We start from the raw sequence: 60,647 nt of genomic DNA, 5'->3' as shown, positions 1-60,647 counted from the left end.
AGGAAACAATCTCAAGTCTCATTTTTCAAAATGTATTTTTGGAGTTGAAGAGTAGTTTTGTCATCAAGGACTTTCTCCTGTGAAAGGCTAGAATAAGTCATGATTACCGAAGAAATATTATCTAGCCTGCTTTAAGGCTAGTGTATCAACATGCAAAACATGGTGAACCGCAAGCTCTGGTTCATTCTAACTTGCCACGGCCTCTCAGTAGCCAAGTCGTCGGCTATGAGCGACGTCAGCGACAGTTTCCTTGAAAGGAAACATCCCCTTGGTTATTGCTGTTGTACCTGTCACAACAAGCCCTCTACCACCATTCGTTACCAAAGGTATACTGACAATGCTCCTTTCTCCTGTCAGTAGTGCATGCACTCATTCTCACGAGAACCAAGCACAAATACCGGGTGCATTAGCTCCCGTAGTGTGTGCTGATCGACTACGAGAAGGGTACATCCCTAGTATGTAACCTCATACCTTGCAAGTGAAGTGAAAAGGTACCAAGAATTTCCTACACCAAGGGAAGGTTCTCAGAACTACACTCATTGAGTTGGGGGATGGTACGAGATGCTGCTATCCCATCAATCAGTCTCCCTGGACTATTTCTATGATACCCTTTCCACCTTCATCGAGAAATCCTTCCCCACTTCAGCAGGTTAGCAGACTGAACAGTGATCCATGACTGTATACCACATGGTTGGGAAGGATCCTTGCCGACAATGTGGTATCTCAGTGCATGGTTAAGTGCTGTGGTCGCCTGTTCCAACCGCTAATATGCAATCGAGTCGTAAGATCTTGACTTGTGAAAAACTTGGTCATTGATTGGCTTGCCTTTTTCCTCTCTGAGTGTGGGAAAATCTGCTTTAAGGGACATTTATCAACCTGTCGGAAGATGTTGAGCAATTGTGTTAGTGAAGTTTCTCAAGAACATTTTGTGGCCGGAGAGGTATAAACCATAGGTAAGAGGAGCTCTTGTACTTTCATCTGAAAATTACCCCTTCACAGTTTGATTTTGGTACTGCAATGCTCCTCTCACAAAATCATGTAAAGGAATTGCTGAAGTATCCATTCAGTGACACCAACTGCAGATGGCCCAATTACCCAGGTACACAGCTGCAGAGGACCATCAAAGGTACTCAGATCTCTCCTGTGGACTTTTGCAAAAAGCCTTTCGCTAAGAGGTGATAGCAACTTCATGATTATTGGTACCTCTGAAGGGTGCAGCTGACAGGGGGAGTGTGGACCATTGGGGTAGTTTTCTTGTGACCTTGAGTAGAAGTACCAACAGATTGGGATACCAACTGAAATAAGGCCATCTGGAAGCCAGCAGTGTTATCCTGAGCCCTGGCGTAATCAACACTGTTCACTAGAGGGAAGATCAGACTGAACAGAGGAAAGGTGTACGTGTACAAGTGATCCCTTGTGAGTAGTCCCAGACTGCTACCAAGGTGAACATCCAGAGAGCTGTACACAGTCCACACCCCATGTTTTAAACTGATACACCATTCAATAGAGGGTGCAAGGGCACTTTAAAGTATGCACCCTTTAGTATGAAGTCGTCATCTCTGTTGGGACACTACTTTGTCCATCCTGAACTTTGTTTGTCAAGCAAACTTGTTCATTATAGATTGATGATCAATTTCTAAACCCCCAGTTGACTTCACCAGGAAGTCGACTGTAGAATTCTCAAATTACTTCGAGAGCGATGTTGTAGGATCAGACAGGAACTCTATCAGTAAGCAAGATGAGAGCAAGGGCAGACTGTCATAAAAGGGTAGTAAGTAATTACCCAGAACACTCACTACCTACCATTTGGCCTGTTTCTGCTAAGTGGCCCAATGACAAGACTGGCATCCCCCAACTCTCACATCAACTTTTCCCTCTACTTCACGCCATTCATGAAGGAACTAAGATGGGGTACTTGAAAATGCTCTGCATGCAATGGCTCCTTTCTGGAAGAAGTTGTGAGTGGTCCCAATTGTGGTTTTGAGAACAGGCACAGGGCCCTTTGTTGCACCAGATCAATCAGTTCGGGTTTTGCCACAGTTCCCATAGAAGAGCCAGGGGCTTTGTAGGAGACTGAGCATTGAATCAAGGAGTCTTGCAACGGAGTTGTTCACATCTAACCACAGCCTGTAGGCAACTCCTCGGGAGAAGTGTTGTTGCCTGCACCTAAGAATTTCAAGACAACAGAGCTAATTCTGAGCTAGGTTATTTTGAGAAACAGGAAACCAAAGTATCCCTTCTTTCCAAAACCCATTTGGCTCACTAATAAGAAAGGTCACTGTCTTCCCACCAGATAGCACAAGACACTTGTACTTCCCCAAGACTTCGGTGTTGATAACCTCGTTGACTTATGAAGTACGCCACTACTGCCTGACCACTTGTCGAGCTAAGAGACAGCTTGGAGGAATGCCATGCCAGACAATTTCATGACCACCAACTCAGGCCAAGAAGCAGGTACCTTCTGCCTTGATTATCTCTAAAGAGAGTCTCCCGTCGGTGTGCACAATGATGGGTCAACCTGCAGCGGAGATGACGCAGCATGCTCTGGGGCATAGAACCTTCTCTGCTTCAAGAGTGGGGGGTTAGACAAGATCCTATTTGACCAGCTAAGATCCACAGATATGATCATCAACTTGATCCGGGGTCAATTCAGCCAGGTCTGACCATGGAGAATAGTCATGGATGGCAGAGCCAAGGTCACCCTTCTAGCCAGTGTCACTTATCAGTAACAGTAAGGACGTTCACAAAGGAACACTGACACGATATTGTAAGCCCTTGTCAGCACTGTTCCAAAATCAGATGTTTTAGGAACAAACAAATCCTGAGCACCCTCATGCCCAGGCAGGGTGGAGGGTGTGGCAGGATGCGCCACTGATTAACTACACCCACCAATACTTTCGGTGTCTCAAGAACAGCATCACAAACGGAATTAGGGGTTGAAAAAGGCAAGGAAGGCCAACATCAGCTGGGGAAGAATCCATGGCACTCACTGTTCAGGGCAAAGACTGAAGGAGTAGCACATCGTCTTCACTCTCCTCACTGAGGAAGGAGAAAGGTCACAGCCCTCAGGCATGGAAAAAATGTCCATCTGTCCCCAACTCTGGGTCTTCATTGCAGAGAGAGCAATGAAGCCCCTCCATCAACCGCGGAACAGAAGGTGTACAGGGCCGTACAGAACTGTCCCGCCTGGCTACCAAACGCCATGGCATGGGGTTACAGCTCCAGCCTGAGGATGGCTTAACATGCACCACTCTGGTACAAACAACCACCGAAAGAGAGGGGGGTACTGTAAGGAGCCCTTTCCTTATAACTAGTACTGGCCTTTTTGGATTTCTTACTCCTTCCCCTCACTTACTCATCATCTTAAAGAAGCATTAGAATCTGAGTCGGAGAAAGAAGTGGACGAGGAAGAGTCGGGGACAAAGAACAACTAGCACATTTCTTCCCCTTCTAACGCTCATTCCAAGCTCATCAAGCAAGAACCAAGGTCTGAGCGACCAACGATGACAACTCAAGGGAGAAACCACATAGGTTGTCCCAACAGGAACACAGCAAGGGCCCACAACACAGAACCGTACGGAGTCGCGTGAAACTAGAACCTGGAAAGACCGCCGACGTAGATCCAACAGCTCCTTGCTCATGCCTCGTACCCCCTGGGGACCGAGGCAGGGGTGTTATGCAGAGCGGTAGTAGACACTTGATATAGAAACAGAAGCAAAAGACTCCTTCCCTTCGGTATTTAATGGATATTGCCAAGACAAACTCCGGAGAAGGCTAACTTTTTAACTTTCCCCCCCCAAGCGAACGCCTGGCACTGCACAGGCGGCCATGATGTACATCTGCCATAAGGGGAGGATAGTGAAAAATTATGCCACCTCACAAGAAACACAGGTACCGTGCGGATCTGAAGTCGGTTACATCAGCCACCCTTTCATTGGCAAGTCCAAGTCTCTTACTTCACATCTATTTCTGCAATTAACAGCCAGCATTCACTTCCTGCAAAAAGAGAAAATAAGAAAATTCGATTAAGTCTGCAACTGAACTTAACATACAGTACTTGTTACAGCTGAAAAACAAAGTGAGACTCTTCCGTCAGGTGGAGGGACAGTGCTTGAACCCCTCGCTCAGTATCTGTTGTTGACGAAATTAGCAGACGTTCCACCTCACGTTGCAATTAGCTCCCTATTTAAAAAGCTTATGCACGAAGGAATAAATGTATATTTAAGCTCCCTATTTAAAGAGCTTATATGCAAAGGAACAAATGTAAATTGAAGCTCCCTATTTAAAGAGCTTATACACAAAGGAACAAATGTAAATTGAAGTTCCCTATTTAAAGAGCTTATACACAAAGGAACAAATGTAAATTGAAGTTCCCTATTTAAAGAGCTTATACACAAAGGAACAAATGTAAATTGAATTCTAAATACAAGCTTAACAGTACTTAGGACAAAAATAGGAAAAGCTTAACAGTACTTAGGACAAAAATAGGAAAAATAAGGCATTTATAAATTTAATTTGTCAAAACTTCACACTGTGCTATCAGTATAACTGGAGTTTTGAGTTAAAATGGAATGTTGATTACTATTGAGATAACTGTTGTGTATACTGCCTTACAATACAACAATGACTTTTCATTTATAGTAACAAAAAATTATATATTGTTTAAAGCTTAGATTCATTAAAGATTTATAAATATTCTTTTTTTTATTCATAAAACAAAGACATTATTTTATGAATGCAACACTGTAAATCCTAACAAAAAATTATACAAGTAAACGACTTTTTCAAAACTATGTAGAACAATAATGCCAATTTCATGTAGTGTTGCTGGCCGTACACTTTGCCTGCTCAGCTTATTGCTATCTAGTAAGTAAAGTCAAACACAATATCTAACTGTATTCTTTCCATATGGTGAAACCAATACCAAATAAATACTGTATTGAATCATGCTATACTTATAAAAAGTGATTGCAATGTTCACAAAAATTAATAACCAAAAAATAACTAACCCATCATTAAGTACCAATATGATGAGGTATATTATTATAGCGAAAAAATTGCCGATTCTTGGTATGAAAGTTCTGAATCAATAAAGAGGCGCCATTAGTTACCTCTACCCGAGAGATTTTAAAATGATACTCGTACCTGATGTTGTTACTTATATATGATACTGGTACACAGATGGTTAATGCCTCACTTTATCAATATGTTCATTAATAAAAAAAAAAAAGTTAATTTCATCGGCATATATATATATATAGCAAAATATATCAAACTCAATTTCTTTACAAGGATTACATTTACAAAATGCAACCTCTGGGTGATATAGTCAGAATATGTAATATGAAGAAAGGAGGCATTTCTTTAAAAAAAAAAGCAAACCTTAGGCCAGTTTAGAAGCACAAATATACTCATCAAAGTACTACATTTACATTATACAATTATATAAAAACAGGTTGCACTTTAGCATTATAACAATATTCAAAATCATGGACGGCAGCTAAATTGATGATGACATTGTGTAATTATATAGTTTTCGAGTGTTTTTACCAATGAAACTTGGACTTGGAAAAATTGCATTAAATTTATGAATGATCACACACTAAACACTTACACCCTTCTAAACAGTTTCTTTCAATTTCAGGAATAAAACCGAGTTAATTATTGAGACATATAACATAATCAATAAAATAATAAATGTCAAAAAACTAGAAAAAGTCACTCTGTGAAACAAGGGTTATGCACAAGAAAATTCATATGCAAGCTTTTAGAACAAAAATAAACAATTTTTTCTTAATTTGAAAAAGATTACATCACTAACTTTATGGTCCCCAACTGTACATCTTATAATTTCTTTCTTGTGCAATATATTCCCTCCTCTGATACATAGTCAAGGTTTGAATAGTACAAAATGCTTGTGTAGCTGACTCAAAGTTGATCTTTCATAGAATAAAGAAATAATGATAATAGCATATGTGTACATCTATATTAAACTCTCTCACTTTATTCTTTTGTCAAATGTTAGAAACAACTTCTAAAACTTCATCTAATTTTACCTGGGCATTATAAAGGCACAAAATTCATTTATGAACATTATATAATAAAAGAACACTAATCATATAACAGGATAAAATTTTCCATATGTTAAAAGTTTAATTGCATCTTTACATTCCGACGCATTATTTGCAAATGACAACAATGAACACTAATTTTAGAACACTAAGATACAAAAATACATTGTCTTCTAACTACAGTACCTACATTTGACCAGGACAAGAAGCAAATACTGAGACCTGGTAAAAAAAAAAAAAAAAAAAAAAAAATACATGAGCCAAACAGCAACCTATGACTATAGCTAGTCACTAAAGTTAACTTGCCATTACCGTACACAAGAAGAAGATGCCAAATTTGGAGGAACTGGAAGATGTTTTATGGTAAATAATATCGTGTACAGGGGAACAAGATACACACTTAGTCAAACATATATTTTCACAAGTTCATGAAGTTTGATTTCACGAAGAACAGACACATTACAGGTGAATTGCAAGCGAGGACAAGAAGACATTCAGTGATAAACATTACAAAAATCTGTTATGATGCCCCCAATGCTATTTCCATAAACAAATATTCCAATAAATTCAAGACCAAATTTACTATACTGGGAAGAGAAATTGATGAATTCAAAGAATTTAAATTAGCAATACAGCAACATTGGACAAAGATTGATTAGGTAATGATACAGGAAATATAGATACTACCCGATTCATTTCTTGACAAGTTACATGTGTACAGTACTTTAAAAGGGTAAGTACAATGTACTGAGGAAACTTAGTTTCAGATAAGTTATTCTATAACTTAGCTTAACACCCAACATCTGTATACATCATGTCATTTATTGCACAACTTTATATTGTCCGGGGAAGTTCAAGTAACAAATTTCAAACATGATTAAATTATAAAGACAAAGCTTTTTCCTTACAAGAAAACCTTCATTGTCACAACAAGACTAAAATTAAAAAGTTACACTCAATATTACTTCTTTTTGATGTGGGCTTCAATAAAACATTTTATGAGATCTATATTGTAAATTTCTTTTAAACTTTACAGAAATCTAACATTCAAGCCCAGGCTAGCATATCGTGTCCCTATTAAAACTAAGAATGTTTTGCTGTACATTCAATAAATTCTCATATCAAAACATGAAATCTTTTCATTCCAAAGCTTTATACCGTATGCACATAACTATTACTGTAAAAATCTAGGCTGAATGTTTTTCCTATTATCAGACACATGTATTCAAAATTAATGTTTATAGTACTGTATTTCTAAAATGGTTTATTTCAACTTGTTTTATAATTCTACACAAAATATTTACACGTCAACTAAATGAACATTAAGTACACTTTTACATAATTGTGCTTACCCTTTAAGCATTAGTACACAAGATCAACCATACAGCACACTGTATCTGTAAACTGCAGTAGTACATAGGCTAAAGTATACCTTACTCTCAGTTTTAGCAAAGGACTAGGTTTGTGTCAAGACAATTGAAGATATCGAAAAATTTGTTTTCACTTATTTCGCCACTATGCATGACGATGTCACGATAGCTCACGGTCAGCAGTTTATCCAACTTCAGAAATAAACCTTGATACACAACTGTTACGGTAAGCAGATTCATAAAGCCCTGTCCACACGATCGAGCATGCCCGACGGGCAAACAGTGATACCAGACCACAAAAGTTAGTAAGAATGGGGGTTATGACGTCAGAGGTGGGAAAACCACAGACAGGGATCTGGGATCATAGTGTTGCCAGATCCCTGCCATTAATTTTCCCGCTTCTGATGTCATCAACCCTCATTTTCACTAACTATTGTGGTCTGGTATCACTGTTTGCCCGTCAGACATGCTCGATCGTGTGGACAGGGCTTTACTTAAAATGTTCTATTCACACACTGATACCCTTTGACTAAACTTCCAAGATTTACTGAAATGACACAATTTCATAATATGAATAAATGAATTAAACAGGATTCTCAGAGAATATGATACATGGTCAAAAGCCTTGCTTCCTTTATATTCACAAAAGTAAAAACTTTAATATCATGGAACTATGCCTTGACCATATAACTCATCTAAATCGTTAATATCATTGAATTATACATCGAGACATTTGTCATGTGGTTATAATTTGTTGCATCCAAAACTTTTCACAACTGAAGAAAAACTTTGCACTGTTTATTGAATTACCCAGTTTATCTTCAAGTGTTCCCTTATTATTCTCACAATTCGGATGCAGTTATACTTTTGGTTACATATCAAAATTATCATTAACGGTTTTAGCCAAACCCAGGACAAAACTCTAGATCCGATTCAATTTACATAAGCACAAGTTTTTCAATTAATAAATCATATAAAATTCAATGCACTAAGAAACATTTACTAAATTCATAATTATTATAACTAATATAGATTAATCATTACCTACATGCACTAACCAGAAAACTTTGCATTCCGGACAAGTCATGTGACTGTATTGCAACTTGCTAGATTAAACTCGGTGGTTGTGTGGAATAAAAATTCAAATGAGCAAAATAAAAACTCTGGAAATATGCCAATTTACAACTAAAGTTTCTATTGCAATTGGACTATATTAAACTTTGTCCCCTTGAAAGTTAATCGTTACATTAAATAAATGTAGCTTCATTTCAAACATTTCTCTAAATTCATACCATAATACAAGTTCCTCACACTCTCAAAATTTTCAATTCAAAACTAATTCTTATTATAAAATCAATCAATGAAAATAGTTTTCAATTTAAAATGGCCCCAATATTTATAAAATCTATTTCAAAATTTCAAATATTTCCACAATCAATTGTTTCTCATACCAAACATAAATTTCAGTCAGAAATGATCATCAACTTATAGTAATGTAATGTGTGCATCACCCATATGGATACAGATCAGGGAGGAAGTCACAATAGAACTTTGATATTTCAGCTTCTGTATGAAGTACACTCGTTACATCAGCTTCATTACAATTGTAAAAAGTAGCTTACATCTTATAAAGAAACTATTTCCTTACATTATACTTATAAACCTACAAAAAGATAGGCAAATTGCTCCAAATAACCCTTAAAAGTTAAACGTGGACAGCTTTTTTGGACGGTTATATAAATATCCATAATGGTTCTCTTATGTAAGACCTAAAATTAGTAACAAGCAACTTGGGAATGCAAAAAAGACAATAATAATGCCTTCTCTAAATATTGGCTGGCAACATACGAGAAAATAAGAGTAAAAAAATTAAAAGGAATGATCTTGTAATATTCTACCAGCAACGAGAGGAACTTTTTAACACTATTAACTTCAGGGAAACTTCGACTAGGTTCAAGCCTGACTCTCATACACTTACAGGCCCTCCACTAATGATCCATGGAATGTATATGAACATGTGTGAATACAGTTTATGTAATTACAAAAAAGGGCATTTATATCGCAAACAAATTATTCAGCTCTCTGGGATTACTGCGGATATCAAATGGCTACCTGGGGCATTCTTAAAATTTGAAAATCATTAAAAGCCACTTCCCATTTCTCTCATTATATAAATAAGAACATGTTAAGAGACACAATAGTCTTCCAGGTACTCCTAAACATGCTTGCAAAACTTAAAAAGATTAATTTTGGCTTTATGTATATTCTTGCTTTATAAACTAAGTATAATTTGAAAAAATATAAAGATGCTCAGCACTTAATAAGGATATTTAATTATATCATAAACCTGGGTTGGTATTAAATAGCATCTAATAAGGAAAGCCCATACAGAAAGCACCAACTGAATGGGTACGATAAACAAAGATTGGCATACGTGCACTTCTTCTTTGTCTACATCTTTACCCACTTCTAACTGGTTTATATACTGTACTTGTTTAACAAAATATGCTTCAGAAATGCAAAGGTTGAATAACTTACAGCGCATATAAGGCAAAGACATTGTTTTATATTCCAATCGAAGCATATTCTTTGTTATGCTGGATTTACTTTTGAATACCTATGTGGACTAAGATATGTATTTATTCAATTATCCCCAAGTATAGTTCAATGATTGAACTTCATATAAGCTAAAAATAAAGGAGGCTCATTTTGCAAAGGGAACAGACTAAGGAAAGTAGTGTGGAGGCAAAGATTGCTTGATGCTATCCAAACCGAATATATAAAGCTGTGAATTGAAAAACAGTATGAAAAACAAATCAACAGGTACTCTGCATGAGAAACTATCAAATTAAGACAAAAATTGTATCCTTTCATCTACCTGGCATTTTCAAGAGCTTTGGGATTCAGCCATCTTGACTCAAGCAAATTCACTTGAAAGGTTTAAACGTCGCTCATCTATGGAAGCCGGGAACAGGACAATTTCCTAAAGACTGACCATTATACATATGATCAGTGACCCTGCCCCTCTCCATCAAGCTAGAACTAGGAAGAGCCAAGCAATAGCTGCTGATGATTCAGCAGGTAGACCTATAAGCTCTGCCAAGGATGGCGAGGTTGCAGACACTACTAGAAACTAGCAGAACTCGAATCCTGACAGGAAGTTTTCCAGTAGGGTACCACAATCTTAATTCATTACTTTCATTAAGGTGCCTGCACTTAACAACACACTAAAAATAGATATTTAGATGCAGTACAACAGTAGAGTCAAACATTCATATAAAGGATACTTTTTATAAGGTATGAAAGTTAAAATCTGCACAAAGCTGAAATCTATCGAAATTCAAAAAGTCAAAATGATCTAACATGAGTCAACATTCCATGGAACATATACTTGAAAATCATTACCTTTCAGTCTTAAGTAGACAAACACGGCCTACAATTTATACCCTTTAAAACCATTTTCTGAGTTTCAAGTCCTGTTTCTTTTCCAAGAAAAATAATGAATAACCCTAAAAATTACATAACTTTCGAACAATCATATACAGCCAGAATCGTAACATTTCAATGAGACGTTAATCTATTGTCATCTTCTAAAAATGCCAGTAACAATATGGAAAGATCCATATTCAAACTAAGTAACATTTCACTTAAATTCCTCTAGTAAAATGCACAGTAATGACTTAAAATGTTTGTTTGCTCGCACTGAATGAAGATGCATATTAAAAACTGTTCATAATTTAAATCATTGTTTTCTAGCTTAGTATAAAATAATATATATTAAAGAAATATAAACTGATGAATAGTAGATGGACCCCTAGTTATATATAAAAAAATTGAAAAGTTTCACTTTAAAAATAATCATGTCTGTAACTTCAAAAATATCAACTGAACTATTCAAGGGTCATGAATATTTAAAGCATTTGTTACATTGAAATTGAGGTCAAATGACACTTTTCACCTACACCCAAGATGATAATCATCAGTATTCAATCTTGTAAAAGTTGAATCAGTAATATAATCAATATCCCTTGCAAAAAGTTCTCCCCTTCTTCCAGTTCTTGTAAAGTAATATTAATGTAAGGCATTTCCTAATATTAGTAAGTCATGGATGAATGGCAAAAGCTCTCAATATCATTCTTTGACAAATAAAGACTTCACAGGTAGAAGTAAAATAAAATCTGGTAAAGCGACTGAATTCTTTCCGAAAACAAACACTAAAAAGAAAAGTAATTTTAAAATAAGCCAACTAAATTAAGTTCTACTGCCCTAATAATTTCAACACAAAACAGAACATAAAGGAAATATCATAAAATCATATAACTTAACCAACGACTCAAGATCTTGGTGACTGACAGTACATTAACTTGCTCAAGATCTCTGAAATTAGGTGACTGAAAATAACCTAAAAACTAATGAGTAAATTAAATCAAATTCCTCGACTTTAAGGATCTCACTTACAAACGAGAATACACAAGTTCAAGAAACAAGACCGTCTGTATCGTTTCCTTGTTGCGTTTGCACATCCCAACTGGAGTTGGCCAGAAGACTTGGGGATAAGGTATCAGTTGAAGCAAATGGGGCTGGAATGGTGGGATATGCAACCACATCTCCCTCTATCCAACAGTTCAAAGTCCAAAATGAGCTGTTGAGGATATGATTATCATTAGATTTTTTAAAAGCTATGGTACGATGATACAAAAACTTGAGAAGAGTTGGAAAAACTATTCATTAAATTTCAAAATTTTAATATTGTAAGTCATCGGACTCCTTTTGCAGAGAAAGCATAACCAATCACAATTTATGACTTTGATTCTAAATATAATTCTCCTGGGATAGTTTGAACATGTAGTGAAAAATAAGAAAAATATGACAAATTCGAAGATAATTTGTATTTTTCCTAACCATACAAACCTTAGCTATTTACAAAGGGTTATTACTTTTAGCGTAGCTGAAATGGCGAGCCATTAGAATTTAACGAGGGTGTATTACCCCCGCGCTAGTTAGCGGGGGGGTAGGGGAGTGGTAGCTAGCTACCCCTCCTCCCCCTCACACACACGTGAATACTCACTTTCACTTAGAGGTAGGACTTGTCTTGGGGGACAGGGCTGGCGGGCAAATATGTGTAAATAGCTAAGGTTTGTATGGTTAGGAAAAATACAAATTATCTTCGAATTTGTCATTTGTTCCGTAACCGAAATACAACCCACGCTATTTACAAAGGGTGACTTATCCCTTAGGAAGGGTGGAAAGTCCCCAGCCATACTGGCTTTGGCTTTACCCGGGGACTCAGAATCCGAGTGAGTCGCACTCGAGAAAAGGAGTCCCTGCACCTCACAAGTTCCTTGCTCCGCAAGGAACCATGTGGCCTACGTAAGCTTGTGTGTGAAGGAAGAAGTGTGACCCGTCTTAGGCAGTTGACCTGGAGTTCCAGAAGGAACTCTGGGTTAGGACGTTCCCAATACCACCTCGTCAGGGTATGGGGGACGCGACAGTATTGACTCAATACTCGGAACACAAGGAAGCATGGTTTACCTGCAGAGGTTCGAGGTCAGCTATGCAGAGACCAGGATGCTGCTTCCCCGTAGAGGGGATGATGAAGAAAGAAGTAAGGGCCAGACATACTTCTTTCGTTCATGCAGACTAAAACCTGATAACAATGCCCTCAACCTTCTGCTACCTGTCCAAAAAGGAGCCTGAGGTTAGACCAGCTGTTGTGTAGCCACCACAGAGCGATAGAAAACGTATCGAGACTCCTGTGGGTCACGCCCTGCAGGAAGCGGGCTGCGAAGGTCATCAGACGCTTTCAGACTCCAGCTTGTAGCACCTGCGTCACAGAGTAGTATTACTCGAAGGCGAGGGACTTTGCGATGTATCCAACATCGTGCTGTAGGGCGACGTGACGGGGGAGGGTCTGAAGACAGGTCGAGATGAATGTCCTCGAGTCCGGGCTGAAGAGGTATACTGATGACTCTCCCCCCATGTCCTCCTTGTGTTCCCAAATCGGCTGCAACTGAGGCCAAACTGCAGCTGTTCCCAGCGCTAACCTCTCGATTCCTTACTGGCAAGAAAGAGAAGGTCTTGGGACATCACACACAGAATGGAGACTCGAAATCTTGAATGAATCGGACCGAAGGGTCGGGACCCTCAGATTCTGAGTCTAGCCAACAACTCAGGAGCGAGCCTGAATGTTGCCTTCCCCTCTTCCTTAGAAAGGGGGGAGTAGTAAGAGACCAAGAAGATTGCTTACACACTGGCCGTGGCCAGAGTGAGCAGAAGACCCAAGGCGGAATACAATCCGAGGCCTGTCGTAAAAGGGTCTTGAGAAGATCTCTTAAAGGACTAAAAGTCCAAGCCATGCTCCAAGTTGGAGGTCTTCCTCCGAGTAGGGCAGGGACGATCGTAGCTTCGCATGAGCGAGGATAGATCCAGCGGGCAGGAAAAAGTTATTCCTTTAAGCCTGAAGGTCAGGGAAAGGCTGAGCGACAGGCTTCATTGCCGAGAGCGGAAAGGAGTTTCCTCCCGCCGAAAGGCAATAAGACCGTTATTGCTGGAGAAGAGGCCTCACGGGAAGAGGTACCTTAGACTCTTCACTTTGCCTTGGAGACCCCTGTGGATGACTATCGCAGATGACGCGACCTCCGTACCGCGACTGTAGCGGGTTATCTCTTCTAGAGGAGGAAGTGTAGTGTCTCCAGGCATGAAGCCGAAGCGACGCCCCGGTTCGGGAGAGATGTCGCAGTGTGGTTGCTTGAGTAGTCTGCGCCGTGGGAGAAGCTCTCCCGGGAGTTCCGTCAGGGGAAGCAGAGGGTCCAGAAACCGTTCTGCGCATAGTCCCAGTGGAGCTCTCCCATTGAGAGGTTGACAGACAACCTGGTTTTGTTGAGACCCATTGTCCGCAGACAAAAAGGAGGGAAGACGCAGGCGTCGAAGTTGTCCCACCATCACCGGAATGCATCTTGCCAGAGTCTCGGGGTCTGAGACTGGGAGGAAGACTAGTGGAAGCTTGAGGTTCCAAGGTGTCGCGATCAGGTCCCCCAGACCAGCACTTGCTGGTTACCCAAGGTCAAAGACCCCTAGGTACACTCTCTCTATGAGGCTCTGCTCGGATAGTCTGAGAGAAACATTCCCCTGCCTGGAATGAGAGAGCCGATGGTGGAATTGAGAGAATCTCAATCATCCCGGTATCTCTACTGCAAGATGTGAAGGTGTGAAAATGCGTCCCCTGCTGGTTAGAATGAAGTCGACGCGCAACGGGGCGACTTGGTAGGAGCTGTAGGATCTGAAGAGGGGCCAGACTAAGGCCCTTAAGCCTGCCTGAATGATGGAGAGGTATCCTTCAGGTCTTGACCATAGGCCTGGACCGGAACATACCCCCCCCCCTTTCCTTTGAAAAGTCCGAGAACCGCATCAAGAATGTGGGCATCAAGAGGCTCCATAGGTCAACACCCATTGCAGGTTTAATAGTTCCGCTGGTCCCATAGGGCCAGGGAGTCCGGTTAAACATTGCCTGAAGCCACCGGAACTTGGATCGCCCCACATGGAACTTATCCTGAGGCGACCGTTCGGACTGGAGACGGGTCAATGAGGAAAGAAGAACTAGGAAACGTTCCAAGGTAGGGCTGAAAGCTCTGCTTGACTGAGAACAGGTACTGCGACTCTCCTCAGTCTTGCCACAGTCAACCGAAAGGAAGGCTCGGAGGATGCGGTAACAGAATCTGGCGTCCCCAGGTGGTCACCCATCCAAGTACCGACGTTGCTTAACCTCGCTGGACGGACGAGAAGCGGGGTTTCCAATGTGGTAAGGCGGTTGACTCAATATCATGGACAGATACTCCAGATGTTGAGGCAGAGGAAGAGAAGGCTCCAAGCAAAATACCATGAGCCCACACTCATGGTCAGCATCCGGAAGCTTGTCCCGGCGCTGAAGAAGGTCGAAACCCGAGCCTACCGGAGTTGACCAGCCCTCCAAACAGTAGAGGAGGCGGAAGCCTGCACCTGAGCGGCCAAGAGGAAGAAAGGGAGAGTTCTCTGGGGAAACAAACCTGCTATGCCACGGCGGGATAGCCACACTGCATCATAAGCAGGAATACTTGCAGTCTAGGCTGAATTCGACGAGCATCCTGGAAGATGGATGGAATGGAAACTGAAAGTACCCGTCCTTCCGATCCAGGGTTAAAGGAGTCCTGTCGCCTCGTTACCAGTCTGATCGATTCTGCTGGTCTACGCTGGCCGAAGTTTGTTCGACAAACTTGATCAGGGCTGAGAGGTCGACTATGGACATCCCCTCTCAGATCCTTCCTTACAAGAAAGGATCGACTGAGGGGGCCGGGGGTGAAGCCGTCAATGATCCTAAGGAAGACCTTCGCCTAAGGTATGGATCATTCTGCCCAACCGGGCAACTCTGCTGACGCTATGGCATAGAGGTTCAGAGACACTGAATTCGCTGACAGAGACGGCAGGCGCGATATCCTTGGCTACTCACAGAGATTGTGCGGGAATGGGCATCGGGAAGCTGTCATTCGGATGAGTAACCTTAAGCATCCTCCCAGCGAAAAAACCTGCAATCCTAGAGTTCGTGAACTCCTTTTAGGACTATGCCCCCCCGGGGGAGTCTCCCGTGCCATCTGTTCCTGACAGGAGGAAACTGCAATTGGACACCTTGTCCCAGTTGTCGTAGCCGATAACTTAGGCCGACGTGGTTGAAAGAAAAGGGCGCTGGAGCCCTGCAGAGTCTGGAAGAAAGCGCCTTGGAGGAGTGAAACCGGAAGTCGATTTACTCCGCACAGCAGCTGTCTAAGTCTCTGTCCTTGGGCACAGACAAAACTCTTCTCAAGGATGGAAGGGTGTCTGAGGTCGTCGACCTCCACAGATGAGACACCCGAAGGAAGCCTTCAGTCAGCGCGTCCAGATGGTACAACATCGAGCTTGTCCGCAAGTAGATACTTAACGACGAAAGGCCAAGGTGTCTGAGCTCGAGAGGAGGAAAGTACCCTTGATCTTCCTGTAGCTTCCTTGAACCAAACCTTGGGCCGTAACCGAGGAGGGAAAGAACCTGGTAAGCTCCCAGAGGAAGAGGTAAGCAGTCACCCCTTGTCCGATGGAGAAATCTTGAACGGAAAGCCCCCCCGCCAAAAATCCTTCCAGGGCGGGAGAAGGAGAGAATACTCGTGCAGGAGAGGGGACCCTCGAGACCGACCTCTTGGGAACCAACTTCGCCCTGGGGGAAGCCACCACGAAGTCCACTCCTCTCTTTCTCTTCAGCGTAGGAGAGACAGCCGCTGGTTTGTTACCCTGGCCGGCGAGTGCTGGTTTCATAACCCTCATTAACGCCCGTGCCAGCGGACCAAACCATGTCTGCTGCTCCAAGGACACAGTCCGAAATCCTCGCTAAGGTGAAAGGGATCGGGCGATCCTTTGGAGTGGACACGACGGTACCTGCCTGAAAAGAAGGTGGGGAAGAATGCTGTACTGACCTGTCTTCGTCCTGCACTACCAACCTGTGCTTGGATGGAGGTGATCCCGAGTGCCGTCTAGGAGCACACGTCCCTGCTGCTACCACCGGCTGTGGAATTCGCCGCGAACTATGGTCGCGCGAGGGCGAACGGTCGCGCGGGCGCGCAGGCGAGCGATCGTGCGGGCTCGCAGGCGAGTGGGCGTGAGGGTGGGCAGGTAAATGAACACGTGTCCGAGGCGACGAACGCAAGCGATGGCGTGACGGCGAGGGATCGTGCTGCCGCGTAGGTGAAGAAGATCGCTGGCGATAATGACCGCGTGATGGTAAGCGATGGCGAGCAGCATGTGTAGGTGAATGATCGCGTGATAGGGTGCGATGGTGATCAGCCTCCGCAAGAGGGCGAGCGTTCAGGGTTGTGCGATGAGGAGCAGCATGCGTAAGCGAGCAATCGTGCAGGGTTGTGCGATGGCGAGCAGCATGCGCAGGTGAATGATCGCGTGAAAGGGTGCGATGGTGATCAGCATCCGCAAGAGGGCGATCGTTCAGGGTTGTGCGATGAGGAGCAGCATACGTAAGCGGGCGATTGTGCAGGGTTGTGCGATGGCGAGCAGCATACGTAAGCGGGCGATTGTGCAGGGTTGTGCGATGGCGAGCAGCATACGTAAGCGGGCGATTGTGCAGGGTTGTGCGATGGCGAGCAGCATACGTAAGCGGGCGATTGTGCAGGGTTGTGCGATGGCGAGCAGCATACGTAAGCGGGTGATTGTGCAGGGTTGTGCGATGGCGAGCAGCATGCGCAGGTGAAAGATCGCGTGAAAGGGTGCGATGGTGATCAGCATCCGCAGGAGGGCGATGGTTCAGGGTTGTGCGATGAGGAGCAGCATGCGTAAGCGGGCGATCGTGCAGGGTTGTGCGATGGCGAGCAGCATGCGCAGGTGAATGATCGCGTGAAAGGGTGCGATGGTAATCAGCATCCGCAGGAGGGCGATCGTTCAGGGTTGTGCGATGAGGAGCAGCATGCGTAAGCGGGCGATCGTGCAGGGTTGTGCGATGAGGAGCAGCATGCGTAAGCGGGCGATCATGCAGGGTCGTGCGATCAGCATCCGCAGTTGAGGGTCGCGCGATGGCGATCAGCATCCGCAGTTGAGGGTCGCGCGATGGCGATCAGCATCCGCAGTTGAGGGTCGCGCGATGGCGATCAGCATCCGCAGTTGAGGGTCGCGCGATGGCGATCAGCATCCGCAGTTGAGGGTCGCGCGATGGCGATCAGCATCCGCAGTTGAGGGTCGCGCGATGGCGATCAGCATCCGCAGTTGAGGGTCGCGCGATGGCGATCAGCATCCGCAGTTGAGGGTCGCGCGATGGCGATCAGCATCCGCAGTTGAGGGTCGCGCGATGGCGATCAGCATCCGCAGTTGAGGGTCGCGCGATGGCGATCAGCATCCGCAGTTGAGGGTCGCGCGATGGCGATCAGCATCCGCAGTTGAGGGTCGCGCGATGGCGATCAGCATCCGCAGTTGAGGGTCGCGCGATGGCGATCAGCATCCGCAGTTGAGGGTCGCGCGATGGCGATCAGCATCCGCAGTTGAGGGTCGCGCGATGGCGATCAGCATCCGCAGTTGAGGGTCGCGCGATGGCGATCAGCATCCGCAGTTGAGGGTCGCGCGATGGCGATCAGCATCCGCAGTTGAGGGTCGCGCGATGGCGATCAGCATCCGCAGTTGAGGGTCGCGCGATGGCGATCAGCATCCGCAGTTGAGGGTCGCGCGATGGCGATCAGCATCCGCAGTTGAGGGTCGCGCGATGGCGATCAGCATCCGCAGTTGAGGGTCGCGCGATGGCGATCAGCATCCGCAGTTGAGGGTCGCGCGATGGCGATCAGCATCCGCAGTTGAGGGTCGCGCGATGGCGATCAGCATCCGCAGTTGAGGGTCGCGCGATGGCGATCAGCATCCGCAGTTGAGGGTCGCGCGATGGCGATCAGCATCCGCAGTTGAGGGTCGCGCGATGGCGATCAGCATCCGCAGTTGAGGGTCGCGCGATGGCGATCAGCATGCGCAGGTGAGCTGGTAGCTGGCGAACCATGTTCCTTCAGAAGTGTTGGAGAACGTTGGCGTGCCAGCTGTAACACACGTGGGCGATCCGGAGATCGCTGGCGAGCTGATGATCGCTGACGAGCTGATGATCGCTGATGAGCAGAAGGCTACGCGTGGAAGCCTGCGCAAAGAAGAAGAGTCCTTGACCCCGACCTGAACCGAAGTTCTAGATCGCGAGGGCGAACGTGGGCGCACAGGGCACGTAACAGGAACCGCAGGGAAGATCATCTTGAAAGCGCTGACGAACAGGAGAGCGCTGATGAGCAGAAAGGCGCGCAGGGAAACCCTGACACGCAAGGGAAGAACCCCGTGGGGCAACCCTTTGCCCCGAAGGGATCGTTGTCCGCCGGGAGACTGATGTCCGTCGGAAGACCGCTGTCCGTCGGGCAGACCGTTGTCCGTCGGAAGACGAGATCAGACTGCTGTCCATCTGCACCAAGGCGGAAGATCGAGAAAAAAGGAGTTGTAGGCTGCAAACGGAGATCCAAAAGGGCGCCTCAAGCACCCTTATAGGGAGATGAGAGGCCCTTACGATGAGGCGGACGGAGGGCCTTACAGCGAGGGAGGCCAACAGCAACAGAAGAAACCTCCGAAGAGGAGTCTCTATGAGTGTACTCTCTCGCGAACGAAAGAGAAACACTTCGTGGAAGAGACTGGTCAGCCAGTGACCTAAAAGGAGCAATCCTCCGAAGAGGAGCTCCTGCAATGCCCAGCCCCTTGAGCGAAACTGCAGGTGCGACCGCTCAGCACCAAGAGCATAGTCGCACGAAAAAAAGGCAAGAGAAGAACCCCCCAAAAGGGGAAAAACTCAAGCCTGGACAGGAAAAACTTTCCTTGGAAGGAAAGTTATCCGCCCAAGGAGGCAAGCCTCCTGACTGTTCTAAAATGAACTGGAGAGCTGTCCGTCGACACGGAAGTACTACCAGTAGAAGGAGACACGCCCCTGACGAAAATACAAGGGGGGAGGCAGCAACAGCCGAATCCCCAGGACTCAACCAGACAGCTCACACCGTTGCTATATTACAGAAACGAACTAGATCGGTAACTGTAAAAAAATAAAACAAATAATATTAGTACACATTCATTCCCCCGGGAAGGCTCCGAAGAGGAATCCCGAGGGAAAGGAACAAGAATTACACAACAGGCACGTGCCCTCACAACCACTTACACTCGCGGAAGGAGAGCTGTAACCAAAACAGAATTATAACAATTATAATTATGTAACTATGTAATTATGTAATTTAAAAATGAATGAACACTAAAGAAAGAACGAAAACCCCGAAAGGAATCGTTCTACAAGCTGAAAAAAAACAAAAAAACAACTACAATTAGATTCATAACTAATTGATACAAACATACGACGTAGCAACCCCCAACACGGAAAGGAAGCTAGGCTACAAGGGCGTAGTAACACGTAGTAAAAGGGTGAACGACCTCAAGAGAGAGAGAGAGAGAGAAAGACATAAGTCAAACTCGATCGCCACCCCAATACGCCGTGGTGGCCTAACTGCCGAGGCCTCCACGTAGATATCGTACACTACACACACAGATCTGAAAAGGAAACTTACTTATTTCTATACTCAAATATATATACAAACATGAAAACATGTTTACATATATATTGAGTAAAAGAAAAGTAAGCGATTAAGTAAAGACAAAACAGACAATGGCTGCCAAGCGAGGACCAAGACAGAGACGTCTGTCACAGTCCGAGCCAAAAGTTAAAGTGAGTATTCACGTGTGTGTGAGGGGGAGGAGGGGTAGCTAGCTACCACTCCCCTACCCCCCCGCTAACTAGCGCGGGGGTAATACACCCTCGTTAAATTCTAATGGCTCGCCATTTCAGCTACGCTAAAAGTAATAACCCTTTGTAAATAGCGTGGTTTGTATTTCGGTTACGGAACAAATAATAAATTTATGTCTTCAAATCTAAATATAATTCTCTTGGGACAGTTTGAACATGTAGTGAAAAATAGGAACAATAGCATAATTTATGTCTTCAATTCTAAATATAATTTTCCTGGGATAGTTTGAGCATATAGTGAAAAATAGGAAAAATAGCATAATTCATGTCTCCGATTCTAAATATAATTCTCCTGGGATAGTTTGAACATGTAGCGAAAAATAGGAAAATTGTCAGAAAAACATTGAATGAAAAACTAGGATAAAAATCAGTAGAATGGCCCTGAAATTATGAGAATCGGACATAGTTGATAAGAATTTACGCTATAAAAAACTACTGAAGAAATTTTGGAAAGAATTCACGCTACATCTAATCTCGAAGAAAAACTTCTTAATGGGTTATACATTTAAAAAATTGCTCGGACATAAAAAGTCCACCATTATCACTCATAAATCAATAATAAAGGAACTACAGTACATGCTAATTTACCTGTGGAAGGGTGGGTACACCAACAAGGTACATAGGATGTAGGATCTAACACTCTTCGTGGGGCTTCAGGGGAGTAAGAACAATTCGCGGGTCCTCCTCTAGAATACGTTCGGTGTCATCGCTGTCAAAGAGCAGGTGATACAGGGATCAATTTAGATTTAACCATGATACTTCTAACCTCGGTACAATATAATTTAAGATGAATTTACAAGGATATACAAGCGTGATACCAAATGAAATCTACTCCAAGGTAAGAGTAAAAGGTTGCTATCATAAAATTAACTTCAGTTAAATATAAACTATACAGAAGGTTCTCAACTTGCAAACATTCGGGGATACAAACAAATCTAACTGAAAACATTAAAAATAAGATAAAGAAATACTGTACCATTTAACCCTTTTACCCCCAGGCTATTTGGAACTTTCCAACCATTAACCCCCCAGGGGATATTTTTTTTAAGCACATTTTGCAGTATATTTTTTTTAAATTGCTCTAACAGCCTTAATTTTTGTCATAGAGAGGTCAGGTTGGTCTCATTCTCTTGGAAAATGCCTAAAGTTCCTCAAAAAATTATCAAAAATATGAAAAAAAAAAAAAAAAAAATGTAAATAGCAGTTTTTTGCAAGGACATACCGGTACGTCCATGGGGGTAAAGGGATGAGTTTTGTGAAACGTACCAGTACGTCCTTTGGGGGTAAAAGGGTTAATACAGAAAGCAAAATGACATTTGTAATAATCCGATACCCATTTCATGTGAAACCTGACTATTTGTTGACTTATGCAGCTGGAAATCATAGGCATGAGATTCAGGTTAGGCCTACCCAAGGCCGAAATTTAACAAAATTCAACTTGAAACTTTTTGGAATCAATTACGTTTTTAAGTTGAGGACCTTTTGTAGTGTATAAATGATTATTCGATAAATAACACTGAAGTGTATAATTCATAGTGGGGCAGCTGGACAGTAAACATACTTTTAAAAGCCTTCTAAAAAAAATTGCCCCACTTTTAATATATTTGTAATATAGTCCTATTTGGACTAATATTTATTCACATGACATCCCTCCTCCGAGTCATGTAAGTACAAAAACACTGAAGTTATAGAAAACAATTTTTTTTTAACCACACACCAATGATTAAATTAAGATGCAATACAAAAAGGGATGGTTTCGCACTCCTCAAATAGAAATTAGTTCACCAAAATTTCAAGTGGGCTCCACAAGGCACTAGAAGAGTTGGAAGACCCAGTCCTATATGGCTGAGAACTATGAATCATGAAGTAGGAGACAATCTTAGAGGCCCTTTGCGTCAATAAGCATAGGAGGAGATGATGATGACAAATAGTGCATATAAAGAAATATTACATCTGTACGGCCGTTAACTTTGTAAATGTAATGAGACATAATGCAAATATGAGAGAAAAAATGCAACTTCTACAAATCATTACCTGTCAATGGGAATTTAACCCAACAGCCATGGATCACTAACTCAAAAGCAGAAAATAAGTGTGACATCCACTATTGCTTTTCAAAAATAAAACTTGTCAGAAATAGACATGGTACTAACAAAGAATTCAATTCTTTGTACTGTACTATAATCAATTTTTTTTTGCAAGGCAGATTTGCACCGACTCGCAGGGGTGCCCTTTTAGCTCGGAAACGTTTCCTGATTGCTGATTGGCTGGACAAGATAATTCTAACCAATCAGCGAGCAGGAAACTTTTTCCGAGCTAAAAGGGCACCGCTGCGAGTCGGTGCAAATGCGTCTCGTTAAAAAAAATGAAATTCGAAGATAATTTGTATTTTTCCTAACCATACAAACCTTAGCTATTTACAAAGGGTATTACTTTTAGCGCAGCTGAAATGACGAGCCAATAGTTTTTAACGAGGGTTAATTACCCCCGCGCTAGTTAGCGGGGGGTGGGGAAGGGTAGCTTGCTACCCCTCCCCCCTCCACACACCGGTGACTTGCTTCACTTCACTTAGAGGTAGGACTTGACTTGGGGGTCAGGGATGGCGGGCACATATGTGTAAATAGCTAAGGTTTGTATGGTTAGGAAAAATACAAATTATCTTCGAATTTGTCATTTGTTCCGTAACCGAAATACAAACCACGCTATTTACAAAGGGTGACTTACCCCTTAGGAAGGGTGGAAAGTCCCCAGCCTAACTGACTTCGGCTTGCCCGGGGGCTCGATCCCTCAGTGAGCAGCACTAGAGAGAGGGAGCCCCTGTACCTCACAGGTTTCTAGTATCGCTAGGAACGAGTGGCCTACATAAGTAGTGTGAGGAGGAGAGTGTGACTCGTCCTATGAAGTTGACCTTGAGACCTTCAGATAGGAATTCTAGGATAGGACGTTCCCCATACCACCTCGTCAGGGTATGGGAGACGCAACAGTATTAAGCTTAATACTAGGAGCACAGAGAAGCATGGGTTACCTGCAGAGGTCGAGGTCAGCTATGCGAGGACCAGGATGCTGCTTCCCCAAGAGAGGGGAGAATGAAGAAAGAAGTAAGGGTCAGACATACTCTTTCATTCACACAGACTAAGACCGGGTAACAACGCCCTCAACCTACTGCTACTTGTCCAAAAAGGAGCCTGAGGTTAGACCAGCTGTTGTGCAGCCACCACAGGGCCGATAGAGAACATATCGAGGCTCCTGTGGGTCCGTCTTGCAGGTAGTGGGCTGTGAAGGTCGTTTGACGCTTCCAGACCCCAGCTTGAAGTACCTGCGTCACAGAGAAGTTTCTCTTGAAGGCCAGGGATGTAGCAATACCCCTAACATCGTGGGCCCGAGGGCGACGTGACGGAGGAGGGTCAGGATTCAGGGCATGGTGGATAACCCTTCGAATCCAAGCAGAGATGGTGTTCCTGGTGACCCTCCTCTTTGTCTTGCCTGTGCTCACAAACAAAGCTCGCACATGAAGACGGACTGCAGCCGTTCTCTTCAAGTAGTACCTCAGACACCTCACTGGGCATAGTAGCAGCTGGTCTGGGTCGTTTGTTACAGAACGGAGACTCGCGATCCTGAAAGAGTCGAACCGAGGATCCGGCACTCCAGGATTCTGAGTCTTGGCCACAAACTCAGGGACGAACCTGAACGTTACCTCCCCCCATCCCCTTGAATGGGCGATGTCGTACGAGAGACCATGAAGTTCACTAACTCGCTTGGCCGAGGCCAAGGCGAGTAGGAAAGCCGTCTTCCAAGACAGGTGGCGATCGGAGGCCTGGCGTAATGGCTCGAAGGGAGGTCTCTTGAGAGACCTAAGGACTCGAACCACGTTCCAAGGAGGGGGTCTCACTTCCGACTGGGGGCAGGTAAGCTCATAGCTACGTATGAGTAAAGAGAGTTCTAGCGATGAAGAAATATCCACGCCCTTCAATCTGAAGGCCAAGCTTAAGGCTGAGCGATAGCCTTTCACTGCCGAGACAGAAAGGCGCATTTCTTCTCGCAGATACACAAGGAAGTCCGCTATTGCTGGAATAGTGGCATCGAGTGGAGAGATACTCCTTCCACGACACCAACCACAAAAGACTCTCCACTTCGCTTGGTAGACTCCCTCAGAGGACCTTCGCAGGTGCCGAGACATTCTCTCCGCAACCTGTTGCGAAAAGCTTCTCTCCGCGAGGAGACGCTGGATAGTCTCCAGGCGTGAAGCCGAAGCGAGGCTACGGCCCTGTGAGGGACACCGGAGTGGGGTTGTCTGAGAAGCTCGTGTCGTGGAGGAAGCTCCCTTGGGAGTTCCGTCAGGAGTTGCAGAAGGTCCGGAAACCATTCCGCGTGATGCCATAGCGGAGCTACTAGAGTCATGGAACAGTTGACCGATAGTCTGGTCCTGTTGAGCACCCTTCTCATCAGACAGAATGGTGGGAAGGCGTACACGTCGATGTTGTCCCACCGTTGCTGGAAAGCATCTTGCCAGAGTGCCTTGGGGTCCGGGACTGGTGAGCAGTACAGGGGCAGCTTGAAGTTCAAGGCTGTCGCGAACAAGTCCACCGTCGGGGAACCCCACAAAGTCAGGACTTTCTTGGCTATCTGAGGATCCAAAGACCACTCGGTACTCACTATCTGCGAAGCCCTGCTCAGACTGTCGGCGAGCACATTCCTCTTGCCAGGAATGAAGCGAGCTGATAGTGTTATCAAGTGGGTTTCGGTCCACCTCAGAGTCTCTACTGCAAGATGGGATAGCTGTTGCGAAAAAGTGCCTCCCTGCTTGTTGATATAAGCCACTACCGTGGTGTTGTCGCTCATCACCACCACGGAGTGACCCGCCAGGAACCGTTGGAACTGTTGAAGGGCCAGAAAGACGGCCTTCAATTCTAGCAGGTTGATGTGTAGGCACTTTTCTGATTCTGACCAAAGGCCTGAGGCCCTCTGGTTCAGAACGTGCGCCCCCCACCCTTCTTTTGACGCGTCCGAAAACAGAGTCAATTCCGGGGGGAGGACGAGAAGACTCACTCCCTTCCGCAGGTTCTCGTCGGCCAGCCACCACCGCAAGTCCGTCTGTTCCAGAGACCCCATTGGGATCAGAATGTCCGGGGAATCGGATCCTTGATTCCACCGGGACTTGAGCCGCCATTGAAGGGATCACATCCTGAGGCGGCTGTTTGGAACCAGACGGGCCAGGGAGGATAGGTGGCCTAAGAGACGCAACCACGATTGGGCGGGGAGTTCTTTTCGCCTGAGGAAAGGTTCCGCCACCCTCCTTAGCCTTGCTATCCGGTCGTCTGATGGAAAGGCTTTGTGGAGATTGGTGTCTATTAGCATGCCTAGATAAACCAGTCGTTGGGACGGCTGCAGAGAGGACTTCTCGAGGTTTACCACGATCTCCAGATCCTGGCAAAGATCTAGAAGCCTGTCTCGGTGTCGAAGAAGGGTCGACTCCGAGTCTGCTAGGATCAGCCAATCGTCTAGGTAACGAAGGAGACGAATGCCGTTCCTGTGCGCCCAAGTCGAAATCAGGGTGAACACTCTGGTGAACACCTGAGGAGCTGTGGAGAGACCGAAACACAGCACCTTGAACTGGTAGATCTTGTTGTCTAGGCAGAATCTCAGGTACTTCCTGGAAGACGGATGGATTGGGATCTGGAAGTACGCATCCTTTAGATCCAGTGTACACATGAAGTCTTGTGGTCTCACCACAAGTCTGACCGTGTCTGCTGTCTCCATGCTGAATCGGGTTTGTTTGACAAACCTGTTCAGAGCCGAGAGATCGATGACGGGTCTCCAGCCTCCAGTAGCCTTCTTTACAAGAAAGAGTCGACTGAAGAAGCCTGGAGAGCCGTCCACGACCTCCTGGAGAGCACCCTTCTCGAACATGGTCTCGACTTCGGGCTGAAGGGCCAGCCCCTTTGCCGATCCCATGGCATAGGAGCTCAACGACACTGGATTCGCTGTCAGGGGAGGTTGAGATGACGTGAACGGGACGCGATAACCTTGGCCGATCACTGAGACCGTCCAAGCATCGGCCCCGTGATGTTGCCACCTGCGGACGCAACGCTGAAGGCATCCCCCCGCAGGGGGACTGCCACCCCTAGGGCTTGCGGCCGCGGCCGCCACCCCTAGAAGTCTTGGCTCCCCTGGAGGACTTACCGCCCCTCTTGACCTTGGCTGGAAAGGGCTGGGGCTTAAACACCACTTTCTTAGCTGCCGGTGCCTGTTTGGGAGCCTTACGAGGCTGTTGCTGCTGTTGTGGCGGGGCTGGAGGCTTATAGGGCCGAGTTGTAAGGGCCCTGTGGAGGAGGGAGTCCGTGCTGGATTTCCTCCACCTCTCAGCCGTTCGCTCCAAGTCTTGAGGCTCAAACAGGCTCTCCCCCAGGAGGGAGGCATGTCGGAGCCTACACACATCTACAGCGGGGACCTTCGGATGGAATCTCTCGGACACAGCATCGCAACGCTTCAACACCGAGTTGGCCCACAGGGTGGTAACCTGGTGCGCCAAAAACTCGATGGAGCGGGTGCCCGAGAGCAAGAAGGTCTCTAGGGCCTTCCTATTGGTCTCCTTGGACAAGTCCTCCGATCGCAATAGGATGCCCAGAGATCCTAACCAGAAGTCCAGCCACGAAGTGGCCTGCATGGCACACTTAGCGACCTTCTCGTGGTTAAGGATCTCTGCCGCCGAGAACGACACCTGCCGGGCAGAGAGTTTCTCCAAGGGAACTCCCTTCGCCAGCTCCTCCACAGAGTGATGGAGAGGAAGAGCGAGGTTGTGCTCACCCAGGATCTCGAAATACCTCCTCTGCTGAAGGCGAGGAGGAGGGATGAGTTTGTTCCCGGCAGTGGAACGACTGGAGGAGGCAAGAAGTGCGAGCTGAGCATTGGCCCTAGCTCTGGCACTCTTCAGCCCCCGAGACCAGGGCAGAGCTGCACTGGTCTTAGGGGCCTTCCGAACGTCAAACACTTCATCCAGAATCGTGTCTTTGCCTTCACGGGGGGGGGGGGGGGGGGGGATGACTGGATCCGTAAGACTGTTAAGTTGCCTTATCAGGCTTAGGACCTGGCAGAAGGCATGTTCGGACTCTTGCTGTTCTCCTCCCTGCGGGCTGGCAGCTAAGTCTCCTGCCCCAGGAATCTCTTCCTGGGGTGATACGTGGACATTCCCCTGGGTAGTCGTGGGTTCCTGTCGAATCCTTGCAGAGGATTTAGGGATGGTCTTGGAATCCTTGGGTTCCCTCCTAGGAGAGATACAGGATCCCAACAACGAGGTTCGAGGGGCTCCTTCCTCACGAGACAATTCTCCTGCCTGAAGCGAAGTCTCCCCCCTGGTGCCGAGGGGAAGACTACCGCCCCACTGGACTCACCTGAGGACGGAAAGGCCTCGTCCACGGGAGAAGGAGAGAGTACTCGTGCAGGAGAGGGGACCCTCGAGACCGACCTCTTGGGAACCAACTTCGCCCTGGGGGAAGTCACCACGAAGTCCAGTCCTCTCTTTCTCTTCAGCGTAGGAGACACAGCCGCTGTTTGTTACCCTGGCCGGCGAGTGCTGGTTTCATAACCCTCACTAACGCCCGTGCCAGCGGACCAAACCAAGTCTGCTGCTCCAAGGACACAGAGTCCGAAATCCTCGCTAAGGTGAAAGGGATCGGGCGATCCTTTGGAGTGGACACGACGGTACTTGCCTGAAAAGAAGGTGGGGAAGAATGCTGTACTGACCTGTCTTCGTCCTGCACTACCAACCTGTGCTTGGATGGAGGTGATCCCGAGTGCCGTCTAGGAGCACGCGTCCCTGCTGCTAACACCGGCTGTGGAATTCGCCGCGAACTATGGTCGCGCGAGGGCGAACGGTCGCGTAGGCGAGTGGGCGTGAGGGTGGGCAGGTAAATGAACACGTGTCCGAGGCGACGAACGCAAGCGATGGCGTGACGGCGAGGGATCGTGCTGCCGCGTAGGTGAAGAAGATCGCTGGCGATAATGACCGCGTGATGGTAAGCGATGGCGAGCAGCATGTGTAGGTGAATGATCGCGTGATAGGGTGCGATGGTGATCAGCATCCGCAAGAGGGCGATCGTTCAGGGTTGTGCGATGAGGAGCAGCATGCGTAAGCGGGCGATCGTGCAGGGTTGTGCGATGGCGAGCAGCATGCGCAGGTGAATGATCGCGTGAAAGGGTGCGATGGTGATCAGCATCTGCAGGAGGGCGATCGTTCAGGGTTGTGCGATGAGGAGCAGCATGCGTAAGCGGCCAATCGTGCAGGGTTGTGCGATGGCGAGCAGCATGCACAGGTGAATGATCGCGTGAAAGGGTGCGATGGTGATCAGCATCCGCAGGAGGGCGATCGTTCAGTGTTGTGCGATGAGGAGCAGCATGCGTAAGCGGGCGATCGTGCAGGGTTGTGCGATGGCGAGCAGCATGCGCAGGTGAATGATCGCGTGAAAGGGTGCGATGGTGATCAGCATCCGCAGGAGGGCGATCGTTCAGGGTTGTGCGATGAGGAGCAGCATGCGTAAGCGGGCGATCATGCAGGGTCATGCGATGGCGAGCAGCATGTGTAGGTGATCGCTGGCGAGCTGGTGATCGCTGGCGAGCTGGTGATCGCTGGCGAGCAGAAGGTCGACGCGTGTCCTGTGAGAGGACAGGTGGTGCGGCGCGTTCACGAGCAGGAACGGGAAGATCGCTAGCGCGTTGGCGAACATGTGTTTCTGACACACGCGCAGCACGATGTTGCGTAGCCACAGGACCAGGTGGATGGTGAGCAGGGAGTTCAGCAGGAACTAAAGGGTGGTCAGAGACCGCAGGGCGATGGTCCTCAAATGAGCGCTAACGCTCGGAAGAGAGCTGACGAGCAGGAGAGCGCTGGCGAGGGGGGCGAACATCAGGAGAGAGCCGATGAGCAGGTGAGCGTCGGCGAGCAGGAGATCGCTGGCGAGCAGTAGAGCGCTTGTGCACTAGCCCTGCTCGCGTAAGGGAAGAATCCCTTAGCCCCGAAGGGACCGTTGCCCGTCGGGTGACGAGTTCTCCAGAAGGCGAAGATCCGGCAGGAGATGGTGAGCGGTCTGCAGAGAGGTTCAAGGAGGGCGGAGCTTTCGGTTGAGGCTGACGAGGAGAGTCCCCCCCGGAGGACGAAGACCCAAAAAGGCACCTCTTAGTCCCCCTGTAAGGGGAAGGGAGGCCCTTGTGGCGTAGAGGGCGGTGAGCCTTACGGCGGAGGCGGCCTCGGGGGAGATCGTCGGGACCATCGGTCCTCCGAAGGGGAGTCTCCGTCAAAACACTTCCCTCAGAAGGAAGCTGGGCAGCAGTCGAGACCGAAGGACTCACTTCCCCCTTCGAAGGATGCACGGGAGGAGGAGGAGAGCCTTGAGCACCACCACCAGCAACAGCACCTGCGTCGGAAGGCCCAGCCACGTCAGAGGCCTCTGTCACCACGACGTCGACAATAGACAGAGGGTCTACCTCCGCTACCACCGGCAACTGTTTAACAGCGGCCCCCAACGAGACAAGGTCAATAAGAGCGACCCTGGAGGGCAAGCCCTTAAGCCCCAGGGACGGCCAAATCTGTAAAAGATCATCACTGGATAAGGCATTATTATCAATAACCTCCCCCGTAGGAGGAGGGGGAACCGCCTCGCGACGCCCTCTCCCCCCACCGAAGGTAGGGAAACAGAACAAGGGCCTGCGCTCCCACTCGGACGACTCTCCTTAGGAGGCGGACGAGGGGGAGCTTCGGAGGAGGTTTGGGCGGCGGAAGAAGAGTCCCGAGAACCTTCCTCCTTCCAGGCTAACCCCGGAGGAGAACGATCTCTCTTGGACTTCTTCTTACGCCGACGGCCAAACCTCTCCCACTGGGAGGCAGACCACTCCCTGCACTCACGGCACATGTTATCCTGGTCGCACCGTCGGCCCCGACATTGAGGGCAGGGGGTGTGAGGATCCGTAATAACGTCCGACATGAAAGTCCCACAAGGACGGCCGGCAACTCCAGGGCATGTACGCATAGTAAATAAAAGAAAATAACTGAAGGTCAACTTCCAACCAATCACACAAGCTGAAAAGAAAAAGCAGAAAATTAAAGGCTCTCACGAAGGCGATGAACAGACACGTCTGATCACCGCCGAGCCAAAAGTGAAGTGAAGCAAGTCACCGGTGTGTGGAGGGGGGAGGGGTAGCAAGCTACCCTTCCCCACCCCCCGCTAACTAGCGCGGGGGTAATTAACCCTCGTTAAAAACTATTGGCTCGTCATTTCAGCTGCGCTAAAAGTAATACCTTTTGTAAATAGCGTGGTTTGTATTTCGGTTACGGAACAAATTGAGTTTAGTCACAAGGGATACAGAAATCAATTTCTCTATGATAAAAAGAAACAAAGATATTTTATAAATAAAAAGTATTTTATAAATAAAATACTTCTTCAAAACTAAGGCCAGGGAGGGCCAAATAATGGCTCCTGATGACTCGGCAGGTAAACGTACAGGCTCCCAAAAATTCCCCAACCCTAACTCGCAAAGATGGTTAGGTTGCAAACTAAGAAATATCAAGCTTGAGCGGGTCTCAAACTCCCATCCAGCAGATTGCTAGGTAGGGACGTTTCTAAAGGTCAAATACGCTGTAAATCATAATTGTACAATATTCGTGTTTGTGCAAGCATATCCTTTGTGAGCGAGTGTGTTTGAAATACACTCAATCACATCCATTCACAAGGGATATGCTTGCACAAACAAGGATATTGTACAATTCGCTTGCCTGCGACGTCATAACTCAAAAAAAATGTATTTTTGAGTTATCCATATAGACATATTCATCTTCAAATGTCATAATTGTAGCTAAAAAATTGATCGCTAGAGGCGCTAAATGTTCTAACGACATACATTAATATGAGAGTATTTTAATTGATTAAAATGGCTCTCCTGAAAAATAGCTATTTTTGAGTTATGACGACGTTGTCGCAAACGAGCGAATTATGATAGAGTGTATTTGAGCATTAATGAGCTGCTCTACCTCAAAACGGAGTAAAATGCAACTACAGACGGTCCTCAGCTTACAAACATAATAGGTTCCAAGTTTGCAAGTTAGATTTTGGTACCTGAATTCCATGCCTTTCATTTCCAGCTACAAAAGTCCACAAATAGTCAGGTTTCATATAAAATAGATATAAAGTTATTACAAATATCATTTTGCTTACTGTATTAAATGATAGTTTTTTTTTTAGTATTTCTTTATCATATCTTTCTTATTTTCAGTGATTTGTGTTTTTACCTCCGAATGTTTGCAAGTTCGGGACCTTCTGTAAAATGCAACTTCTAGATTCAACAATGCTCTAGATATGATCGTAACGAAACAATAAGAAATAAAATATATTGTGGACAAATGAGAGAGAGACACGCCTTATTTACCCAATGTCGATTTTCTCTTCCATGAGATGCTGTTCCTCTGATACATCAGTATAAGGTGGTGGAGGGGTATTTCCAACACCAGGATGAGAAGGTGGACAATACTGGGCAGAGACCGGCTCTCCAGTGCTAACCATCTGTTATTACATGAAAAAAAGTATGATATTAATCATCAGATAGGTAAATTTACCTTCTCAATGCTGCAATGCAAATAATTTCATTAAAGCACAAGACACACCAAGTGCAATAAAACTGCATTCAACCGTGCAAAACACAAAAGTGCAAGTGATATTTTATACTTCAATTCGAGATACAACAGCCAACATCTAATAAAAAAACACACATACAAAACACCTGAAACCAGGCAACTTCTTGATGGCTTGTAAGGTATCAAATTATATAATCAAATGACTACTGTTTGAATAGATATTGGAATGATAAAAAAAAAAAAAAAAATTGGCATCTACTTAATAAATCGTATTATAATTACTGTACGTTAAGAAATAATTCACTGCTCTGCTTAATAGTTAGTCTAAAATACCACTAAATAATTGCACCTTGATATTTTATTAAAATTATTCAGCTAAATTTTTTATTCCATATTATCTCACAGCCTTCAAAAGGTTACTGAATTACCTGTCCATTTACCATCATCTGGTTCTCGTGTAGTCGCTTTCTGATCCGAGCAATTTTGCCTGGACAACAGGGAATGTTGTAACCCATGTTTCTGCACAAAAGAAAAGTAAATATTTAAGCAAAGGTATAACTTCATCTGTTAAAACTTTTACTTGAACAAGATCTTCGGCTTAATCGACCGAATGGCAAGTAACAAAATTTCAGTACTTGGTAACAATTTGTCAGAATATTTTCAAATTATATCTACTACAAAAAGTCCTCAACTTATAAACTGAGTAAGTTCCAAGAAGCTGTTTATAAGTCAAATTGTTTTATAAGTCGAATTTTATTAAATTTTGGCCTAGGGTAGGCCTAAGTGGAATTCTATGTCTACTATTTCCAGTAATAAGTCAACAAATAGCCAGATTCCACTCAGGTTATGACAAATTTTGTTTTACTTACTGTATTAAATGATATAATATTGTAATACAGTTGTACCAACCGTGTATTACACGATCGTACATAGTTAATTTTCTGCTTGTATCTTCGCTCACCCCTTGCACTAAAAAGAACCTGAAAAAACATGTCTGTTCTTCTCAATGGTAACGGTATTGATTTTGAACAGGAAATTTACTGTTGCCTTGAGCTTTTGTATATAAAGAAGTGTGTTCTATAATAAACTCACACAGTTGCATTCATACTGTCTTAGAGTCACAACCTTCTCGCAGCTTGTCACATTGGTGGAGGCAGGAGGAGCGTGTTGGTACAAGCGAGTGAAATTTCCTGTTCAAAATCAACACCGTTACCATTGAGAAAAACAGACATGTTTTTTCAGGTTCTTTTTAGTTTGACAAGAGAGCAAAGATACAAGCACAAAATGAACTATGTACGATCGTGTGACACACGGTTGGTACACAGTATTTCTTTACCTTAACTTTTTTTATTTTTTGAGTTTGTTTCTCCGAATGTCTACAAGTCGAAGACTCTCTGTAAAGTATTTCTTTTCATTATAAATAGTGAAAATAACATACCTCATGTAGAAGACAACTGCAATAATTGCAACTAGCTCAAGCAAAACTCCAAGGCACAAAATAATAACATATGCTGTGCTGTTCACCTCCTTCACAGAGCCTTCGTCCAGAGACTGGTAGGATATTGCTCCAACAATTATCATGACCTGAAAATTTATAAGATCATATTAACAATTACATTTCGGTTAATATTCGTAATAAGTCTTACTACTGTTAATTTAAATAGTGAGGCCTTCTCCATCATGAGGCTCAATACTACACAGTATTCTACAAGTTTTATTCCAGCTGTTACCAAGTTGTGGAATGATCCTCCTAATCAGGTAGTTGAATCAGTAGAACTTCAAAAGTTCAACCTTGCAGCAAATGTTTATATGTTGAACAGGCTGACTCAAGTCTTTTTATAGTTTATATATGAAATATGTTTTGATGTTACTATTTTCAAAATATTTTAAATGTTAATTATTTCTATCTTTTATTTATTTACTTATTTCCTCTCCTCACTGGGCTATTTTTCTGTTGGAGCCCTTGGGCTTAGAGCATCTTGCTTTTCTAACTAGGATTGTAGCTTAGCTAATAATAACAATACCAAGAATCCCTTAATACACTTCCTGCACAAAATTCAAAAATTTTCTTTTAATCTTCGACCTCTTTGTTTAACTGAACCGATTTCTTCTAGACATAAAACAAAACATGGTATAATTATCAACACACAGGAAGAGAGTGATTAAATTTGTCTTTTTCATAACAACACAAAGGGACCGATTTAAACCGAGATGTTCACAGTGACCACAGGCGTGGTTCTCCCAAACAGTATAAATACAATGTAGCTGTGTTTGGTCTCTGGAGAGGAAGGAGAATTTTCTTTTATTTCAAGTTAGAGAAACTCATGCTATGTAGATATTATTATTATTATTACTTGCTAAGCTACAGATGCTATAAGCCCAGGGGCTCCAACAGGGAAAATAGCTCAGTGGGGAAAGGGAACAAGGAAAAATGAAATATTTTAAGAAGAGGAACAATATTAAAATAAATATCACTTTATAAACTATAAAAACTTTAACAAAAGAGGAAAAGAAAATAAGATATAAGATAGAACAGTGTGCCCAAGTGTACCCTCAAGCAAGAGAACTATAACCCAAGACAGTGGAAGACCATGGTACAGAGGCTATGGCACTACCAAAGATTAGAGAACAATGGTTTGATTTTGGAGTGTCCTTCTCCTAGAAGAGCTGCTTACCATAGCTAAAGAGTCTCTTCTACCCTTACAAAGAGGAAAGTGGCCACTGAACAATTACAGTGCAGTAAAAAGAATTGTTTGATAATCTCAGTGTTGTCAGGTGTAAGAGGACAGAGGAGAATATGTAAAGAATAGGCCAGACTATTCGGTGTGCGAGTGTATAGGCCAAGGGAAAATGAACCGTAACCAGAGAGAAGGATCCAATGTAGTACTATCTGGCCAGTCTAAAGACCCCATAACTCTCTAGTGGTAATATCTCAATGGTTTAAAGGTTTTAAAGGTTACTCATAAATGGTAGAGGCAAGAGACAGTGACATTACCCTAGGAAGTAGGACAATGCCCTAGAGACCGACCATATATCATATGATCAGTGCCCATGCCCCTCTCCACCCAAGCTAGGACCAGGGAGGGCCAGGTAATGGCTGCTGATATCTCAGCAGGTAGACCTATGGGCTCCCCCAAAAACCCCCATCCTCATCTCACACAAGGATGTTAAGGTTGCAGCGATCAAAGGAACTAACAGGTTTGAGCACAGTCCGACGATCACCAGGAAGAGACAGTACCAATAAGGCCACAATAACAATATGAATACCAGTTAAGAATCATGAAAATAATATAATAATGTTTGTGACTAAACTCTGACCTTAAATTAGGTTAATTAATTAAATGACTATAGCATTACTGAATGTCCCTAACTAGAAACTTAATCATCTTCTATTAGCATGCTTTTATCCCATTCTTTTGGGGTAACATGGTTGCCTTCTTTTGAAGGACTTTGATATAAAGTATAAAATGTCTCTCCATAAAAAATCCTGAACAGAGAATACAAAGGAGGCTTAGATCACTTACCAATCCCATAACAGCAAACATGACTGACAGAATGAGGACCAGGGTGCGAGACCACAAACTCCCCGAAGAGCTCTGTGCTAGAAATGAAGGCATCCATGTTTTACTACGGTCGTGTGGAAGCGTCGTGGTGGTTGGCTGATAGACCTGGTCCCGCATTGTATTGAACAGCTGACTGTCAGGATAAAATAAAAAAATAATAAAACACTAATTCAAAGCATGTACAAGACAGAAACACCAAAGGTGATCAAATCTTATAAGAAACATAAAACACGCATTCAAAGCATATTAAATAAAACACCAAAGGTAATCAATCTTATAATACAAATAAAACACGAATTCAAAGTATATAGACCTACTATAAATTACACGCACTAAAAACAATTAATCTTAAGTAAATACAGTACAAAGATTCCATAAAACTCTCTCAGGTGAATTAGCATACAAGATTGTCTACACATCTGTACGGTATTACCAGTAAATACATCATTGATTCATCCTTAATATCTATCCTTTATATATCCATATACAGTATACTGTACTATATTGCATGTATTAATAAAACAAACAAGATTTCATAAATCTAACTGCATGCCTCTTAAACTTGCTAACTTCCTACTGTAATAACTAATACAGTACGCAATTTTAAATGCTGTGACAACATATTTAATCTTTTAGGACATCATAACAGTAACATTCTCAAATTATTCACAGTAACTTCATGTTAAACCTGAATTTAAAGATATTTTATATTCAAATATTAAGAGCAGATTATCTAACTACAAAGAAAAAAAAGTTGAAACTCACTAATCTTAATAAAAAATAATTTGTAACAATACACCCACTTCTTCATCAATGAAGTCTTGTGTAAGAGTGATTTTAGGTGCCTTGAAATAATTTAGTATAATTGTTTTTCTGTGTGCACTAATAAAAAAAAACTCAAATAATCTGTCGAGACATTTTCAGTTTAAACACAAAGTTCTTCAAAAACCTTTATTTACAACCCCTTACCGACTTGGTGCTGTATGTTAAAAACTAGACGGAATACTCGGACAAGACTATTGGAACCTAGATATATGTCTACTTTAGGCTCCAGAGCCTTAAAATATGCGGCCCCGACTATATAATAAGCTCCCACGGAAAATTTGAATGATTGAAGACATTAAGGCTTTCAAGAGGAAATTGAAGACTTTCTTATTTCACGAGTCTTTTGACAGTGACGATTTAACAGTAAATGAAGAATACGAGACATAAAACGTTAAATACTCTGAACGAACAAGGTAAAACGACAGTGGAGGTCCTGTAAAGAGTGGGGTTCCCCTACTGTATGGGACTGGAATAGCAGCCATCAAAGTAAAGTAAGTAAGTAAAGGAAGAGTTGCTATATTGTAGTACTAACTGATTTAGGCGTGTGCTTTCTCTGGCCTTAGACAGACCTTTCACTACACCGAGGGACTTGTGTCACTAATAAATAGAATTGTACTATATATCTCTATTGCTATCACAAGCTAAGCTAAAACCCTAGTTGTAAAAGCAAGATGAATAATAGCCCAGTGAGGAAAGGAAACCAGGAAATAAACTACGAGAAGCAATGAACAGTCAAAATGAAATGATTTCAAGAACAGTAACAACATTAAATTAATCTTCCCAGCAGTATCACTTATTTTGCCTGTCTGGTATTCACAAGTGATATTCTTGTGTCGCCTACTACTGCAACAGACAAGGTGGACATGTTCCCCTTGAATTTTGCTAAATGTGTACAATGTTTTGATAGTCGAAGGGCATCATTCACTACAGCTAACCACAATCTATTGAAGTTTTTATCCTCTGGTTATTTTTAAGTTGGTATAGTTTATACAGGAAAGATTTATTTGAATTTTGTTATTGTTCTTAAACTTCTCTTAGTTTTTCCTTATTTTCTTTCCTCACTCGGCTATTTTCTCTCTCTCGTCACTAGATAAAATGAAACCTTTTAATATTCTCCAATGAGATGAATTTAAACCAAGAGACATAACATTCCTTATATTTGTTTATTTACGTATACCATGTTGTATATACGTTCGGCATCAATGACCTTAGATGTCAGGATGCCAGAAAACTTCAAATTATTCATTCACTGTATATATCGTACTGTATTCTAATTCCAGACCTAAAATAAAGTGTAAAATCTTACGTACTAAATGCCAAAAGGTAAGATGAAATTATTTTTGTAATGTTTTTTAACCAATATTCAAAATATGCGTGAATATCTTCAAAAATTAACTTCCAATTAGGTCACTGCTACCTAAACAAATGCTAAAGTAAAACACTCGCGTAACATGCTCACATAAGCAACTTTTTACATGACCTGTTGTATACTTACTCTTTCAAATTGTCTACATTACATCTATTAAGCAATTCTAAGCATAATAAATACCATTACTTTTTAACCAACACCGCCAAGAAAACTAGCATACAGCCACCCACACCACAAATAATACTAAAAGCAACGAATCTTTACATAGTGTTCCAAACCTTATTGCATTATGATAATGAGATGAGAATAAATATATAGTACACTAAACTCATTCCTCGGGGAAAGACACACAGCTTTGCCATTAAGAACTATAGTGTTGCTTATACCGAAGAGTAGCAAGAAATAGAAGTTTTTCTATCAAAATTTTAGTCCTATAGCATATGGAAATTTGTGGAATTTGAATTTTTACCACTGTATCAATACATTAGTTTTTTTTACCTACAGTTTTAGTACTGTTGCAAAACATTCTAATATCTCCATCAATAAATACTTTTGAATATGTAAAAATAAAGGGTCTGTTGTATAATGGAGCATAGGTTTTGAAATTCTCAATAATTGGAAATTGCTCAGATTCCTGTTTGTGGTCGAGATAAACTCCGATGGCTTAAAAATCACACCTCTGAACTCCAGTAGGATACTCTGACTAGTTGGAAAAACTACTGTATTTATTATGATCAGTGTGTGTGTATGTGTGGGGCTGTGTGTTGCTTCTCAATAAAGTAGTATGTATAGAAGTTCCACACGCTATTTCATATTTCCATTCATATACCATCTCTCTGTATGTTGTCCGAGAGATATTGCCTTCTTATGTTGAAGGCCCTGATAGTTACCTTGAGAAATGATATTTTAATTATAAAATAAATTTTTGAATATACTTACCCGGTGAATATATAATAGCTGCTGCTCCAGCGGCTCGACAGAAAACACCCACAAAAACTCGCGAGCGATCGCTATGAAGGTTGCGGGTGTGCCCACCAGCGCCAACTATCGGCCAGATACCACATATACATGTAAACAGACCCAATTTTTCTCATCCCGCTGGGTCTCTATCGGGGAGGAAGGGGGGGCCTTTAATTTATATATTCACCGGGTAAGTATATTCAAAAATTTATTTTATAATTAAAATATCATTTTTAAATATTTAACTTAGCCGGTGAATATATAATAGCTGATTCACACCCATGGTGGTGGGTAGAGACCAGAGTTAATTAAGTTTACAGCGCATATGCTTAGAGTTTTTGACAGTTATATCATAACAAAACCCAAATATATAAAGGTACCTGGTAAGGAAGTTGACTTGGATGATTACTCTGCCTTATTAGTCTGTCTTCCTCACGAAGCCCAGCGATCCTCTTAGGATGCTGAAAGACTCCCAGGAGCTGAAGTATTAAGGGCTGCAACCCATACAACAGGACCTCATCAAACCCCTAATCTGGGCGCTCTCAAGAAATGACTTTGACCACCCACCAAATCAACCAGGATGCGAAAGGCTTCTTAGCCTTCCGTACGGTACAACCCAAAAAACAATATTAAAAACATTTCAAGAGACAGATTAAAAAGGATATTGGAATTAGGGTAATGTAGTGGTAGAACCCTCACCCACTACTGCACTCGCTGCAACGAATGGACCCAGTGTGTAGCAGTCCTCGTAAAGAGTCTGGACATCTTTTAAGTAAAATGACGCGAACACTGACTTGCTTCTCCAAAAAGTCGCGTCCATAATACTTTGCAGAGATTTATTTTGCTTGAAGGCCATGGAGGTTGCTATAGCTCTAACTTCGTGCGTCTTAACCTTAAGCAAACATTGGTCTTTCTCATTCAAGTGAGAATGAGCTTCTCGTATTAAAAATCTGATAAAATATGACAAAGCATTCTTTGACATAGGCAATGATGGTTTCTTAACTGAGCACCATAATGCCTCAGATTTACCTTGTAATGACTTAGTACGAGCTAAATAGAACTTAAGAGCTCTAACAGGACATAATATTCTTTCCAGTTCGTTGCCTACGATCTCTGATAAGCAAGGAATATCAAAAGATTTAGGCCAAGGACGAGAAGGCAGTTCATTTTTGGCCAGGAAACCAAGTTGAAGTGAACAAGTGGCTTTTTCTGTAGAAAAGCCGATGTTCTTACTGAAGGCATGAAGTTCACTGACCCTTTTAGCCGAAGCCAAGCACACTAGGAAAAGTGTCTTGAGGGTGAGATCCTTCAGGGAGGCTGAATGTAATGGCTCAAACCTGTCTGACATGAGGAACCTTAGGACCACGTCTAAGTTCCATCCAGAAGTTGCCAAACGACGTTCCTTAGAGGTCTCGAAAGACTTAAGGAGATCTTGGAGATCTTTATTGTTGGAAAGATCTAAGCCTCTATGTCGAAAGACTGAAGCCAACATGCTCCTGTAGCCCTTAATCGTGGGAGCTGAAAGGGAGCGAACCTTTCTCAGATGTAAAAGAAAATCTGCGATTTGGGCTACAGAGGTACTGGACGAGGACACAGATGCTGACTTGCACCAGTCTCGAAAGACTTCCCACTTCGACTGGTATACTCTAATGGTAGAAGCTCTCCTCGCTCTTGCAATCGCACTGGCTGCCTCCTTCGAAAAGCCTCGAGCTCTTGAGAGTCTTTCGATAGTCTGAAGGAAGTCAGACGAAGAGCGGGGAGGCTTTGATGGACATTCTTTACGTGGGGCTGACGTAACAGATCTACCCTTAGAGGAAGACTTCTTGGAAAGTCTACCAGCCATTGAAGTACCTCGGTGAACCACTCTCTCGCGGGCCAGAGGGTAGCAACCAACGTCAACCTTGTCCCTTCGTGAGAGGCGAACTTCTGCAGTACCTTGTTGACTATCTTGAATGGTGGGAATGCATATAAGTCCAGAAGAGACCAATCCAGTAGAAACGCGTCTATGTGGATTGCTTCTGTATCTAGGACTGGAGAGCAATAGATTGGTAACCTTTTGGTCAACGAGGAGGCAAAGAGGTCTATGGTGGGTTGACCCCAAGTAGCCCAAAGACTCTTGCCCACGTCCTTGTGGAGGGTCCATTCCGTGGGTATCACCTGACCCCTCCGACTGAGACAGTCTGCCAAGACGTTCAAGTCCCCCTGGATGAATCTCGTCAACAGGGAGATGCCTCGATTTCTTGACCATAAGAGAAGGTCCCTTGCGATCTCGAGCAGCGTGAAGGAGTGTGTGCCTCCTTGCTTGGAGATGTACGCCATAGCTGTGGTGTTGTCTGAGTTGACCTCTACCACTTAGTTTCGAAGAAGCTTTCGAATATCATCAAGGCCAAGTGGACTGCTAATAGCTCCTTGCCGTTGATGTGCATGCTCTTCCCGACCGTCTAGGGTCGCACCCCAACCCAAATCTGACGCGTCTGAGAACAACGCGTGGTTTGGGTTCTTGACTGCTAGGGATAGTCTCTCTCTCAGACTGATATTGCTGTCCCACCATTTCAGGCATGCCTTTACTGGTTCGGAGACTGGGAATGATACCGTCTCTAACGTCTTGTCCTAGTTCCAGTGAGATGCTAGATGGAACCGGAGAGGCAGAAGGTGTAGTCTCCCTAGTGAGACAAACTGCTCCAGGGATGAGAGTCCCTACGAGACTGTTCCAACTCCTGACTGAACAAACGTTTTCTTTTCAGCATTAGTTGGACTTCGAGCAGGGCTTGTTCTATTCGGTGGCAGACGGAAAAGCCCGAAAAAAAAACTTGACTGCGAATCTCCATCCCCAAATATAGAATAATCTGGGATGGGATCAGTTGGGACTTTTAGGTTGACCAAAAGTCCCAACTCCCTGGCCAGACTCAACGTCCAATGAAGATCCTGCAGACAGCGAAGACTGGACGATGCTCTGAGAAGCCAGTCGTCCAAGTACAGGGAGGCTCGGATCCCCAATAGATGGAAGGATTTTGCCACATTCCTCATGAGCCTCGTAAACACGAGAGGAGCAGGACTGAGGCCAAAGCACAGGGCTTGAAACTGGTACCCCACATTCCTGTAAACAAACCTCAGAAACGGTTGGGAATCCGGGTGTATAGGAATGTGGAAGTATGCCTCCTGAAGGTCGAGAGAGACCATCCAGTCGCCTTCCATTAATGCTGTCAAGACAGCCTGGTAGACTTCATCGTGAAGTTTGTCTTGACGATGAACACATTGAGCGCACTTGCCTCTTACGTACTCCTGCAGTGAACATGGCTGCCAGATCATTGGAGCCATCCCTGAGGGACTTGTTCCTGCAGAGAACGTGGCTGTCAGATCATGGAGCCATCCCTGAAAGCCTTGTTTATGCATGACATAATTGTACAGCAAAACTTCAAACGTTCGAAAAAACTCCTAACAGGAGATGGTCTAGCTCTGAAGTCGACCATAAAATCTTGGAGCGTCTCATGGCCAGGCGCCAGGGAGAGTCTATGAGGTATGAGAAGTCTATCTGGGCAGAGGCAGGAACTCCCAAGCCGAGAACTTCTCCCGTGTCATATCAGACTCTCGCTCTATAAGCCAGCTTAAAAGTAGGGAAAGCAAAGGCTGTCTCCCCCAAACTCCTCCTGGTGATAAACCAGTCGCCTAGCAAACGTAAAGCTCTCTTAGAAGAGCGAGAGAGCACTAGCTTATAAAACAACGGCTTCGAAGTAGCTAGGCCTAGTGTAAACTCTGACGTTTAGGCGAACGAGGAGCAGCAGTTACAAAAAGATCCGGACAAAGATCCTTAAAAATCAGCATGATTTATTTAAAGTCCATAGAGGGCTGAGCAGCTTTAGGCTCCTCTCCGTCTGACAGAGTCCTCAAGGGAATATCAGTAGGAGGGGGAACAGCAACTTCCTCATCTGAAGGAACCTTGTCCGACAATAGCCGAGTCTCAAGCAAGGGAGAGACCTGCCGTGGTGGCAATACTTGACAAGCAGAGTCCACAAGCAAAGGAGCAACAGTAGCAGTCAAGGACGCTATGTCATGTAACTGCTTAAAGGACTGAACAGCAACAACCAACAGGTGCGGGAGGACGCTCGACGTCAACTCGAGACTGCCTTGACTGCCTAGACTGAGCAGTCAAAACAACTCTTGACTGCGGTGCTTGACGCTCAACGTCAAAACAAGTCAACTTCGCTGGTTGGCGAACGTCCTGAAACGTCAACAAGAGCATGCGGCAGCGGCTGAACGTCCACAAGCGGCTGAAAGTCAACACTGGACTGCATCGAGTGAGGCTCTACAAAACGTGACTGACGTGACTTTGTAACGTCAACGTCAACAGGACGTAGCAAAGGTTCGTTTGGGCGGCTCACGGCCAGGATCTCGATCAGCTAAGCGGCGAGGATCATCGTGAACCTGCTCAGCAGAATAGTCCTCCATAAGAGAGGCAAGCTTATTCTGCATGTCTTGCCGTACAACCCATTTAGGATCAACGGGAATGGTTGCGGTAAGAGACGAGGGTAACGTCTGTGACTGCAAAACCTTGCCTACAAAAAGACTCTCGGAGCCTGTGTTACGCTTTTGTTAGGCGGCGAGCAGTCTTCCGATGACTGCATAGGGTCAGAGCTGTCCTAATAGTTAAAACCAGGACGCTGGACCTGTCCTGAAAGGACTGACTTTCGCTTAAAGGGCCTCGAAACCTTGTTCCACGGTTTCTTATGCGAAAAGCCTTCGGATGACGATGAGAAAATCGTCTCGCTCATCTTATGGTAGGGGCGGTGTTGATGAGACACGCCTGAAACCATAGAGGGAACGTCTGTTCGCTGATCAAGTCCTCTCGAACCCATAAGTCGTACGACATTACTTCTCCCCTGGGCTTGGGAGCTTGCAAGAGGTCTCGGACTAGGCGAACGACAGGCACGAACAGACGAACCCTCGGTCGCAACACTGATAACACTTTGCGCAATTATCACTTTATCACTACGATTTTCTGTTTTGCACTTATTTCACTGAAATCGAATTTTTTAACAATTCACATTAGGTATGAATAAAACTGATTTCTACCTGAAGCACGCAATTCTACCCTCATCAAAAGGTTATAATTACGAAATCAGTCGTATAATGTAAGCACATTAATACAAGCAAAAAACAGTAAACATATTTTAAGATAAAAAAATCAGTGGCTGGGAAGGAGACTAAACACTAGTTCATTCAAAACTAAGTTTTCAATCTCTCACCGTACAGTGCCTTGGGACGAGAATAAAAACTAAAAACGTTTTATCCTTTCTACCCGTACAGAGACTAGGGACGAGAGTAAAAAAAACTGGCTCGAGAACAACGTTACTCGCTTGGGACGAGAATAAAGATCGGAACGTTCTCTCTCCTCTCTCTCTCTCCGTCTCTATCTCTCTCTCTCTCTCTCTTGATTTCGCACCGAAGAGAAGAGCCCACTTACCTTTCGTCAATAAACAGGTTATTTGACCAAAGGAAAAAACTGAAAGGTTTTTCAATTAAAAAGTTCCTTTAAAATAGTATTTAAAACATTTAAGCTTTGAAAGAAGAATGAACAAAACGTCAGAATCGATTTACTCTTTCTGCAAAGTGAAACCGTGATACTCTCTCTCTCTATCGTAACGATAGAGCGCAAACTGCGTAGCATAAATAAACTAAACGTTAGTTCATCTTTGAAACAGTACGAAGACTATTCAAAGAAAATCTTTCATAAAATATTTACTAAAAAATATTCATTTAATAAGTTTTAAATCATTTGCTCTGTAAAAGTTATTTACGATTGAAAGGGCTCAATGTTGTTTAACTTCGGTTTCCAAGTTAGGACCGCCTACTCTCAGGAAAGGTCGCATATAAACAAATCATTAAAATTTATCTTGATGTTTATTATAAATGGAAAGCTAATCGAAGAGACCTAATAAAGGCGGTTGAGATATAAAATATGTAGAGGAAAATCTATAATTAATTTATAACGTGATAAGATAGTTGCTAAAAGCCTAAAACACACTTCCGTACTAAGGGAAGGGTCGGCCATTTAAAAGTCAAAGAAAATCCAAAAAAACAATCCAAAGTCATCAAAAATTAAATCTATCCAAAAACGAGTTCAAGATTTAAGTTGAAGATAAAACATCTGCACTGCGAAAGCTCAAACCAAAAGGAAGTACTTCACCAAATATGTTGAGAAAACTCCAGGTTATACAGCGAGTATTGATACGTCTTGTCGTTAAGGCCGACAGAGAAAAAATTGGGTCTGTTTACATGTATATGCGGTATCTGGCCGATAGTTGGCGCTGGTGGGCACACCCGCAACCTTCATAGCGATCGCTCGCGAGTTTTTGTGTGTGTTTTCTGTCGAGCCGCTGGAGCAGCAGCTATTATATATTCACCGGCTAAGTTAAATATTTAAAAATTCAAGATTTCTAAACATTCTCTAAAGGTGGATTCAGTCGAGGAAATTACCGCTTGGAAATGCTAGTTAATCATCTACTTAAGAGGCCATTATAAGCAGGTTTTTTTAACAGCTTTTTTGAGAAGACCTAAATGATAAGTTTATCTAGAAGCCCTATAATTGTTGGTTTCTCTTCCATTACTACTCATCCTCATGGATTAATAACAATCAAACCAGTAATATACCAACTTTGGTGACCTTCAAACAGGAAAGACATTCAAACTAGAGGGGCACTTAGTAGAGTGCAGACCTCCGCCGCGGCAGCTTATTTCTCAACCTTGACCTTTGACTTTAACATGTATTAATTGGCGTGGATTTTCATACACTTAAATATGAGCCAAGTTTGAAGTCTCCGTGACAATAATGTCCAAACTTATGGCTAATTACATGAACTGGACATTTTGCTTGACCGTGACCTTGACCTTCCAAAATTTAATCATTTCCCGCTTTTTACATAACAGATAACCCCTGCAAGTTTCATTACTCTACAACTAAAATTGTGGCCAGGAAGCTGTTCCCAAACAAAAAGGGGCGAAAACATAAACCCCATCCAACTTCATTGGCAGAGGTAACAAGGCTTGCTTTTTTTGTATATCAAATTTAAAATGTTTAAAGAGAAATGACCTCTTACCATTGCTATCTCGGATATTTCATGCATTACCCGTAGCCCCAAAGTGTTTTGGCAGTTCTGGGTTAATGATGGATAACTCACTGTACGAGAGTAATGATGACACCTTATAAGTCCAGATAATAAAACCTTGTCCCCTGTTATACAAGGCATAAATTCCACCTAGTAGGGTATCCAGTAATGTAAAAGCCAAGCAAAATTGGACCACTTTTAACCTCTAATGCCCTCCATCTGAGATAGAGATATAAAGGTATACAGAAAAATAGCATTATATTTAAAATGTGCAAATATGCTACAAGAAATTGTTTTTAATTGGATAGTCAAAACAAAATTGGCGAGAGAAGACGCCAATTATCTTTAACTACAAAAGCAGTGCATGTATCATAAGTTAATTTTGACTATTTTCCTTACTGATATTATACTGTCAATTTTCATATTAATTCCAAATTTCACAAGCAGAATTACCTTTATGCACCAGATCCACAAAAGTTAGATCTACCACACATACAAGTGTGTTCCCTTTTCAATAATTTTCATAAAATTAGTTATGATGCTCTGTCAACAAGGCTTTGTTGGCAGGTGTGACACCAAACTCTATGAAGATCCACTTTGTGAAGTAGACAGAAAGCCAGTGCTTTTAAACTTCTGACCAAAATTGACTCCGTACAAATACTGATATGTATCAGATTGTTTTTTAATTTTCACATCAGACCCTACACTTGGTGGTAATTTAATATCAAAATTTTATGTAATATTGGGTGTAAGGAATATACAGGTATATACAGAAGTCAAAACAATCGCTACGATATGTTCTAAGAAAAAAAGAGATCTAGTACTGCAAAGGAATGAGAAAATGATACACATTACACCGAGAAAGCTTTTAAGAAACGGATGCCTTTCCAAAGACTGACTAGCTTGACCTTATAAGTGAAAAATGAAGTACTGTACTCTTCAATAGTTTTACATAGCTGAAATTCAAATAAAAATACAATTAAGAAGCCATCATAAAACAAAAAAACACATTAAAAACCAGCATAAAATCATTACACAGAAACACTAAATTACAGTAAAACAAATACGCAAAGCGAAGATACATTTGGCTTAATTAAGCAAAAAAACAAAAACACCTTTAAAAAAATTAACACATCCACAACTACATGACGTTTCTAAGGCTTCTTAATAAGCCCTGAGCCGTCAATACTCCCATACCTCATCCTGTTGTGCTCGGGGGAGGAGGATAGGGAGTCCGTTAAACTTAGAGAGCTTCCCGATGTTAAAATGCAAAAGTTGCAACCTATATGCAAAATGACATAAAAACTAATGTTAATCATTTGAAGGAAATATGGTAAAATATTAAAAAGAGTAATTTTAACAGTGGAAATAAAATTAAACATGTTTGTAGTACCTCTAGGATAAACAAAAAGTTCCACTAAAAGAAATCCTAGTCATATAAACTAGATATCTACTATATCCAACCAAGTTAAGAATTTCACATACAGTATAACCAAATAGAAGAGGTCACAAACATGGCAACATGCAGTACATATAGTATATTGTTTGCACAAACCATTTATCTTTTAGAAATAGAATACACACAAAACAAACTTTCCCTGGACTACCCTAATACTCACTCTTAATGCTTTGTAAAATTAGGGGCAACACAGGAAACTTTTATCTGTAAAGGATGTGCATTAAATGCCACATGATATAAACAATTCTTTATACTTTAACCTTAAAACAGTTCTTATTTATATATACTGGATATGTTAGTCTTGATTAGGAGTCTAACTTTTAATCTCAATACTCTAATGTACGGTACAGTACTTTGAAAAGCAAACTCAATTTGAGAAAAAAAGCGTTTTAACCCTTTTACCCCCAGGCTATTTGGAAATTTCCAACCCTTAACCCCCAGGGGGTTATTTTTTTCCCAGCACATTTTGCAGTATATATTTTTTAAATTGCTCTAACAGCCTTAATTTTTGTCATAGAGAGGTCAGGTTGGTCTCATTCTCTTGGAAAATGCCCGAATTTTCTCAAAAATTTATAATAAATATGAAATAAAAATTTTTTATAGCATTTTTTTGCAAGGACGTACCGGTACGTCCATGGGGGTAAAGGGATGGCTTTTGTGAAACGTACCAGTACGTCCTTTGGGGGTAAAAGGGTTAAATGATTGCCATCCACTCAAGTTTCTTTACCCAACCAATTTATGAAATTTTATATAAAAAACGACTACTTACAAACGAGGTACAAGGCAGAGTATGCAAATGAGAAATAACGCTCGGACGTACATATATTACCTACAAGTTACTCAAATTTACAGCCTATCAGACGGGAATTGAACAAGACGATAAATTGATGGCTATCTGCATTTACATTACACTTAACTCCAAAAGACTTTCTTAGCACTTGCAATACATGTACATCTTTAGGTAAAAATTACTAGCTTATTATAAAAATCAATTGTAGGAGTTAGCACACACTAACATATATATTAGGCAAGCCATTAATTCTAATAGCCAGGCCTTCTCCATCATGATGCTCAATACTACACAGTATTCTAGAAGTTTTATTCCAGCTGTTACCAAGTTGTGGAATGATCTTCCTAATCGGGTAGTTGAATCAGTAGAACTTCAAAAGTTCAAAGTTGGAGCAAAAGTTTTTATGTAGACCAGGCTGACATGAGTCTTTTTATAGTTTATATATGACATATCTGTTTTTGACGTTGTTAATAGTTTATATAGGACATATCAGTTTTGATGCTGTTACTGTTTTTAGAATATATTGTTAATTTGTTCTCATCATTTATTTATTTCCTTTCCTCACTGGGCTATTTTTCCCTGTTGGAGCCTTTGGGATTAAAGCATCTTGCTTTTCCAACTAGGGTTGTAGCTTGGCTAGTAATAATGATAATAATAATAATAATAACATACCATGATATAAACCATCTAGCAGTAATGTTTCTTCCCAAATCTTTTTTCTTTGTGACCTCTTTCAAAGTAGAGTAATAATTTCTTATTTCTCCTGATTATACAAACCTCAGACCTTTAACAGGAGTGTGACTAGCAAAGCTAAAACAGCTGGTAAACATTTAACAAGATCATCCTCTCCTACATCTATTGACACAAAACTACTTCCTTTGAAGTGAGTGTTCCTGCAGCAACAAAGCTAAAAGGTAAGGAGGATACTGGTTGCTGAGTAGTGATGATTCATGAACTACTGGAGCAATCGCCGGGGGATGCACCCGTGAGGAATTGGCTTCTCCATCACCTAAAGCAGTTTTAGAAGATATTGTCACTGTCCACCCGAAAGAGTTCATGCAGGAACAGATGCTTTGCCTCTATTAATGTCATCATCCAAGGGGGAGACTCACAATGCTGTCATGTCACAAGTATTTCAAGATGCTACATCCTCTTCTTAGGAGTACGAGGAAGCAACAATATACCATTACCCATAGGTCATTGCAAAATAGATGAAGAGTGGCTTGATTCTGAAGCAATTCTCTCAGAGTAGGACCCTCCTCTGCTTGGAAGACTGACAGAACTGTCTCGGAAATACCCCAATCCATAGATTGTGATAAAAAAATTAAGTCTAATTTCAAGCTGAAGCAATTCTTCGCTAAGGGTAGAATGCAACAATTATCGAGATCTTCCGTAGATAAAAGGTAACGAGAATACTCGAGAAGAGATTAGCATAAACACTTGGGGAGTGGTAGCAGACTAAAGCAGAGGGCTCTAAACTGGCATACTATTCTCTCAAAGATGTAGCAGAGAAAACTTCCAGTAAGAGAGGGATTGGATCAGAGGGTACGGATTCTTCAGACCTATGGGAACGAAGAGGCTTTCTATAATATATTGTATGCTACTTGTCATCTCCATTAACCCTTATACCCCCAAGATTTTTGGAACTTTCCAACCCTTAACCCCCAGGCATTTTCTTTTTCAAGCACATTTTGCGATATATTTTTTTTTTAAACATGCTAACAGCCTTAATTTTCGTCATCGAGAGGTCAGGTTGGTCTCTGCTGTTTTGATGGGTTAAGTCTGTCCAGAAGGTAAAGGGTCTGTAGGGAGCATAGGATGCAGAAACTTAACCAATTTAGTAGAGATTAGGATGTTCTGCTCTGTGCCGATATTTCTTCCTGCAATGGGACACCTCCTGGCACTTACCCAAGACGGGAGGTTCCCAGTATTTCACGGTCTCTCCCACATGGAGAGAAACGGTAGAAGTCACGTGTACGCAACTCCTAACAATCGGACTTTCTTGATGAAGTCTTCTACTCTTTTTACTCTTTTACAAGTTGCGGCAAAGACTAATGAAGATGAGGCAGAGGAGGAGAAGGATTTAAAGTTCAACTTCTACAAGGTCATGCAAGCCGATGTTGACTAACAACACCCCCAAGGGGAAAAATCATCACACGAACTATATGAAGCGACAGTACAATCAGGTGATATATCGTTAGCGTCGGAAGAGGACGCCAGAAGTACGCCTGTACAATCTGGCAGCTGAAAACAAAGTGATTACTCGGTGGCCTATTGGGGCTTACCTGTCACCCAACAGAAACTACCACCACCTCGTTATGAATTTCAACAGCCATATCTAACTTCACTGAAAGTGTATTCCTATTAAGGAATCATGGTTTATATTTGTGTAGGAACAAATGGTAATGTGACCTAATATCAAGTAGAACATGTTAGCTTGTGAAACTTTGTAGTTTTTGGGAGGTGGGACGACTGCCATAACCGAAAAACTGGTTGGTTATCATCATAACCAACCTCCTCTTTTCTGGCAAGATATACATTATGTATTACGTGTATAAGCCGTATGGGGACGTATTTTGACGTTGTTTGAACATTACGCTCGGCTCCCATTTTCATCAATCCGACTATATCAAACACATGTCTACCTTATACTACACTTATTCATATAACTGAAATGAGGGACTTACACTATATATCCCAATAGTGAAACATGTAAAACATTGGGACCTATATTCGGCTAATATATGGTACTAAAACTCACTATAAGAACGATGAATACTGGCTATTTTGGTGTTTTTTTCTGTATGACTAATGGGGGTTAAGGCATAATAATTCACTTATCAATCGATTAAAAGGAGAACAGCATTTCATTATGAAAGTCAGCAGTTTACTGTAAGATTAATCATTGGTTACTGCACATGCAATGCTTGCATCTGTTTTTGGCAACTTTTTATTTTTGTATTATCTCATTATCAACTGGTTTTTTTTCAACCAAATAAGAGCTTCCAAATATTCATGCATAAGATTTTGGATGTTCTTTTACAATAGCCATTTTTTCTAATCCGCATCAGTTTCATATGTCTACCATCCCAATAAGTCTTCCGGAGGGAATTCATTCTATTTTGAAATTTAGTGCAATTTCATCTATTTTGCAAGAAGTCTTCCAGAGGGAATTCATTCTATTTTGAAATTTAGTGCAATTTCATCTATTTTGCATGAAGTCTTCCAGAGGGAATTCATTCTATTTTGAAATTTAGTGCAATTTCATCTATTTTGCAAGAAGTCTTCCAGAGGGAATTCATTCTCTCTTGAAATTTAGTACAATTTCATCTATTTTGGTTATCGCTAATTTAGAACACTTTTTGTTCAGTATATAACTACTGTTGCTCACTCTGTTCAGTATGGAGCAGGTCGTTTGGGCTGTCAGCATTTTAGGCTTTGAGTTGTTTAGGCCGTGACTCCTTAAGCCACTGGTCATTCACGCCTCAATTTTGAGAACCTTTCTGCGAACGTAATCTTGAGTCTCAAAACACTTAATTACCTAATTCAAAGCATTACTAAATTCGAAAAAAACTTTTGAAAGTCTATCTCAAAGTACCGTCTTATTTAGTTTGAAAAATAGATTAAGCTATGCATATATAACGTACATAGCCTACTCGCGTTCCTACCAATTTTTAATTCCTTTTCCCTCAGGTTTCAGACACAGCTTTTCTCAATTCCAAATAGAATAGTGGCTATGAATACCCTTTGTTTTCTCACCTTCAGTTACAGCTTGTTTATATTTGGCAGTATATATTCTCAAGATCATTTTTCCATCACATATAAAGGTATAATCTAAAAATATGTCAGTCTTATGCTACTGAACTTTACAACTATGGCAATTGTTTACTACTGTACGATAGTTAAAATACAACCAAAACAGATGCTACCAGATTCTAAAGTTCCACCTCTGCCAAAAGATATAAATAATGCAAGGTTTGTTAGTTTGGTGAACAAAGCTGTTTTTCGGTTAAATTTTGAAAAAAAATGGGTTTGTATAATTTCAAAGAATAAATCAGGATCACGGCCTAAACGACTCTCGCACTAAGTGGATCACACCCAGTATATAGCTATTGCTGCTCACGAGAAAGTCTAAAATAACCCTGGAATAATAACCCAAATGATTGGTATGTGCAGCTCATCCATGTACTACTTGCCAGAACAGAGGTGCAGTAAGATAATGTTCGTTTGCAATCAAAACAAGCCATGGCGGAGCAGAAACCATCTGAGATGCAATATAAATTATAAGTTACTTATGATACTTTAATCATAACCCATGCAGATGGCATGCGCAGCACATCCATGCACTGCTTACCAGAAGAGAGGATCAACGAGATATTAATTAGCGAGAGAAGAGAGCCGTGGAGGTACAAAAATCCTTTGGCAGACATGACGAGAATCGTAGGTAATTATCATACTTTAATTTCATGCCACATTTACGAACTATACATTTTTCAAACTAGTTATCTTGTATTCTTTATGCCTTTCTGACCATTACTATAGCTGAAAAACACCTTTTTTTTTTTTTTTTGATGTGTGTTTCCATCAACCCAGGAAAGAGAGTATATAAGGATACAGCTCCTGGGCTAAGTTAGTTACGGATCTTTAGGTGGTGCTCTTGTGTTTGTTTCCCTTTTGAAATATGGTTTTTCTGTCATCCCTTATGGAATTTCAAAGCGTCTAAATTAAGAACAAAAAAATATTAATGGGTTCCCCCAGTTTTATGCATCAGAACAGTTCAAAGTACCTATATACTGTATGTATATATATATATATATATATATATATATATATATATATATATATATATATATATATATATATATATATATATATATATATATATATATATAGAGGGGTGTATGTATGATAGCAGACACCTGTATGTATTATGTCTAATTTAGAATATGGCAGTGTAAAGGGGGTCGCAGGGGGGGGGGGGAGGTTTAGCCCCTGTCCGTTAAGTAGGTAAGGACACGGCTTGTAGGTTAGGTTAAGGGGGAAAGTTTAGGTTAGTTGATGTCCATTTTTAAAGAACGCGTGAGGAACTGGCCGCTGATATACATATATATATATATATATATATATATATATATATATATATATATATATATATATATATATATATATCTATATATATATATATATATATATATATATATATATATATATATATATATATATATATACACAGGGAAATTTTTATTTTATTTTCTCCTACGAATATTGTGCTTCAGTATAGATTTACCGACTATGTCCGTACACAACGAACCACAAGGCCTGACTTTTTATCCCTATTCCTTTCTCCTTGATTAAAACACTTAATATTTTCTTGCAGATATTTTACGAAGTGTATCTTTCTTCCAAAATTAGGGGATTATCAATCAAGTGGCTAAAAAACTAGCAGTCAAGTCGACTGAAGAGAGTTTCTGCCCAATATGATCACTACCGTAAACACAATATCGGCCATGAAATATGAAAAGACCTACCTTAAGCCTAACTACATATGTTAGGAGAATTCTATAACAACTATGTTAATTTTGAGTTTAAGAAAAGAGTGCAAAGTTATTCTAAATGTCGCTTTATCACAAATCATCACGCAGAAGGCACCCTACACATTGTTTGGTTTCGTTGAGCACATAGCCACTGAAAAGCAATCCACGAACATACCATAAATCAATTATTAATCACCTCAAACTAATAACAAAACCTCCTACGACAACATAAGATCACATATATTTGGTTTTCATAATGAAAAATAACCAACTGGTGGCTTATACAGACCTGCAAACGTAAAGTAGTTGATAAGGCAAACAAAGGTTGTAGACTTATGATGGTGGTATGAGTCACTAGTGTTTACACTTTCGCTGACACCACCCTGCCACCTATTGGCAATGTGCGGAACTACCAATAGTGGGATCCCATTTATTTAGTGAGAGAAATATAGAAAAGAAAGACATTTTACACCAGATGTGGAGAAAAAGACAATGCAATTTCATACTGGATTTGGATAAAAAACTAAATTATATAAAAGGAAGATATATTCAAATCTGGAATGTATCGTAAGATTACTACTACAGGCGCCGTTGTAAAGTCTATGCCTCAACCTTGATCCTGAACCGGGATGATAGCAAAAATAGAAAAAATAGAAGAAACTATAGAAGAAAAAAAGAAAATAATGAAAAAATTAAGATTTATTAAAGGAAATGGCCCTCTGCCTTATATCAGAGAAATGCATCTGGATAAGGCATCCCTTGTGATGAAAGCAAGATTAAATATGCTCAACTTAAAAGCAAATTTCAGGGGAAAATATGATGACAATTTGTGTGATTTATGCAAAGAGGAAGAAGACACCACCGAACATTTATTTTTATGCCCAAAGTTAGAACAGCTAAAGAATGTAGAAATAAGTTTAGGTATGCTGAAAAATCCTAGCAGAGATCTGGCTGCATTTATAGATAGGGCAATGAATATAAAAGAAGAGTTTAAGAAGCCCAAACTGATTACCACAACAGGTTGCCAAAACTGATGATAGCAAGGTGTTATCCTATCCAATTTCAAAGTAGAAGGGAATAAAAGTAAAGATAGAGAACCTCATTATGATATTAATTTATTTAAGGCACAGATGATATAAACTTAATAACAATAATAAGAATAAGCTTAGAAGCTTTGCACCTATCTATAAAGAGATAGAGTGCCCGCAAACTTACTTTGCGGAGTGAGCAATAAGGAACCAGGAACCAGGAAGGCATTATCGCAGTTGATTTTAATGTAGAATGGGATAAAAGTAAATGTTAAGAACTTAATCAATAATTTTGTTCATAGTATAGTGTGAATCATGCAATAGGAGGAAGAACGTTCAGTTATGCGGCACCGAGACTCTTTAACGACCTTCCACTCGATGTCAAGAATAGCAATAATGTGGCAGCTTTCAAGAAAAACCTGAGGACTTATCTTTTTAGAAAGTGTTATAATAGTGACCTGAAAACTATTAAGCCTGAATACAAATGCTAGCGAAATAACTGATAACGATACAGAGCAAAATATTAACTGGAAAAGAATTATTTTTTCACACACCAAGGCCCGCCTGAACAGACCTTTAGTGTTTGATGGAGGGCGAGAAATAAACCCCTAAAAGTAAAAGTAAAAGTAAGTTGAATAAGGGTAATTACAGTATTAAGTATAAGCTTAGAAGCTTTGTACCTATCTATCATGCAATAGAGTGCCCGCAAACTTATTTTGCCGAGTGAACAGTTAGGAACTCGGTGGTAGTTATATTTGAGTTATAGATACTGTAATAATTATTGTTGCAGGATATGAAAAGATAGCACTCATCAATTTTACTTTATAAATTACAGCTACTTATATACTTGTTTTTATTGTCACACACACCATTAAGACGAGAAATCTGTATCTAATCGAGTCAGCATTATAGGCAAAGTTGCATAGTTGCTAGACAATATACACAGATTATTACATTAGTTTCTTTCATTTTTTCCTTCTTAATATAACCACATTTCTGACATTAATAGAAACTTGTTCATACATCTACCAAGTATGTTATATGCGCCCCCCCCCCCCTCGTAACAGAATTGTATCCCTGAAGTACCATTTCTAATTTCAGCTCCACTTGCAGCAGGTTTCTTACATTACATACTTACCTTCTCCCTTTACATTTGGGATTGATTGTAGTAAACAATTTCCCCCAACTAATGCATTTTAACAGTATTGTTCTCATCACTATGAATTGATTTAATAAATCATAATAATTGGACCTCCAAGTATTTTCCATTACCTCAGCTTCTAGTTACTTCATTATCTTTACTGATTCACCAGGAAAATAATAGCATTGCCATAGGAGCTAAAATTTTAATATCATTAGCAACTCTATTTTTCTTATCAGTGGTTTTACCAGCAAGTTCCTTTACTTGACTCTATTTTTCTTATCAGTGGTTTAAGCAGCAAGTTCCTTTTCTTAGCTCTATTTTTCTTATCAGTGGTTTTACCAGCAAGTGTCTTTCCTTAACTCTATTTTTCTTATCAGTGGTTTTACCAACAAGTTCCTTACCTTAGCTTCATTTTTCTTTTCAGTGGTTTTACCAGCAAGTTTCTTTCCTTAAATCTATTTTTCTTATCAGTGGTTTTACCAACAAGTTCCCTGCCTTAGCTCTATTTTTCTTATCAGTGGTTTTACCAACAAGTTCCTTACCTTAACTCTATTTTTCTTATCAATGGTTTTACCAGCAAGTTCCTTTCCTTAACTCTATTTTTCTTATCAGTGGTTTTACCAGCAAGTTCCTTTCCTTAGCTCTTTTTTTCTTATCAGTTGTTTTTACCAGCAAGTTCCTTTCCTTAGCGCTATTTTTTTATCACTGGTTTTACCAGCAAGTTCCTTTTCTTAACTCTATTTTTCTTATCAGGGGTTTTATCAGAAAGTTCCTTACCTTAGTTCTACTTTTCTTATCAGTGGTTTTACCAGCAAGTTCCTTTCCTTAAGTTCATTTGCATAAGTTACATTCTCCATCTTTTAACGGCAGACATCATCACAATTAGGTCAAGTAATCTATGTGATATTATCAATTCTTGAGGCACTTTCCAGTGACTCAAAATTCATCATGAAATTTTCACATTTTAGGTCGACAGTGCGGAGAAATTTTGCTAAGCCACCTGCACAGTTTTAAAGTAAATACTCTAATTCAACAGTGCTAGCATTGCTTTCAGAAATAGTTTGGTCTTGCTGCTCAATTTCTTGTCTCATTTCAGTCATAATAATGTTTTGTTCACTTTATTCCGCTATTAAATACGTTCCATTAATACATTTAAAACATAACTTTTGTTTCTACTTATTTCTAAGCCATTATCATCGTCTCCTCCTACGCTTATTGACACAAAGGGCCTCGGTTAGATTTCGCCAGCCGTCTTTATCTTGAGATATTGAATCAATATTTCTCCATTCATCATATACTTCATGCTTCATGGTCTTCAGCCATATAGACCTGGGTCTTCCAACTCTTCTAGTGCACTGTGGAACCAAGTTGAAAGTTTGGTGAACTAATCTCGCTTGGGGAGTGCGAAGAGCATGTCCAAACCATCTCCATCTACCCCTCACCATGATCTCATCCACATATGGCACTCGGGTAACCTCTTAGTTTTATGTACAACAAAACAAAATTCTCTAAGAAAAATAGTTTTGATCTGTACGAGGTAAGAGAGCAGATAAAAACAATCTTTCTTAAAGAAACTAGTTTTGTTTTAAATATGTATCTTGCATTTCCCATTTTACTTTGTTTCATTATGGACCTTAAACTCAAATTGCATGCATGTGATGTCAAGGTATCATTATTATTATCATTATGTTTATTATTATTATTAGCTAAGCCAAAACCCTAGTTGGAAAATCATGATGCTATAAGCCCAAGGGCTCCAACAGGAAAAAATAGATCTTAACCTCATAAAACGTGGATATGGTAAGCAATTTCTCATTTAAAATCACTCGAGTAAAAGTTGTGGAGATAAAAAGATGAATTCTCAAGGTTGCATCGAATTTATTTAAGGGTAGGACCACATGATTTAAAAAATAAAATAACATGGAATGATAAACTTAAGAATAAAAAAGGGAAATGTCAACTTAAGATACATAGCCTTTGTTGATCCAGACCTCAATGATACAAAAAAGAAAAAAAAATGGTTAGAGAAATTTTCCTATAGCTTCTTAAAAAATTCCAGACAAAAAAAAGAAATTTGGTTGGAGAAATTTTCTATAGGTTTTTTTTAAAATACTACAGAAATAAAAAGAAATTTGGCTGGAGAAATTTTTCTATTGGCTTTTTAAAAAACTCCAGAAAAAAAGAAATTTGGTTGTAGAAATTTTTATATAGGCTTTAAAAAAAATCTCCAGAAAAAAAGGAAAAAAGAAATTTGTTTAGAGAAATTTTTCTATAAGCTTCTTAAAAAACTCCAGGGTTGGATGACTGGTTAAAACACTCTGATAAAAAAAACATACACCATAATGTAGGCTGGATACATCAGAGGAATTGGAGGGATTGATACAGTATGCAGAGAAATAAAGGCTATTTTTCCATTGCATAAATCACAGATGCATTGTATTTACACCCTTAAAAGTAAAGAACCGAAAAAAATAAAGAGACACACCACATACACTTCACCTTAGCCTGTGGTCTTGCATAGATCAAGGACAGCACAGAAGGTCTTACAACTTACAAACTTAATTGATACAAACTTAATTGGTTCCAAGAAGCTATTTGTAAGTTACTGTAATTGAATTGGTTACAAGAAGCTGTTTTTAAGTTAATCTTTTTTTTTTTTTTTTTTTTTTCAAATTTTGACCTTAGGTACCCCTAACCTGAATCCCATGCCTATGACTTCAAGCTACAAAAAGTCAACAAATAGTCAGGTTTCATATGAAATAGATATCAGGTTATTACAAATGTCATTTTGTTTACTGTATTAAATGATATATTATTTTACTGCAATATTTCTTTATCTTATCTTTGTTATTTTCAATTGGATTTGCGTTTGAATCTCAGAGCGTTTGTAAGTTGAGGACCTTCTGCAATATGTTGTATTGTGTCAATGTATTCAAGGCATAGAAAAATAGCTTCTGTAGGTATAACTTCAAAAGAGGATCACACTGTCTCCAGTACAGTGTGTGGTGGGAAGGGAAAAAGGGGGTTTATACACTATCATTATGTTTAAGCTGTGTAAATGTCACGAAAACTTTAGCGTCAGAATGCGATATAAAACGCGCGAAAGATTTACTTATGCAATTCAACAATTTTGCTCCTGGATACTTTATCATGATAAGATAACATTACCTATAATGTGAACGTACACAAAACTGACACATGTGGTATAATTTTGGCACAAGTATAATAAAATCTATTGGTATAAAAGTATTATAATCACATTTCATGAAAATATCTGGAATTTACTTTGCTTCAGACTGCCTTTGAAAATGCAATATATCTGCTACTACAGTTTTAGTTGGAAAGGCCACAGTCTTGTTAAGTATCTTATGTACACTTTATCACTTGAAATATAGCACCATTATATATACAATTTTCCAACACTAAAGGGCATGTTTTCTAAAGAGGCAAGGACCACTAACATGTTATCAAAAGTTTGAATTGAAAAAGCACCATTGGATGATTTCACAGACCTATGTACCATGTATATATATATATATATATATATATATATATATATATATATATATATATATATATATATATATATATATATATATATATATATATATATATATAAAGTTCGGAAGCCCTCACACATCAATGTTTATCAGACGTACTTTCATAATCATTACTTTCATCATAAATAATATCAGTATGATAATACTAGTGACACAAACTTACCAGTGTCAATGTGACCCACGGTACTGTAAATAGTGGACATTAGTGTCCTCTTTAGAACAACCCACTCGATTTGACGGTTGTTGCTTCGTGTTAATATTTCCTCTGCATTGTCATGAATTACATTTTATCCAATGCATAATGCTAGTTGCCAAATTGAATTTCTTACTGTGAGAGTGTTGCATTTTAATTGTCTTAAAATGATTCATAGAAATCTAAAACCTGTGGGATATCAAGTGTCATTTGTTATGATAAAGAGTAAAAAGCAACTGTTGATGGTGGGTATCAATGGAGACTTTCATAGCTATCAAACATAATTTTTAATTTTTCTTAATACTCCAAGAATAGTTACAGAGGGCTTCCAGGTATTAGAGCCAATGTGTACATCTACTGTAGGTTCTAGAGCTTTCAAATATGCTGTCCCAAGACTATATAATAAGCTTCAACTAGACATCTGAAAGACTGAAAATATCAAGGCTTTTAAGAAGAAACTGAAGACTGTTGTTTTCTAAGTGCTTCGATAATGCGGATATTTTAAAATACCTCAGAATGTATTCAATAAACAGATCTTGTAGGTCCTGTAATGCGTCGGGTTTCCCTGTGTGATAGGACCAAGAAAGCAGCCCTTAAAGTAAAGTAAGAAGAAGAAGAAAATTGTAGTAATAAGTAGGCCAACTGTCTAACTCTTCATTGTTTCTTATTGGAAATTAACTTGAGTGACAGTGGTTCATTCACAAGAG

At 41.6% G+C, this 60,647-nt stretch overlaps 1 protein-coding gene across 3 annotated transcripts; it reads right to left on the bottom strand.

Annotated features, from left to right (window-relative positions):
• Positions 1–4,494: 4,494 nt before the first annotated feature.
• Positions 4,495–54,414, bottom strand: LOC137652141 (uncharacterized). 3 transcript variants are annotated; one of them, XM_068385339.1, is made up of 8 exons: positions 54,305–54,353; positions 47,430–47,514; positions 35,937–36,108; positions 33,851–33,996; positions 32,841–32,931; positions 32,208–32,341; positions 21,384–21,504; positions 4,495–12,083 (listed from the first exon to the last, which is right to left on the bottom strand). In XM_068385339.1, exons 2-7 carry the CDS (start codon positions 47,432–47,434, stop codon positions 21,429–21,431), a joined length of 624 nt encoding a protein of 207 aa, XP_068241440.1. In that variant the 5' UTR covers positions 47,435–47,514; positions 54,305–54,353; the 3' UTR covers positions 4,495–12,083; positions 21,384–21,428. The 3 variants fall into 3 exon arrangements, with proteins under 3 accessions (XP_068241440.1, XP_068241441.1, XP_068241442.1); XM_068385340.1 differs by lacking the exon at positions 47,430–47,514 and having other exon boundaries at positions 54,305–54,414; XM_068385341.1 differs by lacking the exons at positions 47,430–47,514; positions 54,305–54,353 and adding an exon at positions 42,800–42,804 and having other exon boundaries at positions 35,937–36,111.
• Between the last annotated feature and the right edge of the window lie 6,233 nt (positions 54,415–60,647).

Source organism: Palaemon carinicauda, chromosome 13, assembly GCF_036898095.1.
Source record: "Palaemon carinicauda isolate YSFRI2023 chromosome 13, ASM3689809v2, whole genome shotgun sequence".
Classification (NCBI taxonomy): Eukaryota; Metazoa; Arthropoda; class Malacostraca; order Decapoda; family Palaemonidae; genus Palaemon; species Palaemon carinicauda.
Note: the sequence above shows the minus strand (reverse complement) of the source record. Positions and strands in the feature narration are given on the sequence as shown.

Coding starts and splice junctions, on each gene's coding strand:
- LOC137652141 (XM_068385339.1), bottom strand. Junction 33,997..35,936: donor TGTTTGCTGTTATGGGATTG/GTAAGTGATCTA, acceptor ATAAATTTTCAG/GTCATGATAATTGTTGGAGC. Junction 32,342..32,840: donor AGATGATGGTAAATGGACAG/GTAATTCAGTAA, acceptor ATGTAATAACAG/ATGGTTAGCACTGGAGAGCC.